Raw genomic sequence first — 72,089 nt, forward strand, 5'->3', positions numbered from 1 at the left:
TATAATTTATTAATACTTTTTAATTGATGTGACTATCCACTTCATCTGTATTTGATGCATTTATTGCTCTCACATTTTGAGCATTAATGGCTAAAAATATTCATAACCACATGCACAAAATCATAAAAACTCGACATTTTATGGTGGACATAATTAATATACATATAATCTACCTCGCCAAAAGGTAGGAAAAAAAGAAGGTATTTGAAATCTTCAGATTCAGGTTATAAAATTCCATGTGAATTTGGCCCAAATCCAATCCAGTTAATTAAGGTGGACACAAACAACTGAATTTGGGTTTAAGGATTCACATCCAAATCCACACCCCAAATCCTCCCATATTCAAATAGGCCCTAAATGTTGCTAAGAGCCCAAATTAAGTGTCAATGGTAAAAGTTGATCAATGAGTTTGTCATTGAGTCGCCCATTATAGATAAACATTATTGTAAGGAACATTTTAAAATTATAATTTTCAATATATCATAACATTTTGATAAAAAGAATAATGAAATCATAGTATATACAATTAAATATTTATAATATTTATGAAATATTTTTATTTATGATTTAATAAAACTACGAAATAATTATGTTGTATTTTAATATGTGATTAATTATGTAATAAATGTAGTTTGATGAAAAAAAATAAAAAAAACAATGATGTTACAATACACAAAAGGAAATAATTATTTAATTTTGGCATCTGTAAAAATGGAATATAGTTATCTTAGAAGCTCCTAAGCACGAATGAACATGTAGCTCAATTGGTAAGATGAGCTTGTTACTTCAAAATGGTCCTGGTTCAAATTCTACCATGTTAGGGCATAGTCTAAAAGAGGTGATGAAAAACTTTAATCTGAGCATAGATCAAAACAAATCACCTCAAATGACTTTTTATTCAAAATGGGCACGAGACTTATTCATGAACCTAAAAGGAAACGGAAGATGAGAGAGGGAGGAGTGACAATGACGCTTCTTCCTCCTCCCATATGTAGTGTTTTATTTGACACTAAGAGAAATGATTTTGTAAAACATTACTAGATGAGCGCTAAGGTACTTCCTTCATGATGGAATATCTTTCTGTTTTTGCTAAACATAAATAAAGAAATGAATGCTTCTCATTATCCAAGTAAGATACTAGCGCATATTTGGGTTGTGCTAGTTAATCAGGGTAATGTGTCAGCCATTTTACAACCAAGTTCAAATTCCCTTTCACATATATTAGAGTAATGTTTAGAATAATTTAGATTATTACTTGTATTAAAAATAAAAACAAAAAATTAGCATTTCAAATATGGTGACACGATATTGTCGGTAACAAATAAGTAGCACTCTTTTTAGTTAGTTGTAGTTAAAAGACTTGGGCAAAATAAATAGCAAGATTCAGGATAACATCTCCTCATTCCGGTCTTGTTTGGTGATTAGTATTGGATTGAATTGGATAATCTCTATATTAGAAATGAATTTTTTTTTTTACCAAGTTGAAGGTAGAAGATAGATTACTTATCAAGAAAACTTATCCCATCTAATCCCCACAAAATGGTAGGATAGCAACACCTTATGAATAATCCCTCATAATCCCCCAAAACATGAAAAGTCATTCATCTCTGCTTTCATTTCCTCTTTCAACCAAAGCCGGCCTTGGGTTTTCTAAGGCCCAGGGAAAATTTTCTCAAGTGTGCCCCTTTATACAAATTAAACACTAAAATTATTATTTTTAAATCAATTAATTAATTTTATTAAAATTATAAGAATTTACAAAAGATAAGGAAGAACATTTTGGGGCCTCATTAAAACCTTGTTTAGAGAAAACCCAATGGGACAAACTCCAAACGAAAGAAAAATAGTACCTCGCATTGTAAACATTGCATTCAAAAACAAAAAACCACATGTTTGAGTCTACATGCTTCCTCTCCAATCTCCGCAAGCATTTCTTGATTTCATCAATCTTCTTTTCATCCTCCACAATTAATCAAAGCAAACAATCATCACATGCACCTATAAAATAAAAATAGCAATAAAATCTCAACCACAAAACATCATTTAAAATGTCAATTATATTATCATATTTAATGTTTTCTAACATATTCTTTTCAATGCATAATATCACTAATCCATTTAGCCTATCTTGAGTCATGGTGGTCCTCAAGTAAGATTTCAGTAATTTTAATTTAGGAAAACTTCTTTCAGTAGATGCCACAATTACAGGTATAGTCAACAATACACTATAAGCAACCATTACACTAGGAAACATATCCACACTCTTTTCAAACTCAAGAATTTTAATGGATGTCCATGATTTATCTATTTCATATGCTTCTTTTTGTAACATCACTTGCAATACTTGTAATTCTGACAATAAGTCTCTTGCATCAACATCAGAAACATCACCATGTTTTAAAGCATTGATTTTTTAACAAAATATTTATTCAAAGATCCTCTTAAACTTTGAGCAATTTCTTCTTCTTTTTTCTTTCTTTGTCTTTTGAGATTTCCAGAAAGTTGTTTCTTAGGAAACATTTTTTAGTTTTCATAATAAACACAACACAATTAATAACAATAAAACTAATTAACAAAGAACGCTAAAACCTAGATTTTGAGCATCTTTTCTCCAAGTTGAAACTTCAAATTATAAAGAACGAGAATCCCAGCAAGGTTTTCTGTTGAATCAAATAATAAAGATGTGTATTACAATTTATAAATTTTATATATCTATATCTATCAATAAAGAAAAAAAGAAATTACCTTCAAAGAAAGGCACTGGTCTAGCTTTTGGATGATTTGTTTTCCAACTCTGTGTTGGAGAAGACGAGAATCAAAAATTAAAAAAAATATGAAAAAATTGATTGATTACGAACGTTTGAGAATGTCTGATACGTTAACAAGGGTTTTTTTTTCCCTTCTTCTTGTGGCCAAGAAGGTCTACTGATTTCCCTGTTATATATATATATATATATATATAACAAAATTCAGAGAATGATGAAACATTCAAAATACCAGAAAATGCCCTTGGTTAATACAAACATTAAGAATTAAAATGATTAATTAAATGAGGATAATACTGTAATTTTATATTTTTCATATTAAAAAAATTTAAAATAAAAAACAAAATCAAATAATGAGTCCTATTTTTATGGAACACAACTACCCATTAATTTTTGGAAAAAAAAAACCCATTATCTTTTTTAATTCTATAAATAAATAAATAAACCAATTGGGGCTATTATTGTATTATATAATTAATAATTGACTTTGCTCATCTTTCCTTGTAAGGAGAGAATCCTCATTTATGTGAATCACAGTTTGACACATATGAAAAATAATTTAAAAAACACAAAAAATCACAGTTTCACACTATTATTGGCAGAAATGTATTTTTTTCAATCCTCCCTAAAATTTGTATAAGGAATTAGTTTAGGGAGCCCATTATAGATATTCTAAACAAGGGACTAGCATGACAGGACCCGACCCAAATTCCACTTTGGAATATGTGTCGAACCCTGTGCGTGTCCAACACCTGGCAGGTATCGGGCACAATTGTCCAAAATACCCCTTCTTGCCCTAGTCCAAAAGCTGCTTTAGAGTTTGACTTCTACCGGAAAACCAGCAAAGTCTCCCATGAAAAAGGCTCAAACCTAGAAATCTACTTGCACAGTAAACGCAAATAATTTCCCAAGTGTTCAGCAAATTCAACTTAACAAAACTGACCAAAACAAACCAATCAATAAACTTGCGGCTGCACCTAGATTAGCCTAGGTTACCTACGTACCCTTACTGAGGGATCAAGCCACACGTAGTTCTTTATACAAGAAAACAAGGTTCAACCCATAAGTAAGCACACAAATTAAATATTCCTTTACCCTTTCCTTAAACCAAAAACTTCAAACTCTAATCAATCCGCTAAAACTTAAGCAAAAGATATTGATTTCAGAATAATCTTCCACCCATCACATATGTGCAGTTACAAATACATACATACATATATATATATATATATAATAGCTCATTACCGATAAGTAAGAAAATTAGGAAATTATTAAAATAACATTGGCCATGTGAAACCTTAATGTCAATATCAACGGTTTGAATAAAACATGCTTCAATTTTCCACATGTAAAAACAAACTCATCATTTAGGAAAATAGTTGTGAATTGTATAAAATCCGTAAATCTTAGAAAACTCTCAATTCTTGTCTCATAAATCTAAAAATATGTATTAAAACTTTCACCAATAAGTACCAAGATAAAATTATCAATTTTTGGTTAAATCATCCCAAAACTCAGATACTTTCCACCTAGGCGTCCCCAATAATAATCCGTCAATTCTAATAATATTCCGTCAATTCCAAATACCATATTTGTTACATCCTCGTAGAACTCAAGGGACACTTGGTCAGCTGAGAACGCATATCCTCGTAGAACTCGGAGAACACGTAGTCAGCCCAAGAACGCATATCCTCACAGAACTCGGGGGACACATAGTAAACCCGAGAACGCATATCCGTGCAGAACTAGGGGGACACATAGTCAACCTGAAAATGCATATCCTCGCAGAATCGGGTGATCAGCCCGAAATGCATATCTGTCAAATCTCCTCGCAGGACGCAGGAAGTTATAATCAACCTGAAAACCCAAATCTCGCCCCACACAATTTAGGCATCCCCAAGATTCGTGGGACATTGTCATAAATGATTAGACTATTCTGCAGGCAACTGGGGTGTACTCCTGTGGGGAATTTGAAAACCATTTTTCCGAAATCCATTTCTCAACTTTCCAAAAATCAATTCGTAAATAGATAACCCAAAAATCCCCTTTTTAAAATGAGATCAATTTCAACATTCCTTAACTTGAATTTGACCATGCGTAATCTTTCAAAACAATTCTCAAACTACATTCAAATAGGTACAATATACCAATCAACAAAACAGAATTCATAACCCTTATTATTCACTTTCAAGGCAACCTTTTAAAACCCAGATAAGTATCCAATGTACCCATAATCCAAACACATAAACATATATATGAATGTAAACATATAATCGACATTTAATTAGATCCTTATTGACACCAAACCCCTCTATCAAGCCATAAGTGAATTATAATAACAATCATCAAAATAACGATGATAATAATAATAATAATAATAATAATATATTTTTGACACAATTTGGGCCATTAGATTACTCCACTTTTAATGGTTGAGATTAAATCAAACATGACAAATAGTTTTAATGTTTTAAATAAACAATCATTAATTTTATTTTCTCTCTCATAAAAATAAAATAAAATAATTTTCTCTCTCCTCCATTTTTTCTTGGAAACGTAATCTCTTTTCTTGATAGTATCCTTTTTTACTTGGTACTCTAATCTCTCTTCTTTCTCACTTATCAAAAAAAAAACCTCCATCTCTCTCTCTCTCTCTCTCTCTCTCTCTCTCTCTCTCTCTCTCTCCAGTAACTGCAAACAGACCATATGAATTCTCCAGTAACTGAAAAAATTAGGGACATCCTAGTTTGTTTCCATGAAATAGTTCCAACACTTCGTTTTCTGGTTTTTCAATCTGGCACATTACTCTCGAAACTCTTGACTGACTATTGATTGGATAATGTATGTACTAAGATTTATCAGACTTAATTGAATCTCTCTCTACCTCTATCCCCTCCTTTTTATGTGCTTCCGTGGAAATATCTCATTATTTAGAATTGGTTCAAGTGGATATATGTATAGTTTCCATGTGTTACTGCGGCCTGCTATGCCAATATGCTTGAAATCATTGGTAGCCATAGCCTAAACTCTGCAGATTTGGTAACTAGGCGACAATGAGTGATTTTGATCATGCTCATGCCAGACAGATTATACTTGATTTTGATCTTCACCGTTCAAATGCAGATCTCAATAAATAGGAATGATTCTCAGCTCTATAACGACAGATGGAGGTTTTTTTTCTGGTCCCAGGAAAGAGAGAGAAAGGTATGCGTGAGAAAGAAGAGAGATTAGAGTACCAAGTAAAAAAGGATACTATCAAGAAAAGAGATTATCTTTCTAAGAAAAAAGGGAGGAGAGAGAAAATTATTTTATTAAATAAAATTAATGATTGTTTATTTAAAACATTAAAACTATTTGTTATGTCTGATTTAATCTCATCCATTAAAAGTGGAGTAATCTAATGGCCCAAAAATTGTGTCAAAACTTGTGTCAAAAATATGGTGCCACGGATCCGCCCCTATATATATATATATATATATATAAACGAAAAGTCTCGTGTCACATGATAAAGACCGAAACCGAACCGATAACACGTTTGTATAACCTCATTAACCAAAATATCAATTATCAAATAAGTCAGTTTCCCATCAATATCACCAGCACACCCTAAATCATAACGCCATAACAAAACCAAGTTTTCAATAATATGCCATAACCACAATTCAAAATCTCACGTATATATCATTGGCGAACAATTCCAGTAATACTATTCGGTACTGTAAGGCCACAATTAAAACATACACCCAAACACATAATTCCTAGAAACCTTAACGTGTATACACAACCTTGGAATGGTCCTAAAGCCATTCTATTACCTTCCCAAAGGATGAGACGGACTCAAAAGACTCATGGTCAACATTTGGTCAAACTTCTCATTTTTGGTCAACAGGGCCCATGGGGCCCACAACCTCAAATTTCTGATCCGAATGTTCTTAAAGGTTCAAAAAAGTTTACTAAACACGTCTTACAAGTTTGTTTCAGATCGAACGGTCGGATGGCTCTCGATCGGACGGTTACTGATTTATGTAGTCTTTGAATCATTGATTCTGAGTATCCGAGACTCTAATTCTCGATTCGTAAGTTCCTACATGATCCTAGAGGTACTTAGATCAACATACTTGGAATTGGAGCTAATCCAACGGTCTGAACATATCAAACCCGAATATCGCCTAATATGAGTAAATCCATTTGACCGTCAAACGATAACCAAATTCGAATATGAGCATACCGTCATGCTCGAGACGACATGAGGAACATTTTAGAACAAAATGGGCCACCTCACCATGGCCCATGCACCGGCAGAGCATTGGTGTCTTGAGAAAATTCCAGCTAATGGAAAATTTTCAAAACACCCATCATTACCCATACCTACTTGATCGTGACAACTAGGGGAGCAACTTTTGGTCTTGAGCCATGGTCAAAAAGTGGCCGAAGCTTGCCCAAAAATCAACCCAAAAACTGGTCAAAACCTAGGTTCTAGATCGAGCTTCAAAAACCCAAAATTGACCCAAACCACTTGTATAGATAGCTAGAGCACGTTGAGAGGGTGAGAAAACATACCTAGATTGACGAATTCTGTCACTGGAGCTTCCATAAAGCTTCAGTAGTCGCGTCGATTTTCGAGCTCGTGGTGGTGACGTGATGGCCTGGGGTGGCGGGGCTTCAGCCAAACACGTTTGCTAGCTCGTGCTGGTCAATTTTAGACCGATCCCACGACCTGGCGTGGCCGGAGCTGCTCTAATGCTGGCCAAATGTGGTCGGCCTAGTTCGCGAAGGAAGAAAGTCAAGGGAGGAGGAGAGAGAGAGAGAGAGGAGAGAGAGACTGAGCTGCCTTTTAAAAATTCTAACTTTGAAATATTTACGGTTGTGCCACTGCACTTCCTTTGACCGTAACTTCTTTGTTAAAACTTTGATTTGAGCCCACTACGTGTCTACGAAGTCGTATCAACGAGCTCTATACAACGATGCCACTCAAATCCCAAAAATCCTTACAGATCGAAAAGTGACTATCGTGGCCTTACTCCAAGGCAAAATTGTAATTTCACAATTAAATAAATTAAATATAGTAAATAAATGGTTAAAATTGGGTCGAGATAGCACATAGCAAGTCCAATATGTTGACATGGAACAACATAAAGAAATGACAGGTGAAAAAGAGGGGAAAAAAAAAACAACACTAATAAAGGGTAGTGGCATGAGTTGGAAACAAACTTTTTTCTTAAATATTTATTTTTAGAAAAATACGACAATTCATTCAAATACATCCCCAAATCCAAGAGGGTCCTAGCAAATCTAAAGATTAGATAGCAAGTATTTGTACAAATAATTTCCAGAAGGAATATTCGGAAAAGATCTTCTTCTTCACCCAATCCTCTTCTTCCCCAATCATTTCAAAATAGATTTGCTCAACGGAGCACACTCAATGGGTGCTGGCCAAAGGCTCTGCAATGTCTAAGTGAATTAAATGGTCTTAGGAAGATACAACTTTAACTGAAAAAGATTGAGCTTTCTCTATGGTACGAGAGAGATGGGGGGCGACACGTGGCCGTAAAAGAGGGGGAGAGAAAGAGAGAGAGTGTGTGTGTGTAGTGTGAGGGAGTGAGAGATATTTCTCTAGGGTTTTTGAATTACCTTATGTGTGTTGTGTAACCATTTATTTATAGAGTCTCCTCCTTGGCTAGGGTTTGTAGAGATAATTCCCATATGGATTGGAATTATCTTTTCCTTAAATGAAATGACAAGATAATATTAAGTGCCGGTTTGGCATTGTTTATTTGGGGTGATAAGTGATTTTCAAAAAACTTTGGGAAGCCCAACCCATTTGATAAACTATGAGAAAATCACTTATTGTTAAAAATTGATGTGAGAGAAAGCTATAAGGAAAATCAGCTAATGAGATGCTTTCATTTTCTGATTATGCAAGAATCAGTTTCGAAGAGGTATTGGGTTTAATGATTACGTGGGAATCATTTTCTGTTTATACGGGAATCAGTACCAACAACACTTTTAATAAAAAGTTTACAAAATGCCAAACTGTTTTATCTCACAGCTGATTTTTCTCACAGCAAATCTACAAGCAATTAGTTTTACAACACAGTAATGCCAAACTGACCCTAATAAGATTTGTTGGGAATCATATTCTTGATTTGGGGAGATTTTCCAATCTTAAAAGTGGAAAGGGGAAAGAATTGGCACAAGAGCCAGTGAACAAACAGTCAAATAATATGGGTAGAATATTTTTCAGGTTGTATTTCATTCTCCAAAAGAATGTATTTGTAGTACAAGGATGTAACCCTAGTAGGGTCAAACTTGGAAACAAGATAAAAACCTAATTACGCAATATCTGTACAAAAAGGAAAGAAATATAATCCTAATAAACTAGGAAATAAATATCCTAAGCGGAAAAGACATAATTTATGCATCTAACTTCTCTGTAACAAAATGTCAATTAACCTACACGTGCTTTGTACGATCATGTTGCACAGGGTTATGCGCAATTGCAATTGCAACTTTATTATCACAATACAAATCCATAGGTTTCTGGGGTCCAAACCCAAGATCTCAACAATCTTCTCAACCATAGTAACTCGCACACACCTTGAGGCATCCCACGGTACTCGCCCTTGGCACTAGACCTAGACACCACTTTTTGCTTTTTACTCCTCCAAGTAACAAGATTACCACTAACAAATGTGAAATACCCAAACGTAAAGCGTCTATCAATGACTGAACCAGCCCAATCAGCATCCGTATACCTTTCCACATCTGTATGACCATACTTGCAAAACATTAACCCCTTTTCAGGAGTTACTTTCATATATCTCAAGATGCGCATCACAACACTCATATGATATTCACTAGGAGAATGCATAAACTGACTCACTACATTCACTGCATATGCAATATCAGGACATGTATGAGATAAATAAATCAATCTCCCCACAAGTCGTTGATAACACTCTTTATGTGTAGGGACTTGATCAGGATACAACCCCAACTTATGATTCTGTTCACTAGGGGTATCAATTGGTTTACAATCTAACATTTCAGTCTCTGCAAGTAAATCCAAAATATATTTTCTTTGTGACAAAAAGATACCATGTTTAGATCTGGCAACTTCAATCCCAAGAAAGTACTTCAAATCACCCAATGACTTCATCTCAAACTCGGAAGCCATATACTTATGAAGATTTTGCATTTCTGCCTGATCATCTCCAGAATCATATCATCAACATAAATAATTAAAGCTGTCAATTTACCTTTATGACGCTTTAGAAACAAAGTATAGTCTGAGTTACTCTGCACATACCCAAATTTCTTCATAGATGCTGCAAATCTCCCAAACCATGCTCTTGGAGACTGCTTCAATCCATATAAAGACTTCCGCAACTTACACACAACACCCTCCTTAGAGGTTACAGGAATACCAGGAGGGAGATCCATGTAAATCCCCTCATTGAGGTCACTATGTAGAAATGAATTTTTGACATCGAATTGTAATAAGGGCCAGTCGCAGTTAGTAGCCAGGGACAATAGTACACGCACAGTATTGAGCTTTGCCACTGGAGCAAAGGTCTCCAAATAATCCACTCCATAGGTCCTAGTATAACCATTTGCTACCAATCTAGCCTTGTAACGATCAATGGAACCATCAACTTTATGCTTCAAAGTAAACACCCATCTGCATCCAACAGCTTTCTTCCCTCGTGGCAAAGGAACTAAATCCCATGTTTTATTCTTGTTCAAGGCATCCATTTCAACATTCATGGCATCCATCCATTTTGGGTTAGATAAAGCATCTTGCAACTTAGTTGGCACACATACACTAGATAATTGACACAAATATGATGCATATGACTTAGACAAACGATGAGTTGATACATAATGGCTAATGAGATATTTAGACTTGGCATGTATATCAGGAGAATATTGTACTTTAGGTTTCCCACAAGTGGTTCGTGGGAGTAACTGATAAGCTGACACAGATAGATCATTAGAAATTACCTCACTTAATTCACTATCACGAGTAGATTGGGCACTGGCAGGGCAGAGGAGGGTATTGTATCGAACTCATCCATACAAGAATCATTGTCATTATTTTCAGATACAGAAGACTGGTCAATTGCTTCAGTGTGACCGGTAGTTTCGACACTGTGGGCACCTGCTTCATCTCCAGATATGGGTGACTGGTCGAGTTCCAAAGGGCGATCAGTCGTTTCTTCACAGGGACCATAAGTTTCATCATTAGATATAGGCGACCGGTTACTTGCTTCAGTGCGACAGATCGTTTCCATCCAGAGAGCAGTATCTTCAAACACATCATTCTCCAATCCAAGACTCTCCAATCCACTCCCCCTCTCCCCCTGAATTGGAGAGGAGGGAGAGACATAATAGGGACACTTCTTCATGGAAAGTCATGTCCAAAGTAACATGCACCTTCTGGGTAGGTGGATGATAGCATTTATAACATTTCTGAGTAGAAGAGTAACCAACAAAGACACATCGTAGAGTACAAGGATCAAGTTTACTCCGTTGATGAGAGTAGACATGAACATAGGCAACACACCCAAAAAATTTAGGGGGCAACTTGGAGACTGAGACAGGGGAAACATAGTCACCAAACACATCATGTGGAGTCTTGAAATCAAAAACCTGGCTAGGAGTACGATTAATCACATAGGCAGCAGATAAAACAGCATGCCCCCAAAGATGATGAGGAACAGACATGTCCAACATAAGGGAGCGGGCAACTTCAAGTAACTGATGATTCTTGCGTTCAAACACACCATTATGCTGAAAAGTAAATGGGGTTGTCGTTTGGTGAATAATACCTTGAGCATGGAAGAAAGATGTCAAAGTGTTATTCACATATTCGCCTCCGTTATCAGTCCAGAATACTTTGACCCAAGCATGAAACTGAGTAGACACCATAGTACAGAACTCTGGAAGGATGGAAGCAACATTATGTTTATTTTTCAGCAAGAAAACCTAAGTGAGTTGGGTACAATCATCAATAAATGTGACGAACCAACGAAATCTTTCGAAGTAACGCGAGCCAGACCCCACACATCAGAATGCACTAAATCAAAAGGCTTTGCAGCTTTACTGTCACTCAAAGGAAATACAGTGCGATGACTCTTGACCAAAATACATGTCTCACACTTAAAACTGAACTCATCACAAGAGCGGAATAAAGATGAAAACAGAAGCTTAAGGTAGCCAAATGATGGGTTCCCAAGCGATGATGCCATAACCAAATTTGATGTTTGTCTTTGATACTGCAACTTTGAACAGTATTAACGACACGATCACGAACTGGTGCAGAAGGCAATGTCAAATAATATAACTCCCTATCCGTTTACCATGCCTAATCGTCTCGTGAGTCTTGAGATCCTGAAAAGAGCGATACGTAGGATAGAAAGTAGCGTAAGCATTAAGTGTATCAAGTAATTGATCAACAGATAACAAGTTACAATAGATATTAGGAACTAGTAACGCACGAGACAATGACAGAGTAGGAGTGAGAGAGATTGTGCCCTCACTAGTAATTGGAGAAGGCAAGCCATTAGCACTAGTTAACTATGGGTCATGGTGTTACTAGACAACTCATCAAAAAATTTAGCATAATAAGTCATATGATCAGAAGCACCAGTGTCAATTATCCAAGTATTGGAGCCAGTACCTGGAATAGAATCAGAAACACACAAATTTGCAGAGGCAGCAGCAACAACACCAATAATGGAGTTATCACCCATGATTGCAGCAGAAATTTAATAGATCACAGCAGAATATACAACGTAACACATTAGAGACACAAATACCGCAGATGCATGAAGACATGAGAGTACACAGCGGAACACAGCAAAGGCACAAATACGGCAGATGCATGAAGACAGACACGAATACAGCAGAGGCACAAACACTACAACACAACACACAAAGCCAGGAGGGCACACACCGCACAGGTAGAGAAAAAAATATACATGGGGATAGAACACGGGTGGGCACAACACGCAGGTCACCAGAAAAGTTGGCTATGATGTCAAGTCAAACAATATAGGTAGAATATTTTTCAGGTTGTATTTTATTCTCCAAAAAAACGTATTTATAGTACAAGAATGTAACTCTAGTAGAGTCAAACTAGGAAACAAGATAAAAACCTAATTACACAATATCTATATAAAAATGAAAGAAATATAATCATAATAAACTAGAAAATAAATATCCTAATTAAGCTAGAATATCGCTAACACAAACTAGGGAGTAACCAAAAAACCCCTGCCCAAATCAAGTAGAAGACAAAATCCAACACAAAGGCTGAAAGGCAAAAACCCTTCACAATATATCGCGCGCGGGAATCAAAAGATTCCTTCTTCTTTTTTGTCCGGTAAGTCCAAAAAGGCAGCAGTGGAATGAAAGTTCTAGTTGTGTTTGGAGAAAGAGAGAGGTTTTTGAGAAGAGAGGACTTTCCAGTGCGAAGCGACATGAACATGAGGCAATTGAAAACAAACATATTGGAACTTAAAACTCGTCATTATCCAAACAGGTATTATCGGTAGCAGATAAGTAGCACTCATTTTGGTTAGTTGTAATGAAAAGACTTGGGCCAAAAAAAAAAAGCAAAAGGAATTATTTCTTTTGGTCAATTTGGGTCCATTTCATTCCATTTCGAACTCCACCATACAAGAAAAGAAAAGTAATTAAAAATATTGCAAAAGGTCCATGCGCATATGAAAAAGGTGTGTTGAAAAACAAAAAAGAAGTGGGGCCGGATTTAAAAACGAAAAAGAAAAAGAAAAAGAAAAAGAAAAAGCCAGGAAGGGGTGGGGTTTGGTTAGCCCATTTTGGATTTGCATCATGCGTGGGGGAAATGCATACCTGTCCCTCAGGAAAAAGGTTCAGCTTCAACAGATTCTTTTTCTTTTCTCCGAAAGTTAATTCAAATAGAAAAATAATCGTCCATGTCCATCTACTCCATCTTTTAGTTCAAAAGGCACATATTATACCCAAAATATTAATGTTTTTCTTTAGTTTAGATTATTTTTCATAGCTTTTGTCTTATCATTACTGTTATTGATTCCTATTGCCCTGCATTGGTACCTACCTCCATGTGCACACATGAGACACGACAATGCAAATTGTTTATGATTGATGTGTTTTGGGTATGAGTATTTGTGAGTATAACTAGGGGCGAGCCAAAAATAAGTGTGCCAATAGTTAAAAAGTAAATTTAAGTTTTAACCACAAATGTTTTTTTTATTTTTAAAAATAATCAAAGCTAGTTCAAACGAAACGGAAAGTGTAATATTGAATTAAATCGCAATTTCACTGATTATATTTTCAATCCTACACATTTATACCAACTATTTAATGCCAAAAATTGAAATCTCTAAACTATTTAAGTTTGGCGTAATCTCCTTCAATGATTACAAGTTTTCTCAACTATTGTTCAATTTACAATACGATATTTCCTTTTATTTATGTTAGATAATATAGAATCTTTGCTTGCTTATGAAGGGAAATGACATAACCAAACCGGTCATTAAATTGATCGGTTCGATTCGGTTTGGTTATACTATTAGTTTGCGGTTTGAAACCTAAATTAAACCAAAATAGATCACGACCACCCCTGTTAAAATATTAGCTTTTTATAAATACACCAATTCTAACATGACATTTTAGACAACAAAAAAAATCATTAAAGAGCTTAATTGAAGAGAAAAAACCCTAAATTAGCTATTTGTTATTTTTTAATTGGTTCTTAGTGTGTTACCATTTTCTCTAAAAATTTTTGTATAAAATGTCATGTTAGAATAGTCTATTTGTGAAAAAAAAAAAAAAAAAACCTTAAAATACCAACTGATCAACATATATAAATTTTTATGTGCATAGAAAAATACTTAATATCATTTTCCTTTTGGATTAAGTGATATGCACATCACATCATAATATCACAAAGTTAAAAACATTTTAGGCACCATGAGAATTCCATGCCACTTAGGTTGAAAATAAAGTTGAATTGTCAAGCATTCTACAATGTATTATCGACCATGTTACAACTTACACGCATCAAAAAGGGTTTGTGATTACAAACTCGACAGCTATGGTTTGATTCTACCCAATGACAATGGGCAGGCCCCGATGTGGTTTCAGAAAAAAAAAAAATTTTATTTGTGAGCCCTTTAAGGTCTGTTTCTAGAGGATTACATCCACGGATTTGATTTTTTTTAAATTTTGTTTTTGAGAAATATGATATTTTAAATTGTTCTAATGTATGGGTTCAAGTTTAGATGCAAAAAGACGGGCGCACAATTTTAGCCAACTAATCTAACTCACATTTGCTATCCAGATTGTTAGGGGATTCAAGTTGGTAACTGATGTTGACAAAGGAGTTGTTAAGCCACCATGGTGGATTAACTAGCAGTTAATTTTAGATATTTTAGTCCTCTTTTGTCCCTGTCGAAGTTTAAATTGGAATATTTATAAAGAGAAGCTAATTTTATATTATCTGTCATTAGTGGGGTCTTTTTTTTTTTTTTAAAAGAAATTCTATGTTTGCATTCATAATTCAGCTAAAAAAACCACTAGCTATAAAAGACCAATACAAACTAGCCACAAAAGGGCCATTACAATAACGAAGCGGTCTAATATTAAAATGAAGACAATTTGGTGTATCTCCACTAACGATCAGGCAGGATCGAGGAAACTTTGACATAGGCATTCCAACTAAGATTGAAAACTTAGAATAATAAAAAAGAGATAAAGCTTGAAAAAATCAAGCTATAACAATACAAATAAAATTCTCACAAAGGAAAGATGAAAAGCTATTACAAAGGAGAGATGAAAAATCCTCATAAAAGGAGAGGTGAAAACTACACATAGAATCCAAAGAGTCTCTGCAACTTATTCCAAACATAAAAAAATTGCAAAAAAAATGGTGGTGGAGATCCGACGCCGAAATGCAGGTGAAGATCCGACGTTGAGCCGCAGCCGCCTATAATGGTTGGATGAAAATCATAACAAAACTAAGACAAATAGGGAAAACCCTTTGTCTCTGAAAATGGGGGAAGATGTGAAAGGAGGAAGAGAAGAGGGGAGAGGGGGGAAGAACAATGGCCTTCACTTATAGATTAGTAGTGGTCTTATATTCGAACTCCTATGACACCGTTATAGTGTGTGTGTGAGAAACCTCCATTCCCTGTAGTTTAAACTATCACTTGTATTTAAAAAAAAAAAAATTATATTATATGTCTCGAGGATATTCAAGGCTTAGGAGAGTATAGAGGTTGTACGACGTCCTAAATTTTCTTTAGTGAGCTAACTAACTCGATTAATTTTTTTATAATAAGACTTTGAATCCATTAAGAAGATAATGGAAGACAACCAATACAAATTATGTTCTAAATACAAACTATCCACTAAAGACAAGCCAAACTGAGCAGTAACATGAGCTGCTGCTGCTCTGTTATGTGACATTAGTCATATTCTATATTGGAGGAGGAGATAATGGGGAGAGAAATGGGAGAGCATCCAAGTCTTCTTTTTATTATTTTTATATTCATCAATTTTCATTATTAATATTATTTTTCTAATCTCAACAGTGGCCTAACATTGTGAGTAGTGTGACGATTTTGAGTAAAAATATGTTGGCTTTGAAAATTCATTGACCACACAGAAAGCAAAGTAGTCCACATTGTAGCACGACACGTGATATGTATTAGCTCCTCTTTGTCAGTAAATATATACATATATATTTTTATATATAATTATATATATACTTTCCTCTTATGAGCTCCTTCAACAAGAAGGTGGCTGAGAACATTTCAGAGAGAGAGAGAGAAGCCAAGCTTGGGTTCTGGTCATAGAAAATATTCTAGGAGTTTTATGAAGAGATGGATATGAGTAGGAGGAACAACTTTATTTCTCAGTCTGTTCTGCTTCTGTTATGCTTTACCTTCAAAGATTATACTTCCATGGCATCTAACACCATATCTCCAGGCCAATCTCTTTCTGGGAACCAGACAATCACATCACCAGGTGGTATATTTGAATTGGGTTTCTTCACACCAGGTAACTCTCAAAACCACTACATAGGCATCTGGTACAAAAAGCTACAAAAAACAGTAGTTTGGGTGGCAAACAGAAACCAACCTGTTTCTGATCCATCCTCTTCAGCATTGCATCTCTTCCAAAATGGAAACCTAACCCTACTGAACCAATCCAAATCTGCAGTTTGGTCAACTCATGATCCTTCTCTCCCAGTATTTTCCAATTCTACAAAAGCAATGCTTCTTGACAATGGCAACTTTGTCATAACAGATGCATTTAATTCCTCTGTTATTATATGGCAGAGTTTTGATCACCCAACTGATACTTGGCTGCCAGGTGGAAAGCTTGGATACAGTAAGGTTACCAATGAAAAACTAACTCTCACTCCTTGGAGGAGCCCAGAAAATCCAGCACCTGGGATTTTTTCTCTTGAGATTGAACAAAATGGAACAAGTTTTTTGTTGCTGTATAATGGTTCTATTAGGTACTGGACATCTGGGCCTTGGACAGGGAAGATTTTTACAAATGTTCCTGAAATAGAGTTGAATCATTATGTTACAAATGTTACATATGTTTCGAATGAGATGGGGAGTTATGTTTCTTATGATGCTGTCAACCCTGACGTATTTATTAGATACGTGCTTGACATCTCTGGCCAGTTCAAGGCCTATAAGTGGGGAAAAGACTTCCCCCAAGGGAATCCGATTTGGTTGCGACCCTCGGAACATTGCGAAGTCTATGGATTCTGCGGTGCGTCCAGTATTTGCAACCAGCAACAAGTACATCTTTGTGATTGCTTGGAAGGATTTCAACCCAAATCCCCAAATGATTGGGAATTGGCAGATCACACAGATGGGTGTGTGAGGAAAGTCCCTTTACAATGCAGTGCAGGCAATGGTGGAAATGACACGTTTGTGGTGGTACCGGATGTGCGCTTTCCTAATAATTCAAAGACTTTAGCAGCCGAGAACATCAATGAATGCAAATCAGCATGCTTAAGGAATTGCTCATGTACAGCTTTTGCTTATGGTAATGAGTGTTTGGTTTGGACAGGGGGTCTGTTCAATGTAAAACAACTTACACTTGATGGGAAAGTAGGCAAAGTGTTGCATCTACGAATTGCAGCATCTGAGGCAATAGAGGTGAAGAAGGAGAGCAAGACCCTTTGGATTGTCATCGGAGTACTTGGAGGTTTGTTGGCTGTTTTACTCATTATTGCGGTAATTGCCAAGAATGAATGTTCTGGGGAAGGATTTGAGGCAGTTGAAGGCTCATTGGTGATGTTCAGGTACCGAGTTCTAAGAAGTGCAACAAAGAACTTCTCTTTAAAACTTGGGGAAGGAGGCTTTGGTTCTGTTTTCAAAGGGACATTGCAAAATTCTACACCCATTGCAGTGAAGAGACTTAACTGTCCAAAGCAAGCAGATAAGCAATTCCTTACAGAAGTGAGGACTATTGGGAAAGTCCAACATATTAATCTTGTTCGCCTCCGAGGGTTTTGTGCAGAAACTTCAAAAAGATTCTTGGTTTATGATTACATGCCAAATGGCTCTCTAGAATCAGTTTTGTTTCAAAAGAGTCCCATTGTCTTAGATTGGAAAGCTAGATATAACATTGCAGCTGGAACTGCAAGAGGACTTGCTTACCTTCATGAAGAGTGTAGAGAATGCATCATACACTGTGACATCAAACCTGAAAACATTCTGTTGGATGCAGAATATGCCCCGAAAATAGCAGATTTCGGTCTAGCAAAGCTCATGAGCAGAGACTTCAGCCGGATAATTACAACCATGCAAGGAACCAGAGGCTACATTGCACCAGAATGGATTTCAGGAGAAGCTATCACACCAAAAGCTGATGCTTTTAGCTATGGAATGCTGCTTTTTGAGCTTATATCAGGAAGGAGAAACAGAGATCTTTTAGATGATGGGTTACAAAATTATTTCCCGACTCGCGTTGCGAATGTGGTAACCAAAGAAGAAGATGTTATCACCTTGTTGGACTGCAGGTTAGAAGGCAATGCTGACAAAGAAGAACTAATGAGAGCATGCAAAGCTGCTTGTTGGTGCATTCAAGATGATGAGAAGGATAGGCCAAGTATGGGGCAGGTTGTTCAACTTCTGGAGGGAGTTATAGAACTTGGCATACCACCTATTCCACAGTTCCTTGACCGCTTTTCGAAGAGTCTTGATGAGGCCATTGATTACCATGACTATATTTCCAGTGCTTCAGATTCAAGGCATGGATACTCAAGTAATATTACTATCTCTGGAGCTTAAACCTATTGACTGGACCTTCAAATTTCCAATTCTTTTGTTTGTTTCAATTAACTTGCAACTGATTGTGAGATCCCTCATCTCATCTTCATTAGTTTTGTATTGTAAATATTCATGAAATAGTTACCAAAATTCAGCTTTTTATTTCTTCTTGTAAAGTTCTCTTTCTTCCATAAACAATGAATGCAGAAAATTTGAGGAAAATGCAGTGCAGGGCCTTGTGAATATATATATATATATTTTTTTGGGTGGTTAGTTTTAGTTGGTGTAGGAAATCTTGCAAAGAGAATATATCCACTAAAGAAATTCACCTTTTTTTTAGTTTTAGTTGGTGCAGATTTTGTTTTGAGATGGTCATATCAAACCAATTCAGTTCTTTTGGGCACAACTTCCTATTTTTCTTCTAGTGTTTTTGCGGACCTCTGCAATTCCGGCAAAGCATAGCACAAAATGGGAAAGCCGTAATGTATCAACTTATGTGCAACTAAAGAAAAATTTCTAACTCGAGCTCAAATGAATAATGCTAGACTTTAGGACATTTTTATAGCGCATTTGTATATCATCTGAAGGATTCTTTCGGTGGAAAGAAGGTAGGGGTGCCAATGGAGTGCCTTTGGAGAGCGGCCAGATAGGGAAAGGGGACTGTAGATAGATGATCGAAAGGGGGGAAGCACTAGGAGAAGCAAACATGAAAGCTTATTAGGTCTAATTTTTCTCGGTTAATTTTTCAATTTTTTTTATTAATTTAAAATCTGATAAAAAGAAATAAAAGATTTTTACTTGATGTGGTTATCCATCTCAACTTGCCACATAAGATGGTAGACAAATGGTTATAGTTCATGATCGTTATATCCATTGCATCATGCAGTAGACCCAATCCCTTCATTTGTTATGCAGGACTATCCTGGCATGCGCTATGTTTAGGGATTGTCTTGGTTTGGCTTGGCTTGGTCCAAGTTGGATAACACTTATCATACGTTTTGGTATATGTTTGGACTAGGACTAGATTTTTTTTATTTTTCAATATATATACACATATATTATATATATATATATATATTATAAAATACATATATATACACATATATAAAGTACATATATATATATATATATATATAATCCCCTTCCATTGAGGGATCCCTCAAATAATTTTATTTGAGGGACGCCCTTTAAGGTACCATACGAATTTTTTCCAACAATTCAAACCATCTATTTTTTAAGTCTACATTCATAGATCATTCTTACAAAAAATTAGACAAACCAGAAACAGTTTTGACATCCAATTGTATCCTACAAAATCAATGAACACAGTGCTTCAAAAAAGTACTAAAATTTCAATAACACGATTGAGTGGTCAAATAATATTGGATCCAAGTGATTTTTTGTTAAGATGATTCGTAAATGATTATCTAAAACATAGACGGTTTGGATTAGTGAAATACAATGCGAAGTGGGCCCTATAAAGGTGTCCCTCATATATATATATATATATATATATATATATATATAGGGATCCCTCTGTAGGGGCTTTTTTCTTCCGGCAGCTACAAACGGGTTGGGCTACCGTAAAGGGCAGATGGATGAAATTGCCCCTTGAGCCTGAGTTCGAAGATCAAGCCCCAAGAATGCTTCGAAAGGACTGAGATACCTTAGGAAACACCTTGGTTACCTTTACCAATAAAAATAACAACAGCTTACAGCTGATTTCTTGAGTCTTACTGATAAATTTTCTAGCTTGGCATGAGAGGCTTATGGCATGGAAGCAAAATCAGCATGAGTTTAGCACCGAAGAGGAAAATATGGCTTCCTAGGGAGAAATGGGAGTGTTTAAGGTGAGGAAGAAGAGGTTTGCAGGCTGATTTGGTTGAGAAGAGAGAAAGAAAGAACAATGTTCTTCCGGCAGCTTGACAAAGCTTTTGACAGATGTGAAAGTGGTCTGCCAGAAGAGGAAAATTGAGAACAAGGGTGAATAATGCACGAAATTGCTGGGTTTTTGTAGTTAAGAGAGAAAACTTGCTATCTAAATCTGAGTTGGTTTTGTTGGGTAGAAGAGGCCTCATTTTATAGCTTGCTAGAAACTATCCTTTCCCAAGAAACCCTAATGGTTTCTTCCCAACTTGGCCAAGCTTTTTCTTCCTTTCTCCTCGCCTTCCTTGACTTTTCTATCTTGAAATTTCCTCTATCTATTTGCACAAAATCAGGAATTTTGGGAGTTCAAGCCCCCCTTTCCCGCAGCTGCCTCAGTGGAGAATCCCCATTTTCAGCCATCTTTCTTCCTTCTTTTCTACCCTCTTCTAAGGCTAGGTCTGATGAGGGAAAGAAATGGGTATGTACACTGGTTTGAAGGGTGTTTTGCTCAAGTATCCCTTGATTTTTTTTGGATGTTTTTGCTTGAAACTTGTTCCCTCCCATGTGCTGGAGCTTCCCAGCAGCTTACACACATGAATATTTTGGCTTTCATCGTGGCTTTTGTTTTCAGCTAGGTGCTGGAGATTTTGCAGATATTTTCTTGAGTTGCTTGGGCCTTCTAGGACAATAAGTTGGTTTATCAAGTGAATGAGCTAACTTCATCAATTGTTTGGCTATTTTGGTTGAGTTAATGGACTATTTTGGTTAAAGTAATGGGCTATTTTTCTCTCTTTATGCTCACCCACATATTTGGGCCCAAGAAATGGGCTTGAGTTCCGGGGCACCCAAGCAACCCCGGGACTTCCATTTCTCGGCCATCAATGGGCCTCATGTCAACTTATTACCATCCATACCACAACCCACTCAAGCAAGCCCCGGGCATCTTGCGTGGCTTGGGCCCACTTAAGCTTGTAGAGTGGCGTGTTGCTTATTTGCTTGGCGTGGCATGTGTACAAGCGCATATGACGAACTTTCGTGTGCCCAAATCTGGTTTCTTCTCGGTAAGGTATCGCATTGAGCCGAGAATTTAATTGGGCCGAACCGTGAATTTTTTGGGCCTCAACATTAGGCCCCTTGATTATAGGGGCCATGAATGTGTATTGAAATGGTCCAAATAATCAATTTCCAGCCCAAAATAAATGGCAGTGGCATGGCATGGCATGGGTTTAGGAACAACTCAAGGATGACTAGTTAAGTGTCTCTGAAATTACAGCCAGTTTTTTTCCAGGAAGGTTGGAGGAGTCGCAATGGTCCCGCTTAAAACCCAATCCTTCTCAAACACCGAGGGTATTGCCTTGAAAAACTTTCCTAGACACTGTAATTTTGGAGGTCACTTACTAGAGTACCAAGAGTTGACCTATTTTGTGGCATGATATAGAAGAAAATGCTTGTTGGATTAGCTCAAGATAACTATTTAGCTTGCGTGATTTATTTGCTTGAGTGACTAGAGAGGCTTGATTTTGAATGATTGTGGTTTGCAAGAGTTGCGTTGACTTGGTATTGGCATGTATGCTTGATGTTGGCATGTATGCTTGGTATTTGGCTTGATGCTTAGCATTGGCATGTATGCTTGATTTTGGCTTGATGCTTGGCATTGGCGTGTATGCTTGATTTTGGCTTGTATGCTAGGATGCTTGGCATTGGCATGTACGCTTGATTTTGGCTTGTATGCTCGGATGCTTGGCATTGGCGTGTATGCTTGATTTAGGCTTGTATGCTTGGATGTTTGGCATTGGCATGTACTGGAAGGATATTTGAAATAGAGTAGGTGCTGGCAGGGTGTTTGAAATAGAGTATGTGCTGGAAGGATATTTGAAACAGGGCAAGTGCTGGAAGGATGTTTGAAACAGGACAGGTGCTGGAAACTGTTTTGTTTGGCATGGAATAGGTGCTGGAAAAAACGTGACTTGGCTTGGCATGATTAGCTTAGACTTGCTATGAGGATGTGGATAATCTAAGGGTTGAGTTGAATCAAGATATAGTTTGGTCTAACATGAGGGTTCACTCTTCCGGCAGCATGAATATAGAGCTTATGTTATTTTCCAAGAGCATCTCGTATAGTGCATCATTATCTTCCATGTTTTGCTTGGCTTGAATCTTGGTTATTGAGGTTTTGGCTTTGCTGGTGGTGATTGCAATGAATTACTTCCTCAACCGCCAAGTGCACTATAATCATCAGAAAAAGATTTGATTGGCATGAGCTGCAAAAACTCTTGCCGCATGGCCTTCTGAGTATTTGTTTAGGTCATTGCATGGCGTGATGAACTTAGGATATCCCTTTGTTGCGATGGTGCGATGGTGACAATTTGGCATGATATGGTGATAGCATGGCTTCTTTTCTGGGATTCCAGCAGCTAGAATTGCCAAGTTCTAACATTGTTATTTTCGTGATGACTGTCTTGCTTGAAAAGCGTGATATGTGATATCTAGTTTGGGTTTACTCGAAATGATTGCATCAAGTGAAATGCTTGAGTTGCATGGTTTGTGTGGATTGATTCACAAAGGTTTGTATTGATGCATGGTGCGTTGAAGAAGAGATACGGGCTTGAGAGCACATAAGAGAGCTGGGCACGTTATCCCCTTGACTGGCTTGGCCTTTACGTGGGCAAAATTGTGTTGCGCCCGCCTTTTGAATTTTTTATTTGCAAGTAGCTGCTCTCTTTTCCTTTCATTTGGCATGGCATGCTTTATTTTCTGATTTTCTCTCATTCTCTTCTTTCCTCTTCTTTTCAAGACCCAAACCCGTGGGTATTGTGCATCAGTACATAATTCATATTTCGGAAGCTCGGATCAGAAAACTTCCTTGATGAAAGTTGTTCATACGCTCGAGTACTATAGCCTGTAAAATTTGTAGAATTTGTAGAATTTTTCTGATGCCTCAAAGCTGGTCTGAAACCTCTGTGTTCATCCATGGCTGGTGAGTTTCTGCAGATTCTGCTTCTGTATGTATCTTTAACTTATGATGCTTGGATGATTGCACTTGCTTTACAAAATTTGCTCGAAATTATGTTGTTGATAACATATCCAAAATTGAGGATCATCCACCCATTCTAGTGCTCTATGCCTCCATTTTTCTGAAGCATGTTCATGAGTTGATGTTGATGCCTTTGTTGCATGCTTGTTTTCTATGCTTGAATGCTTGAGTTCCTCTGTATTTCCCAGAATTTTTGAACTATAAATCGGGTTCTGAGGTTTAGGATTCTAGCTTGGTGATAAACAAGAGTCATGCAAGCTTACTTGGGTATGCATGCCAAGTGTTTGTCAAAATATCTCAAAGTACCTTGCTGGCAGTTTTTTGAACTTTTGAAATGTTTCTTTTCGAATCTGAGTTGGGGCTTTTGAGACATGAAAATGGACTTCTCAATGGTTATGTCGGAATTGGTCTTGCATCACTTGAAGAAAAAATGAATTTTTGGTGGAATTTCAAAGTAAGGGTTAAGCTGCTGGAACTGTGCAGTTCCTGTGGCATGGGCTGTTTTAGGAATCTGTTTGACATGCTTCCCTAGCTCGAAATGCAACGAAATTTTGAGAAAATAAATCTTGATATGTCTAGTTCGGATCTGGAAAGTTTGGGATTTGTTGGTTGCAAGCTTGATTTCTAGTGATTTTCTCAAGGTGGGATGTTCTAGCTAGAATGGTTGGAAAGTTTGTGTATAAGTTTTGCTTGGCATGTTGCTTTTGTCTGAGAATTTAGCATGTTTGTGTATAAGTTTTTCTTGGCATGTTGCTTTTGTATGAGAATTTAGCATGTCCTTTCTCTTGGCATTGAGTGCTGATCTAGGCATTGTTAGAGCATGTTCTTGAGCAATATTGTCGTGAGAGCATGATGTTGAAAGGTATTGTCGTAAGAGCATGAGTTCTTCAATTTGCTTAAAATGCCCGAATTTCTTGGAATGCTTGAATGAAATGAAATTTCTTGGCATGTGGATTGGTATCACGCCCTGTGAATTTTGTCAAATGCTTGATAGATGAGTTTGCTTGCACTTTGCGAAAATTATGCTTCCGGCGCCTCCCTTTGTGTATGAGTACCTTTCCGGCGTCTGATTTTGGCTAACGTATTCTCTTGTTTAGAAGCTCCAAAGCATGAGAAAGCATGAGAAGTCTAATTTTCTAGGATTTTGATATCATGAAAGTGAGTTTTGGTCTCTTCCAACTTGTCTTTGGAAAAAATTATGCTTCAATAGCGATTATGCTTTCGGCGCCCCCTTTTCGTTTACGAGTTCCCTTCGAGCATCTGATCTGGCCAACGTACTCCCTTGTTTCTTTTTCAGGCTTGATTGAGAGATTCCAAAGCATGAGAGATGCCATCTTCTTACTGATTTGCTGGGAACTTGATAGAATAAAGGTGAGTTTTTGGTTACTTTCACAGATGTAATGAGTTTGTTGAATTGTTGCAAGGATAAATTGAGCTTTGGGGTTTAAGGAGCATATACACTTGCATGATGTTTGAAATAGGGAAGGGGCTAAGAAGATTTGAAATAAGGCAAGTGCTAGAAATTCTTTGCTTGTAGAGTAGGAGTTGGAAGAATGTAAGAAAATATGCTTCTAGGACCTCTTCTTTTTTTTCTTTTTTTTTTCTTTTTTTTTTTTAGCGAGTACCTCTCCAGCGTCTATATCTTTTTTTAGACTTGATTTAGAGGTTCCAAAGCATGAGAAGAACAAGCTAGTCGTTGAGGTCACTTGAAGTATTCTTTTAGAGGTGCAATGAGGTTGTTTAATTGTTGTAAGGATGGATTGAAATCGGGTAGAGGCTAAGAAGGTTTGAAAAAAAAAAAAAAATAAGGCAAGTGGTGGAAACAGTGATGAATGAATGATATAGCTTGGGCTTGGTTGAAGATGTGAATAATGTTGAGTCACCGCTCTCAGAACCGAGGCATAGCTTGGTTTAGCATGAGAAACTATGAAGTGCTTCTGTTTGACTTTTTTTAAAAAAAATTGGTAGGAAGCCCCCAAGTCATTTGGAACTGAATTTTGACTCCTTTTTAAAAAAAAAAAAAAAAATTTATATACAGATTTGCTTGGCATGAAGCCCCCAAGTATTTTGGAGTTTGTGTGTGTAGTTTGTTTCAATGGCATGAAAGTTCGCTTCAATGGCATGAATGATGGATTTGCCTATGCCCCCAGCCCTTGTATAAGACCTAGTTTTGCTTGAGAATGGAGAACTAAGAAACAAGCAAAAGGCACATGTCAGTAACCCATGTTATGCTTGTTGTGTAAAGTAGATAACCAATAAAGGAAAAACAAAGAAAGAGGAAATTTTCTTATCTTTTTATTTTCTCTGGTTTATTGCTTCTGGGCTTCTTATCCAGAGGCATTGGTGAAGATAACGGCCTGATCCACAGCAGAGTCGCCAATTTATGTAAGGGCTTTTTTTTTTCCTTCCGGCAGCTACTAGGGGCCTGGGCTGGTGTAAATAGCAAAATGGATGAAATTATTATTTATTATAGGAGTTACAAATTGTTTAATTTTCAGTTTTTATTTTCTATTCATTGCCACCAACTTTTATGGTTAAATGTGTTTGGAGGTTACGAGTTTTGGATGCCTATAAAAGGCCACTCCTCCTTCACATTTCAAAAACACTACAATCAGATTTCTCTATTCTCATACTTTCACATATTCCATACTTTCTATATTATTTTGGGCAACGGTTCTGTGGCTTGGAGTTTTCTATCCGACTGTGAACGTGCTCATAGCGGATCTTAAGCCTGCGTATTGGGGTCGTATCTTGGAGTCTTGTAGACCGTCATTACCTGCACGTAGGGAGGCTACAAAGGCTTTAGGACAGCGTCTTTGACGTGCTTTCACTATACCAGGCTTGCTTTCTTAATCTTAACTTGTTTTATTTATTTGTTTACTTGGCTCTTTATTTTACTTTACTGTTTAATATTTATTTTGTATATTATTTATATCTAAAAGTTTTGAATAAGAATTTTATAAAAAGGGAAAAACCACAATTTCTAGTAACAATCTAAAGCCTTTGTAAGTTAAAATTATTCTTACCGTATTTGTTGTTGCTATAAGTTTCTCCAAATCGTAAACACTCTCTGTCTTCATTAGCTGTGTTTTCCTATTATTGCTTGTCTATACAATTTTCAAAACTATAGCTTTAAAGTCCAAAGTTAGAAAACCTTTTTACCAATATTAAACCTTTAACCTAATTGTTCTGCATCTTTGGTTTTAAAAAAACTTATTAAAGTTATTATTCAAAACCTTAAGTACTACAGTTGGAAAGTTTTAGTTACTCGTTTCAGTTTTGCTTGTGTTTTGATTGCTCACACGCTTTGGTTACCAACCCCAAACAAATTTAAAAATTAATTAAGTGCATCAGATTTTGTAACCGTTGTTTTAAAACAAAACACGCTTTGGTTACCAACCCAAACAAATTTAAAAATTAATTAAGTGCATCAGATTTTGTAACCGTTGTTTTAAGACAAAATTAAAGTTAGATATTTTGTCATAAATTTGGCACGTTTGTTTCTTTAAGTTATTGTTTGTCCACCAACTGTTTGATTAATATTCAATCTTAATTTCTATTATATTTAAATTTCAGATTTTGTTGCTTCATTACTGTTTATTGGAATTGAAATGGATAGTGTAGAAACCAATAATGTTAAACCAGGAAAATTTAATGGGACAAATTTTAAGAGGTGGCAAAGACAACTTAAATATTGGTTAACTGTTTTAGGGTTAGTTTCTGCCCTAGAAGATCAAACCACACCTGATAAAACTACTGAAACCACTTCTAAAACTAAGGAGAAGATGACCAAAGAAGAATTAGAATATCATTGCCATAATAGAATCCTTAGTGCTCTCTCCGATGATCTGTATGATGTTTATCAAGATACTAAAAATGCAAAAACTTTGTGGGATGAATTAGAAGCTGAATATGGGATAGAAGATGCGGGAATAGATCGTTTTACAATCTCAAACTTTAATAACTATATGATGGTTGAGAATAAAACTGTAAGTGAACAAATTCATGAGTACCAAGATTTTTTAAGGAAAATAGAACTTAAGGGTACTAAGTTTAGTGAAGAGTTTAAAGTCTCTTGTCTCATAGATAAATTACCCCCAAGTTGGTTAAACTTTGCAAAAACGCTTAGGCACAAACAAGGAGTTTTAACCTTAACCCAAGTTTTAAACTCCCTTAGGATTGAAGAGAAACATAAATCAAGTAACAAGCCTAAGGAAGAAAAGACAAATGTGAACCTAGTGGAAACTTCAAACAATAGGAATCGTTTCCAATCTAGAAGGAAATCTTTCAAGAGGACAAACAGAAATAGCCAACCCAACCATAATCAATTCAACCGAAACCAAAATCGCCAGCATAATAGACCCCATAACAATTCCAATGGCAATAGAGATCAACCATGCTTCGTTTGTGGAAGAACAAATCATTGGGCCAAAGACTGTCATTACAAGAAGACCGAGCCCTACAAGCCCAAGCCTAAGTGGAACAAAGGACAAAGTGGTCCTAAAGCCCAAGTGAATGTGTTGGTGGATCAAGATGATCAAGATGAACCCAATCTAAGGTATAGTTTTAAGCCTCTAGTTAATGTCGCATATTTAAGTAATAGTGATTGGTGGTTAGATTCTGGGGCAAACGTACATGTGTGTTTTGACAAACGGTTTTTCAAAAATTACCAGAACTCAAGTGGAGGAAGTGTAACCCTAGGAAATGACACCGTCGCACAAGTACGTGGAATAGGAGAAGTGGAATTGAAGATGACATCTGGGAAGACTCTAACTCTCAAGGATGTGCGACATGTTCCTGAAGTGAGGAGAAATCTTATCAGTGGATCGTCCTTAGTAAAACAAGGATACAAAATTGTAATGGAGTCGAATAGGATTGTTATTACTAGAAACGATGTCTTTATTGGAAAAGGATATGTTTGTGATGGATTGTTCAAAATAAATGTAGTTTTTGAAGATAATAAAATTTCTCCTCAAGTTTTTAACGTTGAATCTTGTAATGTATGGCATGGAAGGTTAGGACATGTAAGTTTGAGCAAAATCAAAACGTTAATGGATCTTGAGCTAATCCCTAAGTCTAACATAGACCTTAAGCATAAATGTGAAGTGTGTGTTCAAGCCAAACAAACTAGGAATTCTTTCAAACCTGTAGAGAGAAACACCCAAATCTTAGAGCTCATACATAGTGATGTGTGTGATTCAAATAGGTCTCCTACTAGAGGTGGAAACAAGTACTTTGTGACTTTTATTGATGACTTCTCTAGGTATTGTCATATTTATCTTATTAAGACAAAAGATGAGGTGTTTAATAAACTCAAGATTTATAAAAATGAGGTAGAAAACCAATTGGAGAAAAAGATTAAAAGACTTAGATCTGACAGAGGTGGAGAGTATACCTCAAATGAGCTTGGAGTGTTTTGTGAAGAACATGGAATTATACATGAAGTTACTCCACCATATTCACCCCAATCTAATGGAGTGGCTGAAAGGAAAAATAGAACCCTGATGGATATGGTAAACTCTATGCTTCTTAGTAGTGGACTACCTGAAAATTTGTGGGGGGAAGCAATGTTAACTGCTTGTTTCATACTTAATAGGATAACATTGAAGGATAATGAGAAAACTCCTTATGAGTTATGGAAAAGAAGATCACCTAACCTTAGAATCCTAAAAGTGTGGGGGTGTTTAGCTAAGGTACTCATACCCGATCCAAAGAGAAAGAAAATAGGTCCTAAGACTATAGACGCAGTTTTCCTCGGTTATGCGAAAAATAGTAGTGCCAATAGATTCCTGGTGATTAACTCTGAAGTAAAGGAGGTTGCAAACAACACAATTATGGAAGCAAGAGATGCTACATTCTTTGAAGATATTTTTCCGTACAAGACAAGAATTTCTAAGGAAGTACAAATAAGTGAAAAGCCTTCTAGCTCAACTACGATTGAAAATTTAGAATCTCAAGAACTTAGAAGAAGCAAAAGGGCGAGAATTGAGAAGAACTTTGGAGATGATTTCTATACCTTTCTAGTAGAAGGAGATCCCACAACTTATAAGGAAGCCGTTATGTCTGTGGATGCACCATTCTGGAAAGAGGCTATAAATGATGAGTTTCAATCTATAATTCAAAATAACACATGGATGTTAACGAATTTGCCTGCTGGAAATAAAGCGATAGGGTGCAAGTGGGTGTTTAGGAAAAAGTTGAAACCTGATGGAAGTATTGATAAGTACAAAGCGAGATTGGTAGCTAAGGGTTTTACACAAAAGAAAGGGATAGATTATTTTGATACTTACTCACCTGTTTCTAGGATTACCACCATAAGGACCTTGATAGCTTTAGCATATGTGCATAATTTAGTGATTCATCAAATGGATGTGAAGACGGCGTTTCTAAATGGAGACTTAGATGAAGAGATCTATATGGAGCAACCCGAAGGATTCATAGTTAAGGGCCAAGAACACAAGGTGTGCAAGTTGGTTAAATCTTTATATGGCTTAAAGCAAGCTCCTAAGCAATGGCATGAGAAATTTGACAAGGTGATTCTAGATTATGATTTTAAGTTTAATGGTCATGATAAATGCGTTTACTATAAAGAGAATAATGGAGAACACGTAATCTTGTGCCTATATGTTGATGACATTTTGATCTTTGGGACGAATTTAGAGATTGTGAATGATGTGAAGTCATACTTATCTAGGAATTTTGACATGAAAGATATGGGAGAAGCACATGTAATCTTAGGAATGAAAATTGAGAAGACGACACAAGGAATCTCTCTAAGTCAATCTAGTACTATTGAGAAGATGTTGAAGAAGTTCAATTACTTTGAGTGTAAGCCCACACCAACACCTTATGATCCCAATGTTCATTTAAAGAAAAATCAAGGTGAACCATTTTCTCAGCTGAAGTACTCCCAGATGATAGGTTCTTTGTTGTATATTGCAAATAAGACTAGACCAGACATTGCTTATGCTGTTGGAAGGTTAAGTAGGTATACACATAATCCAAGCAAGGAACATTGGAATGCTTTGGAAAGAGTTTTCAAGTACCTAAGAGGAACAATAGATTATTCACTATGCTATAAAGGATTTCCAAATGTAATAGAGGATATAGTGATGCAAATTGGATAACTGACAATGAAGAAGTGAAGTCTACTAGTGGTTACATTTTCTTATTAGGTGGAGCTGCAATTTCATGGGGTTCGAAGAAGCAAACAATTATTTCTAGAAGTACTATGGAGTCTGAACTCATAGCTTTGGATACTACTTGCACTGAGGCTGAATGGATTAAGAGTTTATTAATGGATATGCCTATGGTGGAGAAACCATTGCCTGCTTTATCTATTCATTGTGACTGCAAGGCTACAATAGACTTGGTGAAACAATCTCACACAAATAGGAAAATGAACAGACACATACATGTGAGATATAAATCTATGAAGAGTCTATTAAGTAAGAACATTGTGTCTTTGGAGTATGTAAAGTCGAAGAACAACATTGCTGACCAATTGACTAAAGGTCTTTCTAGGAGCAGAGTCCTAGAAATGTCGAGGGGGATGGGCTTAAGCCCATAAGGGAGTCACCTAGGGAGGTAACCCAACTTCTGTGATTGGCGATCCCATGAAGGAAGTTCAATGGGTAGAAACAATCCATACTGCGTGACTCATTGAGCACTGTTTATATCATGTGGAGGCATCCCAGAGATGTCCTCATGCTCATCCCTATGACATCAGTGCTATATAATGTGACGTTAGGAAGGGAGTTATCCCTGAATGAGTTTCGAGGCGGGCAATCTCCCGCAGGGTGCAGGTCACATGTACTCTTGGAGAACTCACCTAAGTGAGAGACGTCGTGAGGCCGCGACTGTGAGAATTGGGCTATTCTCTAGCAACTCTCATGAGAATCAAGATTAGCGCATGGCCATAAATAGCGCTACCCCGCTTCCAAGCCTCAACCAATACTATGTGTGGGATATGTTGAAGTTTGGTCAAAGGTACCGAGTTCAATACTGTGTACACTCAGGTTCCTCAAATGGAAACTATCATCACTAAGTGAAGGTTCAAGCCCGGAAGGCACCTACACCTATTGCATAGTATTATGTTGCCCATATGTATATTTTCTTTATATTTTACAATTTTAAAATTTTAAAACCCTTTGTGGGGGATTGTTATTATTTGAAAGGATTTTAAATTTTAAAACGTTTTATTTTCTGTTTTAATTTTTGGTTGGTTTCTTTTATTTATTATAGGAGTTACAAATTGTTTAATTTTCAGTTTTTATTTTCTATTCATTGCCACCAACTTTTATGGTTAAATGTGTTTGGAGGTTACGAGTTTTGGATGCCTATAAAAGGCCACTCCTCCTTCACATTTCAAATACACTACAATCAGATTTCTCTATTCTCATACTTTCACATATTCCATACTTTCTATATTATTTTTGGGCAACGGTTCTGTGGCTTGGAGTTTTCTATCCGACTGTGAACGTGCTCATAGCGGATCTTAAGCCTGCGTATTGGGGTCGTATCTTGGAGTCTTGTAGACCGTCATTACCTGCACGTAGGGAGGCTACAAAGGCTTTAGGACAGCGTCTTTGACGTGCTTTCACTATACCAGGCTTGCTTTCTTAATCTTAACTTGTTTTATTTATTTGTTTACTTGGCTCTTTATTTTACTTTACTGTTTAATATTTATTTTGTATATTATTTATATCTAAAAGTTTTGAATAAGAATTTTATAAAAAGGGAAAAACCACAATTTCTAGTAACAATTTCTTGAGGCTTACAGATAAATTTTCTAGCTTGGCATGAGAGGCTTATGACATGGAAGCAAAATCAGCATGAGTTTAGCACCGAAGAGGAAAATATGGCTTCCTAGGGAGAAATGGGAGTGTTTAAGGTAAGGAAGAAGAGATTTGCAGGCTGATTTGGCTGAGAAGAGAGAAAGAAAGAACAATGTTCTTCCGGTAGCTTGACAAAGCTTTGACATATGTGAAAGTGGTTTGCCAGAAGAGGAAAATGGAGAATAAGGGTGAATAGTGCACGAAATTGCTGGGTTTTTGCAGGTAAGAGAGAAAACTTGCTCTCTGAATCTAAGTTGGTTTTGTTGGGTAGAAGAGGCCTCATCTTATAGCTTGCTGGAATCTATCCTTTCCCAAGAAACCCTAATGGTTCTTCCCAACTTGACCAAGCTTTTTCTTCATTTCTCCTCTCCTCCCTTGACTTTTCTATCTTGGTGAAATTTCCTCTATCTATTTGCACAAAATCAGGAATTTTGGGAGCTCAAGCCTCCCTTTCTCGCAGCTGCCTCAGTGGAGAATCCCCATTTTTAGCCATCTTTCTTCCTTCTTTTCTCACCTCTTCTAAGGCTAGGTCTGATGAGGGAAAGAAATGGGTATGTACACTAGTTTGAAGGGTGTTTTGCTCAAGTATCCCTTGGTTTTTTTGGATGTTTTTGCTTGAAACTTGTTCCCTCCCATGTGCTGGAGCTTCCCAGCAGCTTACACACATGAATATTTTGGCTTTCATTGTGGCTTTTGTTTTCAGCTAGGTGCTGGAGATTTTGCAGATATTTTCTTAAGTTGCTTGGGCCTTCTAGGACAATAAGTTGGTTTATCAAGTGAATGGGCTAACTTCATCAATTGTTGGGCTATTTTGGTTGAGTTAATGGACTATTTTGGTTGAAGTAATGGGCTATTTTTCTCTCTTTGTGCGCACCCACAAATTTGGGCCTAAGAAATGGGCTTGAGTTCCGGGGCACCCAAGCAACCCCGGGACTTCCATTTCTCGGCCCATCAATGGGCCTCATGTCAACTTATTACCATCCACACCACAACCCACTCAAGCAAGTCCTGGGCATCTTGCGTGGCTTAGGCCCACTTAAGCTTGTAGAGTGGCGTGTTGCTTATTTGTTTGGGCCCACATTGGCAGGAGAAAGGCACAAGGAGGGGAGAGATTATATAATAGTACCGTAGCATATACAAGGTAGTGATATGGCCCAATAATTTTTTGACATGTCAGCAATCAAACTGAAATCATAAAATATTAGCAATTAAATTTACTTGGGTGGTATTTTAGAAATCTGAAATAATATAGTTAATTTTTTTTAAAATATTTTTTAAAATATTTTATTTCGCCTAAGAAAAAAGTGTGCCTTGAAAATGACATTTCATCCTTAACCTTATTTAAAACTAAATCAAAATAATATAATATGTAGGATAACTTAATAAACTTTTTATTTTGTTTACATTTGTTAAGAAGTAAGGTAATTTTTACAATGTTGTCTAAAAATTTGTAACAAAAATTAATAAAAGACATTGTATTACAACCAACATCGAAGTGCACTTGTTCATCTTATTATATACTTAATTGAAATAATGTAATATGTAGCACAAATTAATAAATATTTTTTTTGTGTGTTACACATGTTATGAACTAAGTTAATTTTTTAATGTTGTCTAAAAAATTGTAATAAAAAGTTATAAAAGACTTATAAATTTTTTTTTTTTAAAAAAGGTCAACCTGTCTAGGCCCATGTGTGGCCTGGCCCGTCAAGCCAGTTTAGGCCAGGCCTAATGGGCGGGCTCGGGCCTTGGACTTTGAAACCTCGGCCAAACCTAGCCCAACTCAAAAAATTAAAAAAGCACGTAATGAAAGGACCCGACCCAAATTCCACTTTGGAATCCGAGCCGAACCCTATGCGTGTCCGACACTTGGCGGGTGACGGACACAAATGACCAAAAAGCCCTTCTAACCAAAACCACAGAATTCCAAGCTCAATTTCTACTGAAAATTAGGCAAAGTCTCCCTTATAAAAAGAACATTTCCCTAAACCTTCCACCTGTCAAACAAGTATATACAAATACAACCCAACTGCCAGCATGTAACAAATTATAACAAATCATCAAGCATCATCTCATTTTGGCCTCAGGCGTCAATAAACTGAATAAAACACTATGCTAACAACATTCAAATCATATTCTTAGAACATCCTCGGAACAGTGTTTGATTTCATAATAACTTAGCGGGACTACCTTTTAATACTTGACCTCGTGACTGCACCTTAAAATACTAGGTTGCCTACGTATCCTTACTGAGAGATCAAGCCACACATAGTCCTTTTCCTCTACTCATGTCAGTCACACACTGAAAAGTATGCCATACACTGAACTCCCTTATCTTAGTTTAAGAATATATTATAACTAAAATTCTCTCCACCTAGGCGTACCTCTAATCCTGATTCGTCAACTTACCCTTATGGCAAGCCGGGCCGCAATCTCGCAAGCCTCGGAGATATCGCTTCTATCCGGGCCGTAACCTATAACTAACTATCTATCCTCACAGGCAGAGCTGCAAACCTCGCATGCCTCGGAGATACCGCTTCTATCCCGGCCGCAACCTATAACTAACTATCTATCCTCGCAAGCCAAGCTGCAATCCTCGCATGCCTCGGAGATACCACTTCTATCCAGGCCATAATCCTCCCTTGCAAATCCGGAAGTCCCTAAAGGTTCTAATATGCCTAGGACACATGTCTCGTGAGTTTGGGCTCAATCGGACGGTCGGATTGATCACGATAACACGATCGGACGATTACTATAAACCTAGCCCTAGGGTTGGCTTTTCTGGAGTATCCAGGACTCCGTTTTACAATCCGTCGAATCCTATACGATCCTGGAAGTGCCTAGATCAACATTTTTGAAAATCAAAACGATCCAACGGTTCGAACCTATCAAACCCGGATATCGCCTAATATGTGATATCCGATCGACGATCAAACAATATCCAATTTCATATATGAGCATGCCTACGGGCTTGTGACAACCAAGTGATCATGTTGGAACACAATGCACCTCCGCTACAGTGCCCATGCGCTGCCACACGGGACCGGTAGCGCGTGGGTTCCCTAAGCGATACCGGTGGCCGGAAAACTTCAAAATCAAGGGCCACCCTCCTACTAAAGATGCTACTCGTCGAGTGGAGCATTTTGTTCAACTACGGAGTCCAATTTGGATGGCAACTAGCCGGAATTTCACTTTGAAATCCGGCAAAAACCTAGGTTCCAAAATCAATTCCTAAAACTCTACAATCGTTCAATTCCTACCCAACAGATAGTTAGGGCTTGCAGAGAGGGTTAAAAATCGTACCTGATTCGATGAAGAAGCTTGCCGGAATCGCCGTGGCGTCGTCGGGAACAACCCAAGAAAACCAGTCGATATCATCGACTGGTTTCCAGCTTTCCGGCCAGGGAATCTGGAGAGTCATGATGGCCAGCTTGAGTCGGATCGAATGGGACCAGCGCCGTTGTCTGGGGTGGTCGGAAGGTGGAGTTATCCGGCCACACAGTGCCCGGGTCTTCGTTTCGCGGGAGGAGGCTCGGGGGAGAGAGAGTGTCGCATAGAGGAGAGAGAGAGGATTTAAAAATATGATCTGGCAAATTACTATTTTACCCCTCATCGTAACTTGATCATATTTTCTTCGTTAAAACTTCAATTCAAGCCCACTACGTGTCTACGAACTCGTATTGACGTGCTCTACGCAACGACACAATTAAAGTTCCAAAATTCCTTCCAGGTCAAAAAGTCAACTTTAAACCTAATAAAATATTCTAGGGGTATAATGGTCTTTTAGTAGAATAAATTAATAATTAACTATTAATTTAGGATCGGGTTGTTACACGTAAAGCCCGGTCCGAGCCTAGCCCAATAACGACCCCTAACTTAACGGATTGAGAGTGCAAGGATAACTACAACATACCAAACTGAAATTAACCCTATTCAATAAATCAAAAGATGGGCCTTAGAATGTTGGGCTTATGATTTAATTAAACAAAATATTTAATTAAATATTTAAATTATTTTAAAATTCAAACATCATGCATAATTTTTAAATTTTTTCCCCAGTTTAATTAATTAACTATTTGAATTTATTTAAAATTTCAAATCTGGCATAATTTTTTAAAATTGTCTGTTTGGATTGTATCTATAATAAATACATGTTTCAACACGTTCCAGTTTTTTATATTTAAACACTAGTCTCCAAATTTTGGATCCTCACTAGAAAACTCATGTTTTTTTTCTGCACATTCGCAACGTCTAGGACTATGAGGTGAAGTTCTGATTTTGCTGCTTTCTCAAACTATCAGCCTCAAGCATCAGCCCTTCCAATTGGGACTCTGTAAGTAATATAGACCAAGCTCGGAATTTAACGCCATTTCATTGGGTTTGGATTTTCGCACACCAACTGTTTGAATTATTGTCTGAGACATGAGTTGACAACATTTATTGCAATTCTTCAGGGAGTAGGGTCCTGTTCAGAATATTTTATGATGTAGTCTTTTACCTCTGTGGAAACAGTCAAAATTGTTCAAATTTGAAGAGGACTGGCATTTGGGGGCATTTGGAATGATAAAGAGTTTGGTCTTGCCTTGCAAGGTGTGTTTGTTATCTTCTTCTTAAGATACTATGGCATTGAAGTTTTTATCTGCCAAGTTTCTCTAGTTTTGATTTTGTTCAATATTTTTGTTGTGACATAGGCATTGAAGTTCCCCTCTGCAAAGTTTGAAGGGTCTAACCAGTTACGGCACAAAGGAAAAAAAATGGAGCTCACTATAACACGCCCTGATGATTGGCATCTTCACCTTCGTGACGGGGAACTTCTTCAAGCTGTAGTTCCTCACAGGTTACTTTTGATTGATATATGCGCACATATGTTGTTGTAGATTATGGGTTGTTTTCTGATGTCAATATTACCTGCAGTGCAAGTCACTTTGCAAGAGGAATAGTGATGCCAAATCTGAAACCTCCCATCACCACCACAGCTGCAGCTGTGTCTTACCGAGAATCGATCTTGAAAGCACTGCCTGCCGGTAGCGACTTCACTCCTCTTATGACTCTCTATTTGACAGATACCACAAATCCTAACGAGATCAAGCTTGCAAGTAAGCCCCCCACTTTATTTGATATGCAGCTAGCTTTTGGTGTTTTTAATTTAAATCATGCTTCAACTCTAGTCAACCCATTTAAAGCTTCAAAAATCTTCGTTTTATCATTCTTTTTGTTTTTTCACGATTCAAAATGATGATAGCATAACTGAGAGTTGATATTATCCGTGGTGATATAGTTATCCATTTTCTAGTATTTGTTTTCTTTAAGTATTACAAATTGATGGTATGTTTCTACTGCTAAACCTTGTATGCCTCATCAAAGTTTTTCCTTTCTAATATTGCCACCGTATGTATCAACCTTTTATTATTATTTTTTTCCTTCGTTTAATAATTTTCTTGTCTGTTTGTTTGTGATAAGTTTATATGATTTATCAGTGGTCCAATTTATATGATTTATCATTCATTGGCTAGTTAGATGCATGCAGGCATTTTTTAAATATAGCTTTTCTTCTCAAAATGGAATATGCACTTTCGTTTTTAAAATTTCTCTTTCTTTTTCTTTACTTTCTTAGATTAGAGAATAGTGCCCCATGTTGATTCTGATTATATCGACAGAAAGAAGTGGGGTTGTGTATGCTGTGAAGTTGTACCCTGCTGGTGCCACAACAAATTCTCAAGATGGGGTTACAGATCTTTTTGGAAAATGCCTACCTGTCCTTGAGGAGATGGCCCAACAGAATATGCCTCTGCTGGTATTCTTACTGCCTCAAAAGCTTGAACTCTTTTCTTTGTCTGCTTAGACTGAAGTGTTGGTTAGGGAGTTTTGATCGTATGTTTTCTTTCAATTGTAATTGAGGACATGAAAAGAAAATTCATTAAAGCAGCTATTTCCTTATAGTCACAATGTTAGGCTGGCCAGCGTTGTTTTTAAAGATCCTTATGCTATTTTGTAAATTAAGTCAAGTAAAATCAGACCCCAATTTCAGGTTGATGTCTTCACAATTTACATCTTGCTGGCATGTTTGTTGAAGAAAGCAGTTAATTTTAGGTAGAGGAGGAAGCTCAGAAATTACTTTTTTCTTTATTATTCAGAATTGGAATTTAAGATAAATTGTAATGTTTTCTTTATAATTATACCGGAGGTTTCCCATTATAGGCACATGCAGAAGCTTAGATAATTGTGTTTATATTTCCTAGAATTTGAATACTACAATTACTTGCCTTTTGTGTTATCATTTAGGGTTTTAATTGTGTTATCATTTGGAGTTTTAATTATTACGTTTTGTTAAATCTTATTTAAGGCTTTTCTTGTCATTATGGAATTGCCTACATATAGGCCTTATTGTAATAGATTTTACAGACATTTCCTTATACATGTGCATGGTTTTACCTAATTTCGAGCTGTTAACTGACTCATTGTTTAACTTTAATGTAAGTTGTACTACAACATATAATGGATTACGTGTTGAAGTGTACTTCTTTCCTTCACAAGTTGTGTTGTTAGTCCATTTGTTGACGACATCATCTGGAATGACAACCTATAACGAACATCCTGTGCTATTTTATTTTAGGTTCATGGAGAGGTTACAGATGCTGACGTTGATGTATTTGATCGTGAAAAGGTTTTCATTGACACTGTTTTACAACCTTTAATCCAAAGACTTCCACAGCTGAAGGTTGTGATGGAGCATGTCACTACTAAGGATGCTGTTAAGTTCGTAGAGTCTTGCAAAGAAGGTATGCATAATCAGTTAAACGCAACACATCTGGGTTCTTACATTCACAATTTTCCTCTTTTTGGACAAGAGATGCATTTCAACAACTGGATTTCCTTATTATACAAGTTTTGAATTGAACATGCCAATCTCATGTAGTTTTATTTTCTAGGTTTTGTAGCAGCCACAGTTACTCCACAACATCTTCTTCTGAATAGAAATTCTCTTTTCCAAGGGGGATTGCAGCCTCACAATTACTGTCTGCCTGTACTTAAAAGAGAGATTCACAGTAAGTTACATTAAAATATTTCAGATGCTGCAAACCTTTTATGTGCTAAATTGGACTTTCAAGCACTGTTGCTGGTTTGTCCTCGTGGTGCACTCTCAAATTATTTGATCTTGCGGAGTTGCATGTTTCACTTGTGATTTATAAACAACAAAATAAGTAATCAAGTATTTTTTTAGTTCTCTCTCTTTCTCCCAAGCTGATTTATTATTCCTCATCTAGGACAGGCTATCGTGTCAGCTGTAACTAGTGGAAGTAAAAGATTTTTTGTTGGAACTGATAGTGCTCCTCATGAGAGACGAAGAAAAGAATCTTCTTGTGGGTGTGCTGGTGTATACAGTGCCCCTGTTGCTCTATCATTATATGCCAAGGTCTTTGAAGAGGTAATAATTCGGGTATCTGCTTATGTTGATAGCTTCCTGTTTGCACTTATGTTTCACTTTCTTCGTGCTAACGGTTAATTTCATATATAACCAGTGAGGCATCATAAAAACATAGTCTGGTCATGTGTATACAGGAAAAATTGGGAAGTTTGGGAAATCTTTAAGGATCTAAAAGGTTGGTGATTAAATATAACTTGGTCATGTGTAATGTTGAGATACAAATACACAGTGCAAAAGAGTGAGCTGATCCAAGTAGGAGAATCAAGGAGTGAAGGAAGGTCAAGATAATCATGCAGTGAAATCTAGTTATTACACTTGGAAAAATAAATAAATATAGTTATGACAAATTCTACCAAATAAGGAACTTTGTAGCTGACCCTATACATTTGGTATTCCAGTTGAGTTGAGTAGATAGGTTGGCAGTTTCATCAACTTACTCTGTGTCTGTTCTATTATATATTTAAATGAAAACTGTGATATTTGCTACATTTCTGCTGCCAATAGGTTTACATGTCAGTGACACAGCATGGTATTACAAACTTTGCTTATTTCAGGCAGGTGCTCTTGACAAGCTAGAGGCCTTTGTAAGCTTCAATGGGCCAGACTTCTATGGACTTCCTCGAAACACGTCAAAGATAAAGCTGAGCAAGACTTCATTTAAGGTACCAGACTGCTTCTCGTTTCCATTTGGAGAAATCATTCCAATGTTTGCTGGGGAAACACTTGAATGGCAGCCATCCTTCAACTGATTCATCTTTCCGTACTCAAAGACCAAGTTGTTGGAATTTACCTGTTAATCATTCATCTTTCTCCTAATTTTCACCCCTGTAATGCTGGAAATTCGAATTGGAAGGGACCCCGGTTTTTATGCTTATTTCATGTATACAGATTGTGAAGCTTAATTTAAAATTGATAACATGTTTTAAATGCTTGATCGATCTTCTGATTGTGATATCCAGGAAATAAATGAAGACTGAATTGAATATGTAATTTCTGTAGAAAAAAATCATTCATAAGTAGAACATTAGAAAGATTCTTTGCCACTCGTAGGTGTGGGAAAAGCTTTAATAAATTACTGATTAGGTATCTGGTTTTTGCAACACTGCAGCTTGTATCTCTTCTTTAGCGGATATTGCTCAATTTCATTTCCTTGCATAAACAAGTACCCATTATTTTTTTCATTTATTGCCATTTTATCTGCGTGCACTCCCATATGCTTTGTTTCCTCATACATTCTTGTTTGAGCTTGCATGGCCAAAAACTTATTAATTTCTTTACACTTAGAAATCCAATCTAATCCGGAGGTACGATTTGTTTTTAATGTAACACTTGCGTGGTGTTGTCAACCAACAAAATTATAAGATGTGATACTAATAAGTATATATTTTAAGGTATAACATTAATATGTATGAATTGATAACATCACGTCACGGTGTTATTGTCACATCGCAAAATTTACCCAATCAGGAAAAGCATTAAATTATCACACTTACTTAACACTAAAAATCAGCCCATTCCATCAGCATGCAACAAACTAACTACCGGGAATGCAGCATACGTGACCACCTTTCAATTCCTACGCAATTGCCTCTCTCTCTCTCTCTCTCTCTCTCTCTCTCTCTCTCTCTCTCTCTCTATTAAATGTGTTTGATAAGTAGAAATGGAAAAAGGTAGCATTTGTCTTGTACAATGAAGGTGGTGGTAGAGAATTTGACAGGAAGTCTCTTTTATGTTCAAGTGGACAACAATGCCACGGTTGCTGATCTAAAGCGAGAGATTGAAACCCAACAGAAACTCCCTTACGACCGTATGATCTTGATTCTCGGCGCTGATGATCATAGACTTATGACGAAGGACGATGGCGATGATGGGGTTTCGCTCGTTGATTATGGAGTTCAAGATGAGTCCCACATCTATATCTTCTTTGATCCCCTTGATGATGGCTCCACTCACCGTTTTCTACTTACCTGGCCTGATTCTCTCTTGGGGTGGGCATAGCTGAGCTCCCATGCCGAAGACCAAACATTCCAAGGGAGAAATCACGGAAAAATGAGAGGGAGATTAAAATAGCAGATAGTGAATCTGGGAGTCATATATTTCTTTTCTCTTTTATTCATGACCTTCTGATGGTATGGATAATCATTTGTTACCTAGTGCTTTACAAACATTAGATAAGTGGCTTTTTTGTAGTGCAAATTAAATTGTTTTTGTAATATGTTGTAATATGCTTTTATGCATGTTTCTTTATTTTTTTTCTCTTCTAGAAATTTACACAGCATTAATTCATTTTAAAATATCTTTTTATATATAAGTGATAGTCTAGATTACTTGTTTTTTTTTTTTTTTTTGGTTGTTGAGAAAATAGTCTAAATTACTTTCTTTGTTAAATTAATCTAATTTATCGAGAGGAAAATTTGAACTTTGGTGCAAAGGAATGGGATAATTGCCCTAATCATGTAGTGTCGAATGGCCTAACCAACATATATTCATTAAGTTTTAACATAGAATCACCGTGTTGAGTAGTCTCAAATAAATTGATTAGGGCAATATTAACTTTGAGTACTTAAGAACAAGACTTTTTTTGTACTTAATAATTGGGAAAGTTTCAGCAATACTACGTGGACTTTAAGTCGTTGGAAACTTTGACCCCTTAAACTTTGTTTGTATTTTTATTTATTTGCAACATTTTACGATCTAAACTAAACTTTGGTAGAAAAATATCATATGTTGTCAAGACTGTGAGGATTTCCTTTAAAAAGAGTCGCGTGCAAGTCACATAGCACATGTACTTTCTTTTTTGTGCCAGATGCCACATAAATTTTTTTAAGTTAAAATTCCACATCTATTAGTTCTATTGAGCATAACTCAACTCTAAGTATTGGACCTAGGTGGTTAAGGAGGACAATATCGGTGCACGGTTTGGTCAAGAGTAGACTCCTATTGGGCCCATTAGTACAACAATTGGTATCATAACTTGATTCGGATACATCACACTTGGTTCAAGGTGGAGCCATTAACATGTTTGATGAGGTGACTCAAACAAATTCGTAGACCAACGGAGAAAGGTTGAGTGGGCTAGTGAAGCAAAGTCAAAGGCTCTAGGAAGTCCTAGTGGCGGCCAACTAGGTGGAATAAGGGCTCCTAAAAGCAAGGCTCAAGAAAGCCTTGTTGGAGGAGGTGGGTTGCGGGGAATGTCATCCTTGGAAATTGCGAGTGTTGTAACGGGCAGATTACCTTAGCTTGGATCTTATTGGAGAATTAGAATACAACAACAAACTATAAGTTCAAATGTAGATGGTCCATTTCTAATTGTACTGAGACATTTTAAGTTAAATATCCACACCTGAAGGTCCATTGGACCTAATCCGACCCAAAGTATTGAACTTAGATGTAATTAAAATGTGGATAATAATAGTGCATGATTTAGACATAAGTCGGCTCCTATTGGGCCGTTGGTACAAGAAAAATGTCGCAAAAAAGTACATGAATAGATAAATAATTGAGGTGGTCAAGTGTCATGCTAAAATTTTGCCTTACTAATTTTGTCTATAGTTAATACAACTACCATAAAAGTTCTATAGGTGGTTAAACCAAGACTTTTGTAGTTTATTCTTGCATCTCAATATCCACTGCGACAAACAGCGCCTTTAAATACATATAACAAATCTCCATCATCAACACCATGCCATCTGAGGCTGCAATTGTCCCTCATGATCCTCTGCTTGTGTATGAACAAATACTCATCAATTGGCAGAGTTTTACTGCTCAAAAGCAATTGCCTCAGGTCATTAACTGTGCTTGAGTCCTTCATTTCCAATGGAATCATGGCAGCATTAAGTAAACTCGAAGAAGTTTGTACCACTACACTCAGCCTTCTCACGGGAAGCTCATCCCTTACACGACTCATGCCCTTGAGGAACACAATGATTTCGGAAAATTCACTTATGCCGTACTCGCTTAAATTGCGAAAATCTTCGTGTAGCTCAATCCCAGAAAAGAAGAGTGACATTCTTTTGATGGGGGTACCATCCATGATCTGTAATTTTTCTTTAAGGCTACGCACGGTTTCAGATCTTTCCACCTCTACGTGAAGTTGCCTTGCTGAAAACTTTATGGTAATTTGAATTTTACTAGAATGGTATGAATTTAAAGGAGGCCCCATCCATTTGATGGTGAGGTGAATATTTGTACCTTCAGTGATAATTGGATAATCTTCCATGTCTAGTCCATCTAATAACTCCCAGCCAGAGACTACAAGGATTTGTGAAGCCACTGGGGCACCCAAGATTTGTTCTATCTTTCTTTTGATTTCAACAACGGGTTCTTTGAGACTCACTTCTATGCAAAATTTGTGTCCCCATGAAGTAATAATAATCACCCTCATCCTATCCTTATTAATATGCAAAATACTAGATGTGTGATAGGTGTTTTTATTTTTCTTTTATGCCAAATTAGCTTCAAGAAAACTCAAATATCACCTTTTAGTGGCTGGGCAAGGAGCGGTTTTTAAGGTCTGGATTGAGAAGGGAAATCAAATTTTGATGTTAGAGTCATGTCACAGGAATGAGTATTCCCATATATTAATCGCATGCGATTGTATTCTAAATTCATTCAGAAAGCATTCTCGGATGCTTTGACCAAAGGAAAAATAGCATTCACAAATTTTGATCATGACTCATGACCAAGATTCATGCATGAAACTCTCTCTCTCTCTCTCTCTCTCTCTCTCTCTCTCTCTCTCTCATGCATGCATGAGCTTAAAGAGAAAATCCCAATCTGGGATTTCGTTTGACTGTTTGATTATTCTTTAGAGCATTTCCATCAGTTAGCCCCTTGTCATGGCAAGGGGAGCCCTAGGGCAGCTACTATTCACGTGAATGGTGGCTGCCCTAGCCCCCCTTAGCAAAGTGTGTTTCCAGCAGTTTAGGCTTGCCATGGCAAATACTATTCATATTTTTTTATTTTTTTCACAACTTTTTTTACTTTAACAATTAATTTGGATAATATTTTCGGATAAGATTTTTTGGTTTCTACTTGTCAATACTATTCATATTGGATAATATTTTCGGATAAGATTTTATTTTATTAGTTGTATTGGTTGGTATTTATAGGAAAAAAAAGTATGAGGATTTGGTGTTAAAAGTGAAGAGTATTGGTTGGTATTTATAGACATTGGCGAACCCAGAATTTTTGTAGCAGAGGTGCAATATTGACTAAGTATGAAAAATGATTTTTCGGAATAATTATTTTCTCAAGATAATTTTTGGCGGCTTTTATTCCTTACACATCAAATAAGAAAACTTGATTTTATGAAATTTTAATATGAAGTATATATTGACTTAATGAGCCATCATTTTTAGCATAAATCGTATTTTGCACTAAAACCGATTTTTCATATTTTGATTTGATGGGAATTTGATTTTCTAGTATTTTTATTTGAATCCAAATAGGGGTACTTCCTTATTTACATTGTAAACTTAAGTAAATTGAGTAATATAAAAATAAATAAAAGTAAAAGGACAAAGACATTTGCTTAAATGTTGAAAATGGAATTAAGGTATAGAGAAAAAAAATTCAGTAATTTTTTTAAATTTTTATCCTTTTTTTTTCATTTTTTTATTGCACAAACATTGGCTACCGTTGGATTGCTGGAAAAAATATGATCGGAGAGCCTAGCGCTCGCCACGTGGACGATTTAAAAAAATTTGGACGCAGGGCTGACGTCTACGTGACGTCAGCACGCTGACATCAGCCTTGCCCTCGGGCCAGCCCAGTCTTATGGGTCCCACCATTTGCCCGGGCTGGATTTTGTTGCTGGAAACCACTTTTTTGCCTAAACCCCCACCAGCCCGAGTCCAGCCTTAGCTGCTAAAAATGCTCTTAGTATCTGTGTCCGGTTTCATTTCTCTTAGGGTCTCCTTGGTTAAGACCTTTGTCGTTAACTTATCGAGCCATCCCAATGCAATTGCCTTCTATGACCGTAGCCATGTCTAAATGCTTCATCCTTCTTACCTTGAGACAAAAATGTGTCAACCTGTAAAGAGAAAAATCAAATCTTAAATACATTTATATGTACATATCTAGAACACTATCCGATCAAATTATTAAAATTTAGCTTAACCTCTTCAAAATCATTTTTCCTCAACTAAAACCCATATCTTTATTTTTGTTTGAATAAAATCTTGTTTTTTTCTAAATGAAACCGATGACTAGGATCCAACTTGGTAAGTTACCTAATCATGCGCAAAATTGAATTTATTGTACTTTTTGATTCCTAAAATAACCCCAATTAAGCCATTATTGCATTTTGTATATTAATATAGGAACCAATATAGAAACAATTTTTGATTGGACTGTAACTAATAATGACACACGTTGAATTTGGAAAGATCCCCAAATAGATGCATAAATTAATTTGAAAACTTTTTTAAATTTAACAATAAGATTTAACATACCTAATCAGTTTATTTAATAAAAAAATAAATATTTATTTATTCATGAAATATACGTGATTAATTATCTATTGTATTATTGTTTTATATATATAATAGTGAACATACAATTTTATGTTGAAAACATAACTACCTATTACTTCTTTTATGAAAAATAATGTACCTAATATAAATTTACTTACTATTCAAATAATATATCCAACTTTAATAAACGTATTTTGGATATAATTTACCTAATAATTTCCTATTATGCAATAATATAACTTGTAATTTACCAATTATGGGGATATTGTAGAGATATTAAAGCCAACACATTTATAGGTATAATGTGAAAATAATTTACCTGCTCGTATTGGATATATACAAGATATAAAGGAAAATTTGTAGGTACATTATATTGTATTGATAATAATTTACCTATTATATTTTATTGGGACGAAATTTGAGGGTTTTTTTATTGGTTGAAAATTTAAGGATTTTTTTATTGGTCGAAATTTTAGGTATTAGAGGAAATGCCAAAAAAAAAAAGGGCAAAAAGTCACTTTTGGTCCTTGTGGTTTACCAATTTTACCACTAAGGTCCATGTGGTTTTAATTTCGTCACTTTTGTCCCTGTGGTTTCAATTTCATGCAATTTAAGGATAATTCCCAATTTCTGATACTTATTGAAGGGCATTTCAGTCCAAACTTGAAACGCGCCCCCCCCCAAAAAAAAAACTACCTTCACCACCACTAGTGACAGGACCCGACCCAATTTCCACTTTGGAATTCGAGCCAAATCCTATGCGTGTCCGACACCTGGCAAATGTCGGGCAAAAATGACCTTTTTACCCTTCTTACTTCAATTTATCTTTAAAATTCCCTTAGACTTCTGCCGAAAATTAGGCAGAGTCTCCCCTGTATTTTGACCAATCCCAAAATTTTTACCTGTTAAATATTCAACAAATCCACACCAACAGCCAGAATAGGATAAACCAATATTTGCCAGTTTCAGTTTTTTCCACTAAAGCTCGATATCAGAGCAATTTTCCAAAGTTCAAGGGCTTTCAAGGATTTTTCTACAAACCCTACCTGACTTTGAAGCGAGGAGGCTAAGAGTGGCCCGGTGGTGGACCCTGTGCACTTCTACGACCTGGGGGCGAAAAACAAGTTTTAAACTGTGAGTGGACAAAAAGTGAAATTCTTAAAAACAATCCAAAATATAATACCCCCGTTTTGAAATAACTAGGGATATATATTTATATATCGAAAATTTAACTATATCTCAATATAAAAGATTCTATAAGCATGAATCAGTATACTGATGAATAAACTTACATAATCGATCAAATATACAAAGATATCACTGCCTGGAGGAATCAAGAACTGGTATAACAGAATAAAGATATAGAGATATAACTGTGCGAATACTAAAAAAGCCGATATAAAATCGCTGAAAGTCATCCTTGAATAAAAGAAAACTCAAAATCCTTTGAAAATACCACCTATTTGTACCCCTGTCATATCCGTCAATTCCCTGGCAGGTCCCGGGCGCCACACAGTCCACCCGAGCCGCAAACTGGCGAAATCAGGGGACTATGATCAGCCTGTCCCGCCGGCAGATTTCTCGATGACACCAAGTCAACTCGAGTCGCTCTGGCAGGATGCAGGGGACCGTAGTCAGCCTGATCCGCAATCCTGGTAGGTCTCGGGGACACAGAGTCAGCCGAGCCGCAATCCTGGCAGGTCTCGGGACACCAAGTCTGCCGAGCCGCAAATTCCGGCACTCACGGTCCGAGCGTCCCCGTAACTCGTGAGGCAAAGTCAAGTGCACTGACTGAACTATAATCAGACTGGATGTCCGTAGACATCGGTCCGACTTTGGGTAATCACCATAAAGAAACGGGTACATGGTGGTCTAATTAAAAATCTGGTAACTTTCTGAAATCTGATAAATTGACTGTAGTCTCGATGCTGTTGCTATTCTGTTATATAAAACTCGAGGTATGCTACTAAACATAACTTTCATCATATATGTAACTCAAAATATTTAACAGTATAAAACATGCTCAAAGATTTGCAAAATACTTATTCAAGATCAAATAATAAGATTCGCTTATAATAACTTATTTATAAAAACTTATTTATATAAAATCGAGATAAAATCCTTGTATAAAGTCACTTATAAAATCTTATTTATGGAAACCTCTATATAACTCATTTATATAAGATAATCCATGAAAGAAAGTCCACTCACAGATGGTCTGAGCTAATTTGGCCCTTTGAAGGTTCCTCCTGCTGATCGGCTGGACCTCTGATGCCTGATTATCCATGAACAATAAATCAATAAACCGCTGAAAAAAAGAATTAAATTAAACACCCTGCCCCCGGCTCCTAGAAATACGTGCGTTCAAATCCAAGTTACTCTTGAGCCCACACTAGCCTTTTCAGACACTTAGACCAGTTTCAAAAGGTCCGACTCTCAGCTAAGCGATGCACTGCCCGATCGGCCGACCCGGGACCCCGTGGGTCCACGACCTCCGATGGCCAATCTAGGCTTCCCTGAAGGTTCCTTACAGAAAGGGAACCATGTTTTACGAGTTTGGTCCAAAACGGACGGTCGGATTGGCCAAAATCGCGTTATCGCTTAAAATCCAAACCCTAGCCCTAGGGTTCGCGATTTCGGAGTATCCGGGACTCCGATTCGCAATCCGTCGAATCCTACACGATCCTGACATCGTGTAGACCGACATATCCAAAATTCAGCGCGATCCGACGTTTTAACGACACTGCACCCACGGATCTCGCTATATGGAAAATCCGTTCGGGGCTCAAACGGACTCCGAATCGAGATCCGCGAAAACCCACACGCTCGTGACGACACGAGGGTCACAAAAATTTACAGAATTACATCACTATCCTCGCCCACGCGCTCCAGCACGCGCGGGCAGCTTTGGGTGTCCAAAGCGATTTCGGGTGGCCAAAAAATCTCGGAACCAAGACTCCAAACTCCTATCCTAGGTAAAACACCACATTTGGAGTCACTTTTGTTCTTGGACAACCCCCAAAAAGTGACCAGAAATAGTAGTTTCGAACGGCCGAAGTTTTGGCCAAACTTCAAGTCGAAAATCGAACCCTTTAGAGCTAAAATCGATCGAAGCCCATATACCCATCAGCTAGAACACGAAAAATAGCTGAGAAACCATACCTTACTCGATCGATTTGGTGGAGAAACGAAGGAGAATTTCGAGCTGGAAGTTCGGGTAGCTTCGAACGAACCTCCGTCGAAAAACACGATTTTTCGGCCAGCTCAGGGCGGCCCTGGGGTGGAGATTGGTCAGGTTGTGACGGCGACACGGAGGCGGACCCGTAGGTACCCACGGCGGAGATCGGCTCGGCCTGTGGTAGCCGGGCCGCCGCCTGGAAGTCGAACGGGCGCACTGCCCAGTTCGCGCGGAAGGAGAGAGAGGAAGAGAGAGAAAGTGACGGGGAGAGAGAGAGAGGGGTATAAAAATCTGACTTTTTGACCAAATTACCATTTTGCCCTTCGCGATTTTTAGACCATAACTTCTTCGTTACGGCTCCGATTCGGGTCTACTCCGTGTCTACGAACTCATTTCGCCGCGCTCTACGCAATGGCATAAGCAGAATTCCCAAATTATTTCTCGATTAAAAAGCCAAATTTTCCCCCATTAAAATATGCGAGGGCAATTTGGTCATTTTTGCTAAAAGATATTTTCCTTACTTTTTAGATATTTTCTTTCTTTTTAGATATTTTTGTTTTGGGTTCTTACAACTAGCCCTTCAAAAACTCCTCCCTGTTGTAAACATTGACAATCCCACTGTCTAAACCAGCAACAAACAATGCTCCTTGGAGATGTACAAAGAGAGGTACCATTATATACAACCTTCATTAATAATTATTTTAGAGATTATGTTGAATTACATAATAAGAAACTATCAAAGCTTGTGACACTGGCACAAGGTGCAATAAGAGTACAATTGATAATGCTGTTGTAATCCTAGGCTACTTTTATGAAGCTTACAAAAGACCAAAGTAGACTTGCTCTAGCTACCTTGTTTTTCTTTTTTGGCTAGAGATTACCTTCATCCCTTATGAAGAAATGAGATGGATTATGATTAAATTGTGAGTTTTTCTTTGGGTTTAGAAAAAAATAAAGAAATGTATCTCCCTTGTGTAATCCTAAATCCCGCTCGATTATGATTTTGTTAGTTGATGTTTATGTGTAGATGGCCAGAATTTTTATCAACAAAAATTCAAATGGAGCATTGTTTGTTGCTGGTTTACAATAGAGATAAGTTTTTGGAGGGGCTGCTGGGTGGCTGTAGGGTGGTTGGGGAGGTGCTGTAAATTTGGACCGAAATGCCCCTCAATAAGTACCAGAAATTGGGGATTGTCCTTGAATTGGTTCAAATTGAAACCACAGGGACACAAGTGACGAAATTGAAACCACATGGACCTTAGTGGTAAAAGTGGTAAGCCATAGGGACCTAAAATGACTTTTTACCCAAAAAAAAATATTTAGATTAATTGATATGCTATAAATGAGGAAGTATTAATTAGAAATGAAGGACTTAATGACATACTTGAAAATCGTCAGGTTGACTTATTTGAAGTCTGGTGGCAAACAATGTAAATATGTAGGAGTACTATGACCTTTTAATATCTTACGGGGCATTTTAGTTTGAATTTCGATTTTATACATAAATTTGAAAATTAATGGGTTGATGTCTAGGAAATGGAAATTGTAGGGGCATATATTATACCAGCCCTAAAATATGTCTAAAGTGATACTGAAAATCACACAGACGACGATATTGACTAAAAACTGTCGTCTCAATGGTACACAGACAACTGTATTGAACAAAAAATGTCGTCTAAATGGTACATAGACAACAGTAAATCACCGTCGTCTTAAGTGTCATAATAGAAAGTGGTTGACAGGACCGGACCCAAATTCCATTTTGGAATCCGAGCTGAACCCTGAAAGTATCTGACACCTGGCTAATGCCGGGCACAAACACCAAACTGCCATTCTAACTAAAAATCCACTTTTAAAATAATATTATCTTCTGCCGAAAAATTCGGCAAAGTTTCCCCTGTAATTTACTCATTCCCCAAAATTTTCACCTGTCATCAAACATTTAAAATTTCTCAAGCGTTCAGCATATATAAATTATATCCAGGAAATCAAGCATCACAACATTCTGGCCTCAGGCCTCAATGAAATGAATAAATCAATCTGCTAATAAAATTCATCTCAACTTTCAGAACAACAAAACTGCATTGGTAATCTCAAACATTCTAACTCGTGGCTGCACCTTGTAACTACAGTCTGCCTACGTACCCTTACTGAGGGATCAAGCCACACGTAGTTCTTTAATTTCATCTCAGCTTTCTGTTTCAAGCTTCCTGGCATTTCTCACATGGCAATATAAAATCAAACAAAGAAATAAAAACATTTATATCAAGTACGCATGATTGGAAAGCCATAACCATCAATTCTTCGTGACACCAATGGTGACACGTCCTTACTGTAATCCTCGCTGGACTCAGGAGACATCTAGTCAACCTAGTCCGCAATCCTCGCTTCCACGGTCCGGATAACTCTAAGACTCGTGAGGCAAAATATGCTAGAAAAACTTAAGATATTTAATACTATATAAAATAATAAAAGATAAAGATAAATAAACATACTAAAATAAAATAAAATGAAATAAAATAAGTTAAAGATTTATAAGCTAAGAACACCCTTGTATCGAACTCAAGTAAAGTTCATATATATATATATATATATATATACATATATCTCCATCTATCGCTTGTAAAACAAATGTGACGCTTAAGAAAATAATGGTAACTGTATAAAATCCTCAATTTAGTTTAAAAGCATCTCAGAACTTAAATTCTCTCCACCTAGGCGTACCCCCATTTCTGATCCGTCAATTCCTTTAATACCGCCAATTCCATATATGCCATGAATTCCATATATCCGTCAATTCCAATAATAATCCGTCAATTCCAATGTTAGTCCGTCAATTTCATCCTCGCAGGTCTCGGAACCATAAAGTTAACCAAGCCGCATTTCTCGCAGGTCTTAGAGATAACACTTCAATTTGAGCCGCAATCCTAGCACCACACGGTTCATGCATCCCCGAAACTCGTGGGGCATCATCAAAATAACAAACTGTCTCAAGGCAACTGGGGGGTACCCTCTCGGTGGGTTTGAAAACTATAACTTGTCATTTATACAAACTTTAAATAGCCAAAAGCTAAAATTCATCCTTTTCAACTACTAAATATATATATATATATATACCAAATACTTGGCTAGTTTGTTAACTATCTCGATCTTTGCTTAGCATACCATTCCAATATTGTATTTATACTCTTACCACATAATTAACCATATGAACATATATAAACAGGTGATAAATAAACAGATAATTAAATACTCATCTCGAAATCACATAAAATCATGAAATTAGAACTACAACTAAACCAAGTGAACACTCGCACGCGCATGAGCTTTCTAAGGCTCAAACATAACACATGGATCTCATCCTCAATAATTAATCCAAAGTCCTGGCTTTGGGCTCCTAGAAGTGCGTGCATTGTATTTGAAGCCATTCTCAAGCCTATGTAAGCCTTTTCAATGCTTAGAACGGTCTAGGAGTGCCTCGGGACTCAAAAAGCGATAAGTCCCAAAAAGTCAACCTGGGACACAGTGGGGTCCACGACCTCAAAATTCCGATCCAAGAGTTCCTAGAGGTCTTAACATTCTAGGACACATTTCCCGAGAGTTTGGTCTTGATCGGAAGGTCGGACTACTCACGATAGCATGATCGGACGGTTAGTGTAAATCTAGCCCTAGGGTTGGCCTTTTCGGAGTATTCGAGACTCCAATTCCCGATCCGTTGAATCCTACATGATTCAGAAATTGTCTAGATTGACATATACGAGAATAACTACGATCCAACGGTTCAAATGTATCAAACTAGGAAATCGCACAATATGTGAGATCCGATCGTGGCTCAAACATTGTCCAAATTGAGATCCACGAATTCCTACGTGCTTGTGACGACACGAGGATCATTCTAGGACTAAGAGTGACCTCACTATGCAGCCCACGGGCCGCCACACGCGTTGGCAGAGAGTGGGTGGTTTGATCAATTTTCGGCAGCTGGAAATCTTCAAAACTGGAAACCCAGCTTCCTATAGTAGGTAAAACACCCTATTTGGAACCACTTTTGTTCTTGGACCTACCCCAAAAAGTGGCCGGAATCAAGGGCCGAAACTGGCCAAAACTTCAATCACTTAATCAACCAATTAAACGCAGAAATTTCTCAAAAATAACACAACCAGCAGCTAGAACACGTTGAAAGGATAGAAAATCATACCAGATTCAAAAGATTTGGTGGCCGGAGGGGTCAAAACTTGCTCCCGAAAGTTTACTAAAAAACTATCCAACACCGCCTGTTCCGTGGCTGATTCCGGCGACCACGTCGGCGAATCAGGGCTCGGGAATCAAAGAGGGAAGTGAGGCAATTCTAAGGGGACCGGTGCCCCCAAGAATGAATGTGTGTGGTGGCAGTGGTGGAGGAGAGAAGTTGGCTGGTCGTGAAGCTTTTGAGGGAAAGGAAAAAAATTTGGGTTTTAAAACTGAACGTTGAAATATTTACGGTTATGCCACTGAACTTTTTTACAACTCCGATTTGAGCCCACTATGTGTCTACGGACTCGTTTCGATGTGCTCTACACAACGGTACAATCGGAATTTCCAAATTCCTTCCCAAACTTACGATAGCCTTTTTGCCCCTTATAATATTAAATAATATTTTAATTTCTCAAAAACCTTAATTAATTCAAATCATTTTACTTTAATGTTTATTTCAATTTATTTTCTCTTTTAAATTTATTCTCTCTTACTTTAAATGCTTTAAATATTTTAACACTTTTTCAGGCCGGGATGTAACAATTTCACCAAAATCTCCCCGGTCAATAAGGATACCAAAGACTCATTGAGGTATCCTTATTGCTATAGAACTGCTAATCCTAATTCTTATAGAACTAGAAACCCCTTTAGCCTTGCAATCCATATGGAACATTGACACAGGGGCTGCAGGTTGAGAGTTGTGTTGAATTCTTGATCAGTCTTGAGTCTTGCAATCCGATAATGAATAGAAGACCAATTCTGTAAGGATTGTGATCATAAACTATCTCACATTCTCCTACTTGGTCAAATATTCATTGTGACTCAAGAGCAATCTCTTAATGGCCAATTTAGAACTCAACCTTCTCAGTTTCTTCCCAAGCCACTGTCATTGATATAAACTCATATGGAACTGTCAAAGAACATTGAGCAACCAAACTCAAGTCTTTTACAACCACACATACAAATGTACATCAACACATGCGACTGCCAACTGAATTAGTATAAAAAAAACAATGTTGTGATCTACCTTAGAAAACTTAATGATCAAAACAAAGCTTAGCTCACCCTTACAAGACTACCAAGGTCTTAATAAACTTGCATGGCTCCTTCATGGATATGAAAATGCAAAACACATATGCTAGCAAAATTTTGCAAATTCTTCCTTCATCCACATGCCAAAACATTCATAAAAAATATTATTAAATAAACTGTAAAACAGTCTCGATTAAAACTAGCTAAAAGAAAAATAAAACTAAATCTGGCTCCCACAGACTCCCACAGACTTCAAGCATCAAAACTGATCTGTAAACCCATACTTTTAACATGCCTATGGAAAACATGATTAGGCAAGCCTTTGTTCAGGGGATCTGCAATATTGAAATCTGTTCCAATATGATCTAAGGCCGTATAACCATCTCGGATCTTTTCCTTGGCTGATAAAAACTTTAACTGTAGGTGTCTTAATCCTCCTGACCTCTTATTTCCTTCTGCAAAATAAACTGCAGCACTGTTGTCATTCCACAATTGGATTGGCCTTTGTATAGAATCCACGACTTTTAACATTGACATAAATTTTTTAAGCCACATAGCTATTGAGGTCGCTTCATAAATTGCTAAAACCTCAGCCTGCATGGTTGAGGTTGATATGTATTGTTGTTTGACACTTCTCCAAGCCACTGCTCCTCCTGCAAACAAAAACACCACACCCGATGTACTTTTTTGTGTATCCAAACAGCCAGCAAAATCTGCATCTGCATATCCTTCTAGTTTCAATTCTTCAACTCTTCGATAGATTAGCTTATATTCTTTAGTTCTTTGCAAATACCTCAAAATTTTCTTGCCTGCTATCCAATGTGCTTGACCTGGATTGGATTGAAATCTTCCAAGAACACTAATGCTGAAAGCAAGGTCTGGCCTTGTGCAAACTTGAGCATACATCAAGCTTCCAACAAGTGAGGCATAGGGCTTGTCCTGCATCTCCAACTTCTCTTGCTCAGTTTTGAGAGATTGTTCACTGCTCAATTTATCACCCTTCGAGAATGGAATATCACAACTTGTGCAGTTTTCCATGTTGAACCTTTTCGGTATCCTTTCTATATATCCCTTCTGTGATAGACTAAGTAACCCCCTTTCTCTATCTTGGCTTATTTCAATTCCTAAAACATAGTTTGCTTCTCCCAAATTAGTCATCTGAAAATGGTTTGATAGCATTCTCTTAGTGTCATGTAATAGTGACGGATTACTGCTTGTTAAGAGAATGTCATCAACATACAGTAGCATGAAAATGTAATGTCTCCCTTGAAATTTTTGGTAAATGCACTCATCTAAAGGATTGTCAATGAAACCTTGACACTTCACCACTTCATCAAACTTCAAGTACCACTGCCTAGAAGCCTGTTTTAATATGTATATTGATTTTTGTAACCTGCAAACCAAATCTTCTTCCTCTTTTTGAATGAAACCATCCGGCTGTTTCATGTAGATTTCTTCAATAAGGTTCCATTCAAAAATGCAGTTTGAACATCCATTTGATGAAGGTGATCAAAATGTGCCACTAATGCCATTATAACCCTTAAGGAATCTTTGGTTGACACAGGTGAGAAAGTCTCATTATAATCTACTCCTTCTTGTTGTGTGAACCCTTTTGCTACTAGTCGTGCCTTGTATCTGTCTATTTGTCCCTTTGAGTTTCTTTTGGTCTTGTAAACCCACTTGCATCCTATTGGTTCACATCCTTGAGGTAAATCAACAAGTTTCCATACACCGTTCTTGCTCATTGAGTGGAGTTCAGACTCCATTGCTTCTATGCACTTATCACAGTTGTCACTTTGAATGGCCTGCTTATAAGACAGAGGATCTTCTATGGTATTGATGTCATGTTCTGACTCTTGCAAGTATACGAAAAAATCATTGGACAATGCAGGTCTCTTAGTTCTTTGTTATTGGCCAAAAGTCACTTTTGGTCTGATGGGTTTCCCTCGTTAGTGGAGAAGAGAAAAAGAAGAAAAATAAATATTAAAATAAAATGAAAGAAAGGATGGGAAAATTTGAAGAAAACGAATGGAAGAGAAAATGAGAAAAACTCTCCCTTATGCATGGCCACCAATTAGTTAGGAATGCTGGCTATAAAAGCAGTTGCCTTTTCTTTCAGTTCAACGCATCCCTTAGAAAACCAAAACTTAGACAGTTTTGAGAGATAAGAAAGCCTCAATTGTGTGAGAGAGAAAATCCTCTTGACAGAAAAACCATGAGAGAGTTTAGCCACAGGTGTTTGGTGAGATTATTTCAGTATTCCCATTATTTTTCTTAGTGGAAGATAGAGTGTTAATTTTGCCCATTTTATTTACACAAGGCTGGGAGAAGTCGATTCTGGGAGTGCCATATTTATTTATTGGCTCTTTGATTTTTTGTCATCTTTCCCAACAAGTGGTATCAAAGCTTTGGCTAAAAAAATTATATTCTTGTGTAATTTAAGATGGAGGAGTCATCGTCATCATCATCAGCAACAATGTTAAAATTGACTGCATCCAATTACTCCATTTGGAATCCAAGAATGGAGGACATCCTTTATTGCAAGGATTTGTATGAGCCCCTTCAATTGCTGGGACAAAAACCAGCAGGGAAGTCAAACAATGCGTGGAGCATTCTGAATAGAAAAGTTGTCGGACAAATCCGACAATGGGTGGATCAAAGTGTGTTCCACCATGTGTCACAAGAGACGGATGCATACAAATTATGGACAAAATTGTCGTCCATGTACGAGCGGAAGACCGCTCAAAATAAAGCATCGGTTATCCGACGGTTGGTAAACCTTAAGTACAGAGATGGTCGAAGTGTTACCGAGCATCTCAGTGACTTCCAAGGTTTGATCAATCTGTTGACGAATATGAAGATGGTGCTTGATGATGAGTTACAAGCACTAGTGTTACTCAGCTCTTTGCCTGATAGCTGGGATACACTAGTAGTATCCTTAAGCAATTCAGCTCCTCAAGGTGTTCTTACATTGGACATAGTTAAAGATAGCATGTTCAATGAAGAAGCAAGGAGGAAAGAACAAGGGGTAGTAGCCGAGTCAGAAGCCCTCGTCTCAGAGTATCGTGGAAGAACTAACAATAGAAAATTCCACAGGCGAGACAAGTCAAAGGGTAGGTCAAGAGATGGCTCGAGAGGAAGGTCCAAGACAAGAAAGGACCTAGAATGTTACCATTGTGGCGGGATAGGCCACATGAAAAGAGAGTGCAGGTTGTTTAAACGAGAGCAAGATAGAGGTAACGAAAAAAGTGATGCCAAGCACACGACCCCAACTACTTCTGATGGAAATGAGGTAATTATTCTATGTGGTGATGGCTTCGTTAATTTGTCCTCTCAAGATACATGCTGGATAGTGGACTCTGGTGCATCATTTCATGTCACCTCACGGAGGGACTTCTTTACATCTTACACCAATGGAGATTTTGGTAATGTGAGGATGGGAAATGACAAATTGTCCAAGATCGTGGGAAGATGAGATATTTCCCTTGAAACCAACACAAGTTGTCACTTGGTCCTCAAGGATGTGAGACATGTTCCAGACATGCGTCTCAATCTAATCTCCACTGGATTACTTGACGATGAAGGATACATCAATGTCTTTGCTGAAGGGAAATGGAAACTCAGCAAGAACTCTCTTGTCCTAGCACGAGGGAAGAAGGAGAACACCTTATACATGACACATGCAAAAGTCAGTAATGGGTACGTAAATGCTCTCGCAGAAGACTCAATCGAGCTATGGCATAAACGGCTCGGTCACATGAGCGAGAAAGGGCTGCAAATTCTAGCCAAAAGAGAGGCACTGACTGGGATGAAGAAAGGCATGCCTCTAAAATCATGCACTCATTGTTTGGCTGGAAAGCAGCATAGAGCTTCGTTTCAACATGGTCATGCACAAGGAAAACCCAATGTATTGGATGTTGTGTATTCTGATGTTTGTGGTCCTATGACCACTAGTACTCTTGGTGGTGCAAGATATTTTGTTACCTTCATTGACGATCATTCCAGGAAGGTATGGGCTTACGCACTTAGAACAAAAGATCAAGTGTATGAAGTTTTCAAGCAGTTTCATGCTAGCGTTGAACGAGAGACTGGTAGAAGCTTCAAATGTATTCGCACCGATAATGGAGGAGAATATATGGGGGCGTTTAGAAACTACTGTAGAAGTAACGGAATCAGGTATGAAAGATCTGTTCGAAGACTCCTCAGCATAATGGCATAGCTGAGAGAATGAACAGAACAATTGTTGAAAGAATAAGAACAATGTTATCTCATGCCAAGCTGCCCAAAAGTTTTTTGGGGTGAAGCCCTGATGACTGCGGTTGATCTAATCAACCTTTCTCCTTCAGCATCTTTGAATGGTGATGTCCCGAACAAGTTCTGGTCGGGAAAAGACGTTTCCTACAATCATCTGAAAGTTTTTGGTTGTAGAGCTTTTGTTCATATTCCTAAAGACGAGAGATCCAAGCTCGACACAAAGTCGAAAGAATGTATCTTCGTGGGATATGGGAATGAAGAATTCGGTTACAGGTTATGGGATCCTATAGCTAGAAAGATTATTAGAAGTAGAGATGTTGTCTTCTTTGAAGATCAGAACATTGAGGACATTCGAAGAGGTGATAAACCTAATAATCCTAGAGAATATCCAGCTAACTTGGATCCAGTTCCTTCTCCATTGGAGCACAATGACGGGCGAGATGAATTCAATGATACTGATGATCTAGCTAGTGATCCTATTATAAATGAACCAGTTGATGATGACATGAGTGATGATTATACAACTGATGGTATAGTAGATGACGAAGCTGATGAGGGGCTAGAAGTACAAGCCGATGAAGAGCCAGCGGCCGAATTACAACCAAGAAGATCGACCAGGGTACGGAGACCTCCGAGTAGATATTCTCCAGATGATTACGTTCTCCTAACAGACGGGGGAGAACCAGAATGCTATAAAGAAGCATTGACTCATGATCAACAAGATGAGTGGTTGAAAGCCATGCATGAAGAGATGCAATCTCTGCATGAGAACCACACATATGATCTAGTGAACCTACCAAAAGGTAGAAGAGCACTCAAGAACAAATGGGTGTATCGACTGAAGACGGAAGAAAACAACTCTAAGCCCAGGTTTAAGGCAAGGCTAGTTGTGAAAGGTTTCAGTCAGAAGAAAGGAATTGACTTTGAAGAGATTTTCTCACCCATAGTGAAGATGTCATCCATACGGGTTGTACTCAGTTTGGCTGCAAGCCTGAATCTCGAGATCGAACAGCTAGATGTGAAGACAACTTTTCTTCACGGAGATCTTGAAGAAGAAATCTACATGGAGCAGCCAGAAGGATTCAAAGTCAAAGGAAAAGAAGATTTGGTATGTCGGCTAAAAAAGAGCTTATATGGACTCAAGCAGGCGCCTCGACAATGGTACAAGAAGTTTGATTCCTTCATGATTGAACACAGATATCGAAGGACTACTTCAGACCATTGTGTATTTGTGAAAAGATTTGATGATGGTGAATTCATCATACTTCTTCTCTATGTCGATGACATGTTGATCGTAGGACAAAACAGTGACAAGATTAGCAAGCTGAAGAAAGAGTTGAGCAAGTCTTTTGCTATGAAAGACAAAACGAATCCTCGGTATGAGTATATCCCGTGATAGAAAAAATTAGAAGTTGAGATTATCACAAGAAAGTTATATCGAGAAGGTACTAAAGAGGTTTAACATGGATAAAGCAAAATCAGTTTCTACTCCATTTCCTAATCACTTCAAGCTTAGTTCAAAGCAGAGTCTAACATGTGAGAAAGAAAAAGAAAACATAGCCATGGTGCCATATTCCTTAGCTGTTGGTAGTATGATGTATGCAATGATTTGCACCAGGCCAGACATAACACATGCAGTCGGCGTTGTAAGCAAATTCCTGTCTAAACCATGCAGAGAGCGTTGGAATGCTGTGAAGTGGATTCTTAGATATCTCAGGGGTACTTCCAAAATGAGTTTGTGCTTTGGGGGTGGAAAACCTGCATTGAATGGCTACACAGATGCAGACATGGCAGGAGATCATGATTCCAGAAAATCTACTTCAGGATACCTGATTACATTTTCAGGGGGAGCAGTTTCGTGGCAATCAAAGTTACAGAAATGTGTTGCTCTATCAACTACAGAGGCAACGTTTATTGCAGCCACTGAAGCGTGCAAAGAAATGCTCTAGATAAAGTGAATCCTACAAGAATTAGGGCAAGAGCAGCATAAATACATTTTGCATTGTGATAGTCAGAGTGTGATCCACTTGAGCAAGAATCTGAGTTTTTCACTCGAGGTCGAAGCACATTGATGTGCGATATCACTGGATACGTGATGTGTTGGAATCTAAGCAATTACAGCTCGAGAAAATCCATACTGATGACAATAGTTCAGATATGATGACCAAGTCCTTACCTAAGGAAAAATAGGAATTTTGCAGAAGAGCAGTTGGACTGCTGGAGCCCTCCACCTAAGCCAGGAATGGTGGTTGAAAATTTTATAAAATATTGTGTGTGTGTATTGGGAGTGGTCCCATACATGTTTGAACCAGTAAAACCTTTAGGAAACACAATCACTACTACATTTTACAATTTACGCGACGAAGAGCATTTGGTCGCACAAAGTATATTTGAGTCGCACAAATTTCAGCGCGACAGAAACTTTGTCGAGTTGAATCCGTCCCGCAAGGATCGTGAAGAAAGAATTTGTGCGACCAAGTTTTTTAATTGGTCGCGAAAAACTGAGCGACGGTCAACCTTCGTTGCACAAAAAGTTTAGGGACGACACAATTGTTCGTCGCTCAAACCTTTGCGCGAGGACAATATGTTCATTGCGAGTATACAGTGCAACGGTTTATATTCATTGTGCAGAAATGTAGGGGACGAGAGAATTGTTCGTGTCGCAAACATTTGCGCGACGACTTTTGTTGCGCGAAGAAATTGTCTTAGTCGCTTTTTCATCTTCGAGAGATGAAACATTTCGTCGCTCAAAAATAAAATATATTTTTTAAAATTTAGTTTTACGTTTTTGTATTTTTACAACGTGAATTGGAGCGATGAAAATAGTTTCGTTGCGCAAAAATAAAATATATTTTATTTAAATTTAATTTTATGTTTTTTTATTTTGTAAAAAAAATAAATTTGGTTTTTTTTATTTGGTAATAAATGAAATTGCAATAAAAAAAATATAATGAAGAGAAAAAAATTTGCATAAAATATTATAAATGTATAGTACAAGAGAAACTTTTAAAATGTTATTAAGAAAGCAAAAAACTAATCAAACAATATTCCAGAATCTACTTGGTCGTCTGAAAAATGTGGCTCAGAGGTCTGGACATTGTTGACAGGGGCAGAGATGGGGTGGCTAGGCTCGGAGGTCGACAAGGGACCAAAATGCGGGATTGGAATGCCGAATGAAGCGAGCGACTCTAGAAGCACAGACATCTAACCCTTAAGCTCGGCCACCGTTGCTGTCAGAGCAGTCACCTCGTTTGACTATGACGATGAACGGGGTCTTGGTTCCTGCCGCCGAGCATTCCTCATCCCTCGACAATATGTCCCTGGCCTCCTCCCGAGAGTCTGATCCAAGGTCTCCGTCAGGATCTGAAACCCCGCATCTTGTGGAGGATCCACAAACTTGAGCAGAGTATTGGGAGGAAGTTGGGAGGTGGACTCCTGAAGAACCAACTGGCTCTTCTCCATCATCGTCACCTATTTAACATAACATAAAATATTAATTAAAACATTGATATAATAACCATGCAACTTTAATGCGTAAGATAATAATTAAAATTAAAGAATACTTACATGAAGGGACTCTGCCAACTCATTCCCAGGTTGAACATAAACGTTGCCAAAGACGTCGATCTCGGGGAATTTGGACCCCCCTGAATTGAACAAGAGAAGAAAAATGTTAGTAGGAAAAAAATAAATTAATATTAATGACATATTAAAAATTGAATATAAACAACTTTATAATTACTCGCCGTCTCGCCTCCATCCTATATGAGAAGGGCCTAGAACCTGAATGGTGGAGAAGAGTCTTCTTTTCCCTATTGCCCTTATTTGTTTTCGCCTTCTTTTGTTATACCAAAAATAAACGTATTAGTTGAAATTAAAATGAAATATAAAAAATTAAATAAAGATTAGTACGAAATGTGTAATAATTTTCAACTTAATATTAAAAAAAATAATACACAATCGGACTCCTGAAAATGACCGCAGAGCCACGCCTAACTATCCTCCAGCCCCTCAAGCTCCTTCGGGCAACTCTCCTGAAGAGCGACCTGGGGATCATCAAATGCTTGAAAATGGTGGTGCAAGTCGCTCTTCCACTGCTTGTACCTCTCAGCAAAGAGTTTGTTGACGTACGCCAACGACTCGTCGTCGAGGTTCTCTAAATTATAGTTTGTCTGCAATAAATTAATTAGATACATTAAGTAATAGAAATATATAAAGTTTGAAGGGAAAACAATTAAAAGGTAGGATACGTACCGACAATTGTCCGTGCACCCCCGTCATCATCTCGTCAAGCATAACCTTCCAAGACTTTCATTTCATCAGGCAATAGGTCCGAACGACGTGACCAATGTCGTGGGCCAATGAGCTATGCAATTCCGCTGTTGGTGTAGCCCGATGCCGCTTGTCGTATCTAATGTTGATACAACTATTGGTCACCCGAGTGACCTTTGCCATCTGCAATTGGCGCCAAGGTCCCCGAGTGTTCTTCTTGGCTGCAAAGAAATATAATATCAATGTTAAATAACAAATCCTACTAAAATCTTGGTCCAAAACAGCAGGAGTTCAAGGAAATCTTTACCTGGTTGTGACCCCGACTCACCAGTACCGTCTGTCGATGTTGTGTCGATTGTGTTGGGGGGCAGTGACGCCGTCTAGCGCTAACAGGTTGTGTCACTGATGAGTCTGATGATGCTGGCGTATAGGAGACCTCGGGACCAACCAACATGTTGTCCATCTGTGCTGGAGTAGTGGCAGCTGACGGCGTAGTCAGGGGAGGCGAACTTAGTACAGTCGTCACTGCCTTATGACTTCTAATAAGGTTTGACATCTTGCCCTAGGAACAAGCATCTAAAGTTAAAAACATAGTTACTCTAATATGTGGTCTAACACCATATAAACATTTATTTAAATTTTTTTTAAATGGAGCCAACGTCTAATAAAATAAAAATAAAAATTCCAACAACTAATAAAACAAAAATATATAAAAATCTTCATTAATTAACAAACATAAAAATGAATCCAATTTACCAAGATATAATCTAAGCATATACAATTTCATTAAGAATCTTAACTAATTAATTAAAGCATATCTTGCCATAGGGTTCGGGATTTCGGAGTATCCAGGACTCTGATCCATGATCAGTCGAATCCTATATGATCCTAGAAATAAAAAGTACAACATACGTGAGTTTGAATTCGATCCAACAGTTCAAAGATATCAAACCCGAAAATCGCACAATATGCAAAATCCGTTCGAGACTCAAACGGTAACCAAATTGAAATCCGAGCACACCTACACGCTCGTGACAACTAGGGGATCACACTGGGACACAATGCCCCTCTGGTATAGTACCCACGTGCCGCCACATGAGCTGTAGCATGTTGGTGTCCAAAGCGATAACGATCGCGGTAAGATTCTCAAAATTAAGGGGCAAGATTCCTAATCTAGGTTCAGAACATCAATTGGACCACTTTTGTTCTTGGACCTACCCCAAAAATGGCCGGAAGTGGCCGGAATTTCAATTCAAAAACTGGTCAAACTTAGGGTTAAAAATGAAGACACCAAAACTAGAAATTGATTAAATCCTACCCAACCATCAGCTAGAGCATGAAAAATAGTGAAGAAACCATACCTCACATGTCCGGTTTGGTGGCCGGAGGAGAGAGAACGAGACTGGCAAATATCAGTCAAAATCGGCGCAATTCCAAGCGGTTTTCGGAGGCAGGCGTGACGGTGACAGTGGGGAAAGGGCTGGGGTTCGAATGTGGTGGCAGCCCAGTCCTTGTTGCATTGGTTTCGTGGGTTGAGGTTGTTGGATGTGGTGGTTATGGAGGGAGGGAGTATCGGGAGTGGGAGGGGTCAAAGGAGAGAGAGGAACTAAGAGGTGGCGGCGGCCCGGTCCTTCTTGAGGCGGTTTCGTGGGTTGAGGTGGTTGGATGTGGTGGTTATGGAGGGAGGGAGTATCGGGAGAGGGAGCGGTCGAAGGAAGAGAGGAACTGAGGGGTCTGTACTTGCTTTTTTGTTCGGAAATTTTTTGCGAACTTGCGCGACGATGAAAGTAAACCGTCACTCAAGGTCAAATTGCGTGACGTAAAAAAACATTGACGTCGTGCAAGCTAATAATTCGGCCAAAATTTTCACCAACTTGCGACACGACAAAAGTAAACCGTCGCTCAAGGTAATAATTCCGCCAAAAATTTCGCCAACTTGAGCGACGTAACAATATACTGGCGTCGTGCAAACCCTAAACCCTAAATCCTTGAAAATTATAACAGTACGTTACGATGCCTAGGTGTCGCTCAAAGTTATGTTTGCTCGACGAAACGGTGCGCCCCGCAAGAGTTTGTGCGACGTGTGATTCACTGGCGTCGCGTAAAGTTTTTTATTTTTTTATTTTATAAGAATGATTATAAAAATTACTAAGGAATCATATTAAAAAACATGCAAGTACTTGGACCACAATTATGTGATCTGTGATCAACCCGTGGCCAAGTCCCTTTAATGATAGATAGACTGTGGTTGACATTAGTATAGGCCACGAGTGTATCAGTGTCCTATGAAGAAGTTTTCTAGTAGTGCATATTGAATAAATTGGTGATTATTCACATGTTTATTATTGAGTTGGGTCAGAGAAGCATATGTACAACTCTTTATGGTAGGAAACTGCATATAATTAATTGTATGACAATGTTAGCCTCAAGAGAAAAAAGAAGGAAAAAAAAAAAAAGAACTCATGAGATCCAACACTGTCCTTATTAGAAGAACTTCAAGAGGAAGATCGAGATGAAGAAATACTACTACATAAATGCTCAAAAGACAGTGAGGCAGAAATAGTGTAATTATTATTATTATTACATACACATATACTACAATGTACATATATATATACACGTATATACACATATACCTATATACATATATAAATACATATAGACATATACACGTATATTATTATAATATATCCATATACACATATACATATTATAATAATAATGTAGGGGCTTTTTTCTTCCGGCAACTACAAATAGGCTAGGCTGCCGTAAAGAGCAAAATGGCTGAAATTTCCCCCTTGTGTTTGAGTTTAAAGATCATACCTAAAAATGTATCGAAAGGATAATAAAGCCTTAGGAAATACTCTGGTCACCTTCACCAACAAAAAATAATGGCTGCTTACAAATGAATTCTTAGTGCTTACAGGTAGAATCTTAGCTTGGCATGAGAGGCTTGTGGCATGGGAGCAAATTGTCATGAATTTATCCTTAAAGGGAAAGAGCTGTGAGTTTCCATGAAAAACAGGGTTTCTAAGGAAGTGGAGCAAAGGATTATCGGAGGTTTTGGCTGAGAGGAGAAAAAAAGAGAAAATGGTGGCTTGAGTGTTTTTCCGGTAGCTTAACAGAGACTCTTTCAAGTGTTAGAACAGCTTGCCAAGAGGGGAAACTAAGGGAAAAGGATGGGCTGAGCACGAAATTGCTGGATTTTGGGAGTAAGAGAGGAAGCTTGCTATCTGGATGTGGTTGATGCTTGTTAGGTAGAAGAGGCCTCTTTTATAGCTGCTAGAAGCTGACATTTTTCAAGAAACCCTAACTGTTTCTATCCAATTTTGCCAAATCTCCCCCTTCCTTTCTCCTCTCCTCCCTTAACTTTTTCCATCTTGGTGAAATTTCCTCACTCTATTTGCACAAAATTAGGGATTTTTGGGAGCTCCAGGCTTTTTCCTGCTGTTGTTTTAGTAGGAGACTCCCATTCTCAGCTATTTCCCTTTTTCTTTCCTTCCTCCTTCCATGGCTAGATCTGATCAAGGAAAGCAAATGGATATACATGCTGGTTCGAAGGGTGCCTCTACTCCTGGCAGCTTGAACGCTAATATCCCTTGGTTCTTTGGATGTTTTGTGCTTGGAACTTGTTCCTTCCCATGTGCTGGAGCCTTCCAGTAGATCTGAATATGTGGACATCTTGCTCCCTTTGTGGCTTCTGTTTTTTCAACCTGAGGCTGAGGCTTTTAATGCTTCTCATTTCTAATTGTATGGCCCTTCTAAGATATCAAGTCAACTTACCAAATAAATGGGCTAATCTCATCAAGTATTGAGCTATATTGGTTAATTTAATGGACCATTTTGGGCTGAGGTAATGGGCTATTTTGGCTGACGTAATGGACTATTTTTCTCCTTCATGCTTACCCACATATTTGGGCCTAAGAAACGGGCTTGGGTTCCAAGGCTCCCAAGCAACCCGGGACCTCCATTTCTTGGCCCATCAATTGTCCTCATGACAACTTATTACCATCCATACCACAACCCACTCAAGCAAGCCCGTGCATTTGAGTGGCTTGGGCCCACTTAGGCTTGTAGTGTGGTTGGGCGTGAAACAATAATTTATTGCTTGGCGTGGCATGTTGCTTTGCACCCTCTAATTTTATTGTCCTTAGAGAGGGACACGGTGCTTATTATTTTAGCATGGGCTTGTATTTTATAACCTTACTTTAGTTCCTGGCATGACAAATTATTTATTTAGCATGGCACGTGGGTTGTGACTTGTATATGACTGGCCTTCATGTTCTCTAATATGTGACTTTTCTTAGTAAATTATCGTATTTGGGCCCAACCATGGAATTTTTTGTGCCTCAACATTAGTCCCCTTGATTATTGGGGCCATGAATGTGTATTGAAATGGTCCAAATAATCATTTTCCAGCCCAAAATAATGGCAGTGGCATGACATGGATGGCATGGATTTAGGAACAACTCAAGGATGACTAGTTAAGTGGCTCTGCTATTACAGCCAGGTTTTTTTCGAGAAGGTTGGAGGGGTCGCAATGGTCCCGCTTAAAACCCAATCCTTCTTAAACACCGAGGGTGTTGCCTTGAAGAACTTTCCTAGACACTGTAATTTTGGAGGTCACTTACTAGAGTTACCAAGAGTTGACCTATTTTGTGGCATGATATAGAAGAAAATGCTTGGGGGATTAGCTCAAGATAACTACTTAGCGTGCGTGCTTTATGGGCTTGAGTGACTAAAGAGGCTTGATTTTGCCTAGTTGTGATTTGCAAGAGTTGCATTGACTTGCACGCTTGGTTTTGACGTGTATATTTGATATTGGCATGTAATATTGGTATTTGACTTTATGCTTAGCATTGGCATGTATGCTTGATTTTGGCTTGATGCTTGGCATTGGCGTGCATGCTTGATTTTTGGCTTGTATGCTTGGATGCTTGGCATTGGCGTGTACGCTTGATTTTGGCTTGTATGCTTGGATGTTTGGCATTGGCATGTACTGGAAAGATATTTGAAATAGAGTAGGTGCTGGCAGAAGTAGGGCATGTGCTGGAAGGATATTTGAAACATGGCAGGTGCTAGAAGGATATTTGAAACAGGACAGGTGCTGGAAACTATTTTGTTTGGCATGGCATAGGTGCTGGAAAAAACGTGACTTGACTTGGCATGATTAGCTTAGACTTGCTATGAGGATGTGGATAATCTAACGGTTGAGTTGAATCAAGATATAGCTTGGCATGGCATGAGGGTTCATTCTTCCGGCAGCATGAATATAGAGCTTATGTTATTTCCCAGGAGCATTTCATATAGGATTTTGGAATTGGTATGGTTGTGGACTGAATTTGCATTGTTTCTATAGCATGGCCCTCCTTCAACTCTTTCTTCTCTCCTCAAGATTCGAACCCGTGGGTACTGTGCATCAGTACATAAGTCATATTTTGGAAGCTCGGATCAGAAAACTTCCTTGATGAAAGTTGTTCATCTGCTCGAGTGCTATAGCTTGTATAATTTGTAGAATTGTTTGAATTTTTCTGATGTCTCAAAGTTGGTCTGCAACTTCTGTGTTCATCCATGGCTAGTGAGTTTCTGCAGATTCTGCTTTCGAAATGTGTTTTTAATTTATGATGCTCGGATGATTGCACTTACTGACAAAATGTACTCGAAATTATGTTGTTTATAACATATCCAAAATTGAGAATCATCCACCCATTGTAGTGCTCTCAGCCTTCATTTTTCTGAAGCATGTTCATGAGTTGATGCTGATGCCTTTGTTATATGCTTGTTTTCTATGCTTGCATGCCTGAGCCCTCTGTATTTCCCAGAATTTGTAAACTAGAAATTGAATTTGGAGGTTGAGCTTCTGGTTTAGGATCCTAGGTTGGTGATAAACAAGAGTCATACAAGCTCATTTGGGTAATGCATGCCAAGTGTTTGTCAAAATATCTCAAAGTAGCTTGCTGGCTGTTGAACTTTTGAAATGTTTCTTTTTGAATCTGAGTTAGAGCTTTTGAGACATGAAAATGGACTTCTCAATGGTTATGTTAGAATTGGTCTTTCATCACTTGAAGAAAAAAATGAATTTTCAGTGGAATTCCAAAGTAAGGGTTAAGTTGCTGGAGCTATACAGTTCCTGCTGCATGGGCTATTTTAGGAATCTGTTTGACATGCTTCCCTAGCTATAAATGCAACAAAATTTTGGGAAAATGAAGCTTGATATGTCTAGTTCTAATTGGATAGTTTGGGATTTGTTGGATGTAAACTTCATTTATAGTGATTTTCTAAAGGTGGGATGTTCTAGGTAGAATAGTTGGAAAGCTTGTGTATAAGTTTTGCTTGGCATGTTGCTTTTGTTGGAGGATTTAGCATGTCATTTCGCTTGGCATTGAGTGCTGATCTGGACATTGCTAGAGGATGATCTTGAGCAATATTTTCCTGAAAGCTTGATGTTGTATGGTATTGTAGCAAGAGCATAAGTTCTTCAATTTGCTTGAAATTCCCGAATTTCTTGGAATGATTGAATGAAATGAAATTTCTTGGCATGTTGATTGGTATCCCACCCTGTGAATTTTGTCAAATGCTTGATAGATGAGTTTGCTTGCACTCTGAGAAAATTATGCTTTCGGCGCCTCCCTTTGTGTATGAGTACCTTTCCGGCGTCTAATTTTGGCTAGCGTATTCTCTTGTTTAGAAGCTCCAAAGCATGAGAAGTCTAATTTTCTAGGATTTTGAAAGCATGAAAGTGAGTTTTGGTCTCTTGCAACTTGTCTTTGGAAAAAATTATGCTTCAATAGCGATTATGCTTATGGCGCCCCCTTTTCATTTACGAGTTCCCTTCCAGCACCTAATTTGGCCAACATACTCCCTTGTTTCTTTTTCAGGCTTGATTGAGAGATTCCGAAGCATGAGAAATGCCATCTTCTTATTGATTTGCTCTGAATTTGATAGAATAAAGGTGAGTTTTTGGTTACTTTCACATATGTAATGAGTTTGTTGAATTGTTGCAAGGATAAATTGAGCTTTGGGGGTTAAGGAGCATATACACTAGCATGATGTTTGAAATAGGACAAGGGCTAAGAAGATTTGAAATAAGGCAAGTGCTAGAAATTCTTTGCTTGTAGAGTAGGAGCTAGAAGAATGTAACTTGGCTTGGAATGATATAGCTTGGACTTGCTATGAGCATGTGAATAATGTTCACACATCTCTTAGAACTGAGGTATAGCTTGGTTTAGCATGAGAAACTTCGAGGTGTTTGTGCTTGACCCTTTTTTTTTTTCAATTGGTAGGAAGCCCGCAAGTCATTTGGATCTGCATTTTGGCTCATTTTTAAATATATTTGCTTGGCATGGAGCCCCCAAGTATTTTGGAAATTGCATATGTAGTTCACTCAATGGCATGAATGATGGATTTGCCTAAGCCCCAACCATTGTATAAGATCTGGTTTTGCTTGAGAATGGAGATCTAAGACACAAGCATAAGGCACACATTAGTAACCCTTTATTATGTTTGTCTGCAAAGTAGATAGCTAAGAAAAGGGAAAAAAAAGAAAAAAAAGAAAGAGGGAATGCTCTTATCTCTTTATTTTCTATGGTTTATTGCTTTTGGCAGCAGCTCTTCCAGCGGTGGTGTTTGGATAACAAGCTTGGCTCTGTTCTTCTTCCATGCAGGCATGGGTGAAGATAATGGCTTGATCCCCAGCAGAGTCGCCAATTTATGTAAGGGCTTTTTTCTTCCAGCAGCTACAAATGGGCTGTGCTGCTGTAAAGAGCAAAATGGCTGAAATTTCCCCCTTGTGTTTGAGTTCAAAGATCAGACCCCAAAATGTTTCGAAAGAATAGTAAGGCCTTAGGAAACACCCTGGTCACCTTCACCAACAAAACAATGGCTACTTACAGATGAATTCTTAGTGCTTACAGGTAGAATCTTAGCTTGGCATGAGAGGCTTGTGGCATGGGAGAAAAATTGTCATGAGTTTAGCCTTGAAGGGAAAGAGCTGAGTTTCCATGAAAAATAGGGGTTCTAAGGAAGAGGAGGAAAGGATTATCAGAGGTTTTGGTTGAGAGAAGGAAACTAAGGGAAAAGGATGGGCTGAGCATGAAATTGCTAGATTTTGGGAGTAAGAGAGGAAGCTTGCGATCTGGATGTGGTTGATGCTTGTTGGGTAGAAGAGGCCTCTTTTATAGCTGCTGGAAGCTGACATTTTTCAAGAAACCCTAATAGTTTCTATCCAATTTGGCCAAATCTCTCCCTTCCTTTCTCATTTCCTCCCTTGACTTTTCCCATCTTGGTGAAATTTCCTCACTCTATTTGCTCAAAATTAGGGATTTTTGGGAGCTCAAGGCCTTTTCCCGCAGTTGTTTTAGTAGGAGACTCCCATTCTCAGCTATTTCCCTTTTTCTTTCCTTCATCCTT

At 37.7% G+C, this 72,089-nt stretch overlaps 4 protein-coding genes and 1 long non-coding RNA gene across 6 annotated transcripts; 3 read left to right on the forward strand and 2 right to left on the reverse strand.

The window, feature by feature from the left end:
• The first annotated feature begins 16,555 nt into the window (after nt 1–16,555).
• LOC117620550 (G-type lectin S-receptor-like serine/threonine-protein kinase At2g19130) lies at nt 16,556–19,294 on the forward strand. Its single transcript, XM_034350645.1, has one exon. The coding sequence runs from the start codon at nt 16,658–16,660 to the stop codon at nt 19,091–19,093; it is 2,436 nt and encodes an 811-aa protein (XP_034206536.1). The 5' UTR covers nt 16,556–16,657; the 3' UTR covers nt 19,094–19,294.
• A 9,072-nt stretch (nt 19,295–28,366) lies between these two features.
• LOC117622999 lies at nt 28,367–30,309 on the reverse strand. The gene is made up of 3 exons (XR_004585057.1): nt 30,267–30,309; nt 29,989–30,051; nt 28,367–28,769 (listed from the first exon to the last, which is right to left on the reverse strand). It is a non-coding gene; the product is annotated as an uncharacterized LOC117622999 (long non-coding RNA).
• A 6,702-nt stretch (nt 30,310–37,011) lies between these two features.
• Nucleotides 37,012–41,169, forward strand: LOC117622242 (dihydroorotase, mitochondrial). Of its 2 annotated transcripts, none has more exons than XM_034352845.1 (9): nt 37,012–37,142; nt 37,264–37,399; nt 37,501–37,646; nt 37,724–37,905; nt 38,467–38,603; nt 39,423–39,588; nt 39,739–39,855; nt 40,075–40,235; nt 40,790–41,169. In XM_034352845.1, exons 2-9 carry the CDS (start codon nt 37,370–37,372, stop codon nt 40,982–40,984), a joined length of 1,134 nt encoding a protein of 377 aa, XP_034208736.1. In that variant the 5' UTR covers nt 37,012–37,142; nt 37,264–37,369; the 3' UTR covers nt 40,985–41,169. The 2 variants fall into 2 exon arrangements, with proteins under 2 accessions (XP_034208736.1, XP_034208737.1); XM_034352846.1 differs by having other exon boundaries at nt 37,322–37,399.
• A 755-nt stretch (nt 41,170–41,924) lies between these two features.
• On the forward strand, nt 41,925–42,233 carry LOC117621749. The gene has a single exon (XM_034352301.1). It carries the CDS (start codon nt 41,925–41,927, stop codon nt 42,231–42,233), a length of 309 nt encoding a protein of 102 aa, XP_034208192.1.
• A 1,621-nt stretch (nt 42,234–43,854) lies between these two features.
• On the reverse strand, nt 43,855–44,619 carry LOC117620575. The gene has a single exon (XM_034350684.1). It carries the CDS (start codon nt 44,617–44,619, stop codon nt 43,855–43,857), a length of 765 nt encoding a protein of 254 aa, XP_034206575.1.
• Between the last annotated feature and the right edge of the window lie 27,470 nt (nt 44,620–72,089).

The sequence above is a fragment of the Prunus dulcis genome, chromosome 3 (assembly GCF_902201215.1).
Source record: "Prunus dulcis chromosome 3, ALMONDv2, whole genome shotgun sequence".
NCBI lineage: Eukaryota > Viridiplantae > Streptophyta > Magnoliopsida > Rosales > Rosaceae > Prunus > Prunus dulcis.

Bases quoted from the DNA above. Each gene is read 5' to 3' on its own strand.
- LOC117620550 (XM_034350645.1), top strand. From the start codon at position 16,658: ATGGATATGAGTAGGAGGAACAACTTTATTTCTCAGTCTGTTCTGCTT.
- LOC117620575 (XM_034350684.1), bottom strand. From the start codon at position 44,619: ATGAGGGTGATTATTATTACTTCATGGGGACACAAATTTTGCATAGAA.
- LOC117622242 (XM_034352845.1), top strand. From the start codon at position 37,370: ATGATAAAGAGTTTGGTCTTGCCTTGCAAG. The intron at 37,647-37,723 runs GTTACTTTTGAT...TATTACCTGCAG, and splicing joins CAAGCTGTAGTTCCTCACAG to TGCAAGTCACTTTGCAAGAG. The intron at 39,856-40,074 runs GTAAGTTACATT...TTCCTCATCTAG, and splicing joins ACTTAAAAGAGAGATTCACA to GACAGGCTATCGTGTCAGCT.
- LOC117621749 (XM_034352301.1), top strand. From the start codon at position 41,925: ATGAAGGTGGTGGTAGAGAATTTGACAGGAAGTCTCTTTTATGTTCAA.